Source organism: Phyllostomus hastatus, unplaced genomic scaffold (genome assembly GCF_019186645.2).
Source record: "Phyllostomus hastatus isolate PE091 unplaced genomic scaffold, TTU_PhHast_1.1 phas_scaffold_1674, whole genome shotgun sequence".
In the NCBI taxonomy this organism is placed as follows: domain Eukaryota; kingdom Metazoa; phylum Chordata; class Mammalia; order Chiroptera; family Phyllostomidae; genus Phyllostomus; species Phyllostomus hastatus.
The window spans coordinates 4,477,395-4,532,323 of record NW_025334011.1 but is presented as its reverse complement, the minus strand read 5'-3'; the positions used below and the strand labels follow the sequence as shown (position 1 = coordinate 4,532,323).

General features: G+C 38.3%; 2 protein-coding genes across 2 annotated transcripts; both read left to right on the top strand.

Moving 5' to 3' along the window:
• The first annotated feature begins 2,029 nt into the window (after positions 1-2,029).
• Positions 2,030-9,000, top strand: CXCL9 (C-X-C motif chemokine ligand 9). Its single transcript, XM_045857943.1, has 4 exons — positions 2,030-2,141; positions 3,738-3,861; positions 5,329-5,413; positions 6,771-9,000. The coding sequence occupies exons 1-4, from the start codon at positions 2,078-2,080 to the stop codon at positions 6,837-6,839; spliced, it is 342 nt and encodes a 113-aa protein (XP_045713899.1). The 5' UTR covers positions 2,030-2,077; the 3' UTR covers positions 6,840-9,000.
• A 9,658-nt stretch (positions 9,001-18,658) lies between these two features.
• SDAD1 (SDA1 domain containing 1) lies at positions 18,659-50,784 on the top strand. The gene is made up of 22 exons (XM_045858005.1): positions 18,659-18,864; positions 21,543-21,647; positions 22,078-22,176; positions 24,550-24,660; positions 27,115-27,186; positions 27,274-27,374; positions 28,120-28,177; positions 28,795-28,869; positions 30,019-30,120; positions 30,690-30,759; positions 32,010-32,113; positions 34,261-34,318; positions 37,086-37,144; positions 37,761-37,837; positions 39,217-39,314; positions 39,423-39,499; positions 40,127-40,256; positions 41,686-41,780; positions 41,916-42,106; positions 42,212-42,296; positions 43,353-43,514; positions 47,292-50,784. Exons 1-22 carry the CDS (start codon positions 18,775-18,777, stop codon positions 47,337-47,339), a joined length of 2,067 nt encoding a protein of 688 aa, XP_045713961.1. The 5' UTR covers positions 18,659-18,774; the 3' UTR covers positions 47,340-50,784.
• Positions 50,785-54,929: the final 4,145 nt, after the last annotated feature.

The following is a 54,929-nucleotide window of genomic DNA, read 5'->3' as shown; positions in this document are numbered from 1 at the left end:
GAGGAGAGGCTGAGGAACCTTGGAGACAACTTTAAATGTTCCAACATCTGAATCATAGGGGAACGAGAAGGAGAAGAACAAGAGCAAGAAATTGAAAACTTATTTGAAAAAATAATGAAGGAAAACTTCCCCAATCTGGTGAAGGAAATAGACATGCAAGTCCAGGAAGCTCAGAGAGTCCCAAAGAAGTCAGACCCACAGAGGGCCACACCAAGACACATCATAATTACATTACCCAAGATTAAAGATAAGGAGTCTTAAAAGCAGTAAGAAAAAGGAGGGTATTACCTACAAAAGAACTCCCATAAGACTATCCACTGAGTTCTCAAAAGAAACCTTACAGGCAAGAAGAGGCTGGAAAGAACTATTCAAAGTCATGAAAGGCAAGGATCTACATCCAAGATTACTCTATCCAGCAAAGCTATCATTTAGAATGGAAGGGCAGATAAAGTGCTTCCCAGACAAGATAAAGTTAAAGGAGTTCATCATCACCCAGCCCTTATATATAAAAGATTAAAGGGACTTATTTAAGAAAAAGAATATAAGAAATATGAACAGCAAAATAACAAGAAACTCACAACTATCAACAACTGAACCTATAAAACAAAAGGAAACTAAGCAAACAACTAGAACAGGAGCAGAATCACAAAAATGGAGATTACATCGAGTGTTATCAGTGTGGGGGGGGAGAGAGTGGAGGAAAACGTACAAGGAATCAGAAGTATAAATGGTAGGTACAAAATAGACAGGGGTTGGTTAAGAATAGTGTAGGAAATGGAGAAGCCAAAGAACATATATGTATGACATATGCATATGAACTAAGGCAGGGGGTGCTAGAGGATGAAGGGGGTTGTGCTTTTAAGGGGCACATATGAGATCATGGCCACTTAATTTGGAGGTTTGGATTAGCAGACAATAAAAACCCCAAGTCAAAGGTGAATAGTTAAGCAACTTATTAAGCAAGAGCAAAGAAAAAGCAAGAATCAAGAGCATACATCACCAGACAGGAAATCACCAACACCTGAGTACAGACAGTAGGGAATCCTGGAGAGAGCAGCATTCAGGGTTTGTCTGGGAAAAGTTCTAAGCGAAGCATCCTTCTCTCAGGTGGGATTCCAAAGTCTCACTTTGGGGGCTCTGGTTAAATATGTTTTAGACAGAATTGGCTACATGCCAAGGACCTTTCCTGACTTGATTGACTAACTGTTCCCTTCAGGAGAATAGCCAGTTCTTCCCCAAGGGAACGATCAGAGTTTACAGCTACTGAGTTAAAAATTAATGGTGCTTCGTTTTCCATTGAGAAGGGCTAGTTCTCCCTGAAAGACAGCACACCTATTTTTCATTCTTACAATAAAAGTTCACGGCTCAGGCATAAACAGGGGGGATTCTTAATATTTCTTTAACCCATCAGGGTTGCAGTGCAGAGGGTGATAAAGAGGAGAAAAAAATGGGACAAGTGTAATAGCATAATCAATAAAATATACTACTATTCTAATAATAATAGTAATAATAATTAAATAGCATAAATGGCATAAATAACAAAATGAGCTTACCACCGTAAAAAATGGTCTGGTCCTGAGAGATTAAGATGCCTTTTAATTTATCACAGTAGATTAAGAAAACATAAATAAAGCCATGTATTATGTAAATAGTAAGGAAATTTGAAAGGTGCATTACTTATCTGGACTTTGATATTTCCCATCTGGAAAACACATCTCCAACTCTTGTTTTTTGATATTGTTGTAGTCATTATATAACCTATTCTTCACCCAGGTGAGCAGCTGTGTGTATACTGAGGCTGCCAGTGATAACTAGTTTCACATCCCTTACTATAAGCCATCCATTTATGTGAAATGGAAGTAAAGCATGCAGAAATTCCCTTGGATCTGAGAGTAGGGTTTCCCCCAGCAGAACAGTTTCGATCAGCATAAATCAGCTATGAATACCAGCCAATCAGAGTTTAGGAGGGAAAAGTATTTCCTAAATAAATATGATTCCCAAGAGCATGTTCCCTAAAGAATTTCTCAGGCTTGAAATCCAATCGAGGACTGACTCAGTAGAACTTCCTTCTACCACCATGAAGAAAAGTGGTGCTCTTCTGCTTTTGGGTTTCACCTTCCTGATTCTGATTGGAGTTCAAGGTGAGGAGTTCTGAGTTATGTTAGATTAGTAAAGTCAGAGATTTAAACTGCTATAAAAGCCTCTTGATTTGTATAGTAGAGGTGATTGCTTTTTTGCATCAGCAAGTGACATGAGTCACTCATAAACCTTCTCAGTGTTGTTATATATTATACAAAGTTCATATCTTAGACTTTCCAAATTTAAAAAATCTTCTCAGTCTTAGTGTGTGAATTCCTGGCATGTTGTGAGTGTCTGTGCTTAACCAATTAAAGATCCAATAATCAGAAAAAATTTCCTAATCTGTTTACTGTCTATCTTTGTTACTTTGAGCAAATTAGTGAACTTTTCTACATTTAAATTCCATCAGCTGTAAAATGGAGATTTTATAGTTGCTTTTTCTACCTATCTCATGATGTATGGCATTTAGTAAGCACTGAGTAAATATGTATATATTTCTATATAATAATTCATATATTATATAATTCTTACTATTATATAATTCTTATATATCATATATATGTATATATGAAGAAGAAATTAAACCCTTGCTGGCATGGCTCAGTTGGTTGGAGTGTTGTCCTGTACACCAAAAGGTTGGGGGTTTTATTCCTGGTCAGGGCAGATACCTAGGTTGTGGGTTCTATCCACAGTCACAGCGCCAACCAGGGTGCTGGTTGGGGTTTGTGTAAGAGACAACTAATCAATGTTTCTCTCTCACATCAATGTTTCTCTCTCTCTTAAATTAATAAACATATTTTTAAAAATTAAAAAAAAGAATTAAGAAATGAAGAGAGTCCTAGCTGGGTAGCTCAACTGGTTAGAGCATCATCTCAATGGGCCAAGGTTGCAGGATTGATCCCTGATCAGGGGACATACAAGAACCAGCCAATGAGTACATAAATAAATGTAATAAATTTATTTCTTTTCCTTTCTTTCTTTTCCTTTCTTTCTGTTTCTTTCTTTCTTTCTTTCTTTCTTTCTTTCTTTCTTTCTCTTTCTCTTTCTCTCTTTCTCTCTCTCTCTCCCTTCCTGTCTTTCTCTGTCTGTCAAATCTATTTAAAAAAAGGAATGAAGATAGTGTATTTTAAATAATTTCCAAAAGTTTAAAGTACTATTAAAAAGCGAGGCAGTGGGGAGGATTATGATGGTGGTGATAACTGGTTATTATACATAGAGCTTTCTGCCCAAACCAACACCAACTGTATTCTACTAAGGTCACATAGTACATGGCTTTGGGAAATGTTTAGGAAACTGTGTTCCATATAGCACACATGAATTAGGTATCTGTGTGTCTGGCCTGTGATAGGCATTTCTTAAATATTGTGAACATCTTTTTTCCTACAGTTGTATAGTGTGGTAGTTAAGAGCAATGCCGTCAGACTCAAAGTCTGTATCTGCCCCCTAAAAGCTGAATGACTTTGTTCTTAACTTATTTGAACTTTAGCTTTTTGTTTATATCATGGAGGTAATATTTACTTCAAAAGTTTGTGGCCATGTTTATTAGACACTAAATGATAGTAATAACCATGAATAAGTCAAATACGTAATTTTGGTGGATCACCGAAGTTGAGACATTGCCCTACACCAGTGTGTGCTACCCATTCTCTTTCCCTTAGGATCTCCGATAAGGACCAGACGCTGTTCCTGCATCAACACAAAACAAGGGATGATCCACTTAAAATCCTTAAAGGACCTTCAACAGTTTCCCCCAAGCCTTTCTTGTGATAACACTGAAATCATGTAAGTAAAATCTCATCCAACGTGCATGCATCATATTGGCAGAAACATTAAATTGATTGTGATTGTTACCCTCAGAATGCTTGTTCATACACTTAAAACTCAGATGGTTGCTTCTCTGTAAATCTGACCTACTTCTTTATTAAAAAAAAAAACAAAAACTAAGTAATTGTGGGTAGAGATTAAGAACAAATGTTTACATAGTACAAAAATAATACATGTTCATTGTACAAAATGTTTAATGCCAATAACCCAAAAGAAGAAAATAAATATTTATAATTCTTTCATCCAGTGACAAATACTGTTAACTCCTTGATATGTAGTTTTCCAGATCTCTCACATTTGCTTTGTGTGTACATCCATAAACACAAAGTGTGTGTGTATATATATAATATATAAATACAATGTATGTACACAAATAAAATCATACACTACATACTGTTTGTAATTGGTTTTTTCATTAACACTATATCATGAACATTTCTTCATGTCAGTAAATCTTCTGTAATAATATCATCTTTTTCTAATAATATCACTTGTAAAGGCCCAATTATATTCCAGCATATGGATGTACCATAATCTGTATGATCAATGCCCAAATGTAGGTTACTTCCAGTTTTTTGCTATTGAAATTAAACTCATTATGGCAATATTGTGTCTTAAATTCTTTCCTAATAATAATGCCTTTCTAGTAGAATAATGCCTTCCTAATAATAATGCCTTTCTAGTAGAATTTCTTGTTAAAGTATGTGCATACTTTAAGTCTTTCGAAGCCTAAATCAAGGATGATATGGAGAATGGCTACTCTTAGTCTCAGAGTGTGCTGAAAAATTAAAGAAAACAATCTTTATATTTTTCCTGGAGAGTGTGCTGTGTGACTTAAAAAAATCCAACCAGTCTGTTAATCTTGTTTTAAAATAACATTTTATTATGTTTTAAATAGTTTCATTAGAAAATTTGGCAAAATTCATGCTGATTTTTATTGTTTTTGAAAAAAAGTAGGTATTTTATTTTGCTTCTTCAGTTAAGCATAAATAGCTATTTCCAGAACAAAAGAACCAATATCATCTTTAGATATGAATTTCTCCCATTGCATATACCTGTTGGATTTTTAAAATTTATGGTTATGTACTATCCTAGAAATTTATCTATGTCCCTTCACTCATTTAGAAAATGAAAGGGCAGGTGGAGGGATTAGTCAAAGAATATATATATGCCTAGCTCGTGGACAGACAATAGTGTGGTGAAGTCCAGGGGAGGTGGGGGGCGGGGGCTAGGTGGAGGTGGGTAAAGGTAGAGGGAAATAGGGGACATCTGTAATTATTGTCAATAATAAAAAGAAAAGAAAAGGCAGGAAAAAAGACTGGAAGTCTCAGATACTTATAGTAAAGCCGTAAGTACACTCTAATTGGGGAAGCACTTAAACTATTAAAAATTTTTTAAGATATCTTGTTGCTATTTCTTTGGCAGTGCTACAATGAAGAATGGGAAGCAAATGTGTCTAAACTCAAATTCAAGAAGTGTGAAAAAATTGATTGAAGTGTGGGAGAAACAGGTTGGTAAAATGTAGGAACAAAATGTTCTTTCTCTTAAAAATTAACTGGAAGACAAAGAGTCTGTGTAGTTCTTTTAAGGGTACATTTTAAAAATTTATATTATTGTGCTCCTCCTATTTTGTCCCTAGAATGATGTCCTCACTTGAGGTATAGTTATATTCCTGCAGAGAGTATCTCTTGTCTATCACGCCACTAGAATGTAGGTTCCATGAGGGTAGGGAGCTTATCTTTCTTACTCAACACAATAAATATGTATTGAATTAAACAGTAGTCTACTGAGGATAGAAAGGTAATAAGATATATACTTTCCTACTGTAGCAAATATTCTAATGATAAATTAAAGTACAATGTGGCCTTGGCCAGGTGTCTCCATTGTTGAAGCATCAACCCAATATGCCAAGGTTATGGGTTTAATCCCCAGTTAGGGCACATACAAGAATCAACCAATGAATGCATAACTAGGTGGAACAACAAATCTCTCTCTCTGTCTCTAGATATATATAAATATATATTTATTTATTTTATCTCTGTCTCTAAATATATATATTATATATTAAATATATATTAAATAAGAGATTAAAGCACAGTGTGTGAAATATAAAATAAAAATATGTACAAGAACCTTGAAGATTATAGAAGAAGGCATAATTAATTTTGCTGGAGAAAGGGACAAGGAGAAATTATTAAGGAAGAGTTTTTATACCAGGTAACATTTGATTTGGGTCTTGAAGGTTAAGCAGTTCACCAGGAGGGTAAGAATATCATGAAAGAAAGAATAAAATCATGAGACAGCTTTCCATGTTCAGGGAACCTCGGGTTTATATGGAGTTTGTAGGGGAGGAATTAAGAAATTGAGGTTAAAAGGTAGACCGGGACCAAGTGGGAAGAATACTGTATGACACTCTGAAGTGTTATGTTTGAAGAGGGCCACAGAATATGTAGCGTGGAATGTGGCTTCCGGAGTCTGACAGGCTAGTGGTACTGCCAAATACTAGCTATGCAACTTTGGTCAAGTCACTCTCTCCAAGCCTCAGTCTCCCCATAAGAGAAAAGTGGATGATAATAGTACTAACCTCAGAAGGTTGTACTTGGGACAGTTAGGCCATAAGCAAGGTTGGAGTGAGGGTAGTAATAAACTAGGAGAGTGGTCAAAAGAAGACCAACTGGAGGACTTCACCTCCTCCTCAAAGTGGGTAAAGAAGAGAGACTCAAGAGGAGCCCCTTCGAGAGTGGAGTGACTTTAAAGTGGTTCTGAGGATAAAGAAGGACCACAGTCTGGAGAGTTCAAATATCGTATAAGAAACGGAAAACGGTAAGACGAAGAAACGTTGCCCTTTTTCCCTCCTCTCTTTGCAGGCCAGCCAAAAGAAAAAGCAAAAGAAATGGAAAAACATCAAAAAAAGCAGGAAATTTCAAAAAAGTTAAAAGATCTCAATGTCCTCAAAAGAAGACTACATAAGCAACCACTTTACCAACAAGCATTTTGTGTTAAAAAGGTTCTTTTTCATTATACTAAAATAATTCCAGTAGAGGTTGGCCCCTTAATCCATAAGCTTGCTTATCTGTCTAAAGATTTTAAAGCATCATGATAAAATTGTAATTAAAGCTAGAAAGTGGCTTTTAAAATCCCAATGTTAAGAATTGCTGGAGGTTATTGTTTGTCTTTAGTCTTCCACCTACAACCAGCTGAATTTCATCATGCTTAAGAACATGATCTTAGTAACACCCACATGTGGACAATTCCCACACGAACACATCCAACACTCAACAGCTGCTGGGACAGCAGCCCTATGCTTCCAAGACAGCCTGCAGTCTGCAGAGAGTATTCTGAGGTAGGCCAGCAAGCCCAGCTTGTTAGCATGCTGATAAGCCAAGTAGTTTGGAATTGAGCTGGGCCTCGCCAAGCTGCCCTGGCCATCGGCACCTGTATTTGAATCAGCCTACAGGCCTCACATGCAATGTATCTGAGAGATAAATGCTGTTTCTTTTTTTCTGGGGACCACCACTGGTGAACACTAGCACTTCACTTTCACAGTCTTCTATCTCGCTCTTGAGGCCATGTGACTCCATCTTGCCTGCCCAGGCTGACCACGTTATTTCTGTTGTTCCCTTTTGCCTCAGTCAAGCCAGTTCCTCCCTGTTCTACCCCAGTTCAGTGCCTACCTCCTCTGCTACGCAGGCCATAATCTTGCTGACCTGGGTCGCAGCTCTCATTCTTTCCCCAGCACCCCACAGGCCTGCCGTCTTCTCACCACTCATCTTCACTTGACCCAGGCTTCAAGATTCAGTTCGGTCCTGACTCTTAAATGAAACCTCCCGGGCACTTGGATTATCTTAAAACTCTTATTTCACTTGTGCTCTTAATTATTTTGAATTGTTTTTTGTGTTAATCTAGCTCTCCAACCAGACTGTCAGCTCCTTAAGGACAGGGGCCACACTTTATTTCCCTGAAACTGCCACTGTGCCTCATATACTGTAGAACCAGGTTTTGAATAATTTCCTAGTTGCAGATGTTACAAGTAGGAGGACAACCAGACCATCTTTCAGAGCAGGAGCTGGCTATCTAGGCTACTTGATATTGAGTAATCCCTGGTAACTTCTTTTAGGCATTATCTTCCCACCTCTGTCCCTGCACCCCCAGGGATGATGCAATATCCTTGTCTTATTACGACAGGATGTAATTTGTCCTCTTCAGCAGATTAGAAGGGAATGTTTAAATATTTGTGGATATTCTGAAGTGTTTTCATTAAATATACAAGGAAGCTAGAATGATAGAAGCATACAATGAGACTCTTCCAAAGGGCTTTAGAAATCAACCAGTGTCCTTCCTTCCCCACTTCCCCCCACAAAACTTCCTTCAGCACCATTCCTGACAAGCCTCGGTTTTCTGTGATCTGACAAGAAAGCCACCAACATCCTTTTGAAAACTCATTGTAAGTAAATATGGATATCATTGTCCTTAAACGTCTTTAAACTTTTTCCAGAGTTTGTAAAGTATAGTGATTATCGATGACCTCCCCAGGTCTCATGAAGAAAGGAAGTTTTAAGATACCAAGAGCTAGAGGGAGCAGCACATCCTGTTAGTGGAGACATGGCTGGTGGTATCCACTTAACCTCTACAGGCCTCAGAAACTCTTAAAGAGGAGCTTCAGTGAACTGTGTAGGACAGGAAGTCTTTGGTCAGAATTTAAACATATACCTACTTTCCCAAGTTTTGTTACTTCTTACATTGCAGATGATTTTCAGTGCTGGCTAGTGGTGATCCCGCCCACACAGCATCTTAGCTAATCCTGAAACTCTAGCTTTTTTCATGTAACTTCCCTGAAAATTTTAAATGGCCCCTAATTTGAGAGTCTGTGACCCAGTTACCATGCATGTCACAGGTAAAGTGGACAGTGTATATAGCTCATAACCAGAAACCACATATTATGACATATATAAAAATGATAATCATTCACCATCTATATATGTATACTCGCTAAGCAAATAATTAAGTTCAAAGCAGTAGTACCATATATACCTTGTACTCTGAAATAGTTTCTTTGTTAAGACAGTAGAATCAATAAATAAATCGTTACGCAGAAAACAAATCTTGACTTTTTTTATTGTCTTGAACACACACCTCAACTATGACATGCTTAACAGTAATTCTCACATGTCTTTATTCATTTGCTTTCATCTCAAATAAGGTGTAATTAAGATAAGGACATAGAAGCCCTTTATTTTATTTTTTTTATTTTATTTTAATCATTGTCCAAGTACAGTTTTCTGTCCTTTACTCCCATCTGACATAGAAGCCCTTTAAAAGGCTCTTTGGGGACTGAAAAAAAGTCTACGGAAAATGTGAAAGCAATGCCTTATAACAACATTGAGTTATAAGTGTTTATGTGGCATGAAATTTATTTTCTAATACAGAAGGATAATTCAATTACAATGAGATATATACCCAGGGAACAAACAAAAAATGTCCCCTTTTACATATTCTAAAAGTATAAATGTTCAAATATTATAAGACCTTAAGTAATTATGGTGGAGATTTAAGCATAAGAGTGCAGGAAATTTGGGCTGGAGGTATGCAGTATGGCCTCTAAGAAGGATGGGGGTGGGCAGAGAGTATCAGCCTGGTACATTTGAAGCCAGATGTTTGGGCAGGTGGCAGCTGCTGATTGTGGACATGACTACCTACAAGGGCCTTAACCCGAAAAACAGCAGAATGCTGTGGGAAGAGCTAGGATTCTGGATTCTGATATCTGGGTTAAGGTCAAAAGCCCACCACCTATTAGCGGTGTGACCTTGGTTCACATAGGCTGTTCAACATTCCTGTGCATCAGTGTCCTCGCTCAGGGCTGTGGTGAGAAACTGACCCAGTGCAGATCTCGGTGCGCACAAAGTGCTGAGTGTCAGTTCTACCCTTGACTGTTTACCTGTGCTGCCCCTTCCTTGCAGCGAAAGGCATTTCTAGGACTGAAAAAAATAGTATGTAGGAGAAAGGAGACTAACAGCCTGACAGACCAGTTCTCCATATCTATATTTTTATACTTCAAATCCAGGCCATCAGTTTCTCTTTCTGAGGCTGTATGACAGCCTCCTATTTTCCCTGCTGCTCCCTTTCTTCAACTTTCATCTTCCTTCCTCACCATTCATGACAGTTAGAATGCTCTTTCCAAAGAATAACTCATAGGACACTACCACCTTGCTTAAAATTCAGTAATTTAGCCCTGGCTGGTGTGGCTTAGTTTGTTGGGCAACACCCTGCAAAGCAAAAGGTTGCCAGTTTGATTCCTGGTCTGGGCACATGCCTCGGTTGTGCATTTAGTCTCCAGTAAGGGCACAATTGATCGAAGTTTCTCTCTCACATTGATGTTTCTCATCCTTTCTTTTTCCCTCCCTTCTTCTCTCTCTACAAAATTAATTAATTAAAAAATTTATTTTTAAAGTAATTTAGAATGACATCAACCATACCATGGCCTACCAAGCCATATATGAGTTAAGCTGTGCCTGCTTCTCTGACCATGCCCCTTCTCTCCCCCTCGTTTATTGAGCCCCAGCCTCACCTTTCTGTCTCTCAAACACACTGAGTTCATTTCCTTCTCAGGGCCTTTGCATATGCTGTTCCCTCTTGTGCAGGGTTGTGCTATATATTCACTTGGTTAAGCTGGGACCTCTTTCCCAGAATCCCCTTTCCTGTGTGATTAATCCTAGGTTAGATTTAGCCAAAAAGACACTTGTGTGAAGTTTATGAAAGAGAAGTGAAGGAGCAGCCATTACTCTTGATTAGACATAGTGATGGACACCTTGTTCTCCACGGATCCCAGCTCCCCTTTGCTCTCTTCTGTGTTCACCTTGTCTTCATGACTGTTGGCCTCACGACCAACCACAATCCCAGGCCCTCCACCAGATCTTGGAAGTGTTCCCACAGAGGCTCTGGTTACCAAGAAGCAGTGGCTTCCCACAGGCCCCTAGCAGTCCCAATTTGGCGGCTAGACAGGCGTGGCTTCTTGGATGTCTGTCAAGAGCTTTTATTTATCCAGCTGTACCAGTGCTTCTGATGGCTCCATTGGTGAATCTTTCTCCAGTCCCTTGACTATCCTCCAGACTTTCCCTCCTTGAGATCCCCCCTCATCTGTTGTAAGATCTGATTCCTGTAGTAAATACTTTATTTCCATAATATTCAGAGTGGCTCTGCTTCCCTAACTGATACACCTGTACCTGAAATACTCCTCTTTGTGTGGCTGTTCCCACCTCATCATTTGAGTTTCAGTTTAAACACCACTTTAGTCTCCTTCCTCACCACCTTTAGTGAAATAGCCATCTCCTCCCAGACCCTCTAGTGCAGTGCTTGCCAAAGTAGGGTGTGCGCACCCTATGGGTGGATAAAATTAGAATATTTATAACATTTAATACATTAAAACATATTTGAACATAATATATGTAACATATAACACTTCAACAAATAAAAAAAAAGAACTGAAGATTTACTGAACCCAGCAGTTGATACTGGCACCTTCAGTGAATGCCTTTGTCTGGCGGCCGTCTCTCACGTCTGTCACGTGCCAATGCCCCAAACGGGGAAGGACTGGCGGTGGCCTCATTCAGTCGCTCACTTTGTGCACATTGCAACAATGAGTTGCTATTAATGTGGGCGCAGTCCTCTTCAGCTAATTCTAAACTATAACCAGGATTATAAAGATTATAAGACAAATTGCTAACTAAGCCAAACTTCATGCAACGGGCAAGTGGCTTTAAAATATTTCTACTAAGAAAGCCATATGAAATGTAATACTAATAATGTAAATGTAAACTAGTAAAAGAATAAACTTACATGCAGGGGATGCCTGTTCTGATGTTACCTAGAAGAATCTTCTGACTATGGTTTGTTTCATTCTCTTTTATCACAATCAGATAAATCAATCAAACTTCATCACATTCTGAAATTACCTTTTACAATATTTACATCGTTATTTTCTGTCCCCCATTATATCATAAACATTAAGTTTCTTGACTGCAGAAAACTTTGTCCTCTTCAATGCTGCGTCCATAGTGTCTATAGCAATGTCTGGCACTTAGGAAACACTTAATATATATATTTTAGTTGATTTTATGCTTCACCCCAAAATTTTCCCAGGCCTTTCCAAATCAATCTCAAATACTCTTACCATGATCATCCAAACTTACCATGCCCACTCTGCCCTCAGCTTTGCCTGGCTCCATTACTCATCTGCTCCCCTCAACAACCCCCCGCCCCACCCCCATCAATCTGACCTTCACCTACGCATATTCAAGTCTTGCTTTTCCATGACTCCATCCCAGAATGCTCCTGGTCACACTGAAATCCTCTCCTGTGACTTCCCTGTCATAAAGTGACTTTAATGATTAAATATTGTTCTCGGAAATAAAATTTAGATTATTTTGCTATACCAGAAAGCAGTTTGTATCTAAACAAAGTTTATACATTAGAACAATTGGTAAAGAAATCAGTGAACATAGTTCATCTATAAACTGTACTTTTGAATTTATTTATTTTTATTTATTTTTTTAAAGATTTTATTTATTTATTCTTAGAGAGGGAAGGGAGGGAGGGAGAGAGAGAGAGAGAGAGAGAGAAACATCAATGTGCAGTTGCTGGGGGTTATGGCCTGCAACCCAGGCATGTAACCTGGCTGGGAATCGAACCTGGGACACTTTGGTTCCCAGCCCGCGCGCAATCCACTGAGCTACACCAGCCAGGGCTAGTAAACTGTACTTTTGAATTTAAATGCCAGTGTTATCTCAGTTAATTAAGAGAGAGGTATTTCTTAATCTGTCCTGAGAAAATGCAAATTTGCTTTTCTGTTAAAAAGGAATATAAAGAGACAGATTGCAAACACATGTGCTTTAGGGTGCTATCACTTTCCTTTCTGGCACGTCTACAGACAGAATGAAATAAGGTGAGAAAGATAAAGAGGCAATCTTCCAGTACTGGTGAGGAGTTCATTATCTCCTAGTTTAAGAGAACACCTGAGGCATTTTGACACCAAATTAGTCGAAAGTTTAAAGGGGGGTTTTTTGATCCTGCATTTTAAGGAAGTAGGTAAATCACAAAGGAGCAATCAAACTGAAGTCTAAGCATAGGATCATGAACTGGGGTACACTGATAAAAGAGTAGAGGGAAAGATGTCCAATTATATATAACTATTTGCTTTCTTTAAAAGTCTGCTGTACAAATAAAGAAATCTCATTCTTTAAATATAGTACTTCATATACTGTTTTAAGTTGACTGTTTTAATAAAGAATTTGTTTTGGGTTTTTGTTTGCTCCCCCCCCCAAAGTTGCTGCACTCTCTTCTTGGGAGCACGCCTGAGGCTTTCCTGTTCCCTCCTCTTCACCACCCCCAGATGAGAAGAAAAAAAGAGAGAGAGAGATAAAAGAAAGGCAAAAGTTGCTGGTGTTTCCTTCCCCAGGGATCCAGGCCTTGGCCTGGGCCACTGTGTGGAGGCCCTCTCCCACCCAGCCAGGAATCGTGCCAGGCCTTTCCCTTCCCCCTCCTGTGTCTCTGGGCACATTGTCCTTGCCTTTCTCACTCCTAAGCTCAAAGGGCCCTTCTGCCTCAAAGGGTTCCTCTGCCTCTGTAACTTGTTTCCTGAGCCTACACAGCCCAGCTGGCTCACTTCCACTACCCCTGTAAATTTCTAAATAAACTTTCTCTTATAATTTGGGGAAAAGAAGAATGAGAGACTATGATCTCTAAGGTTTCTCGCAAAACATTATCCCTTTTCATGGTCTGTCTAGTATACCATAGTTTTTGCTTAGTAGATACCTGATGGCTTAATTTGGCCACCTCTTATAATTATGCTCCCCATACTCTTTTAAATATGTTTATATTTTAAAATAACTGCCATGGGGAACTAGTTTAAGACCACCAGAATGTAAGAAGGCCAGTTCTCTGGTCTTAAATTATTTTGATAACAATGAGATGGAAATCAAAAGACTCCAAAAGGGTCTTTATTCTCATATGCAATGCTAAATAATGTCCAGGTAGCTCTCACATTGCTCCATTTCTCTGCTTGAAGGTAAGAGTCTCTAATTGTCCAGTTACCCCTGTGGATCTCACAAGTGGGGGGCAGACAACAGAGGGGAAGGTGTTCCTTTTGTAACTGAGTCCCTGAGGATAGTATAACCAGGGGAGGGAAGAGAGGGGTGCACACCACTCTTAATTATTTCTTGAAGTATCTTTGAGGTTGTGGACCCTTGAGGACTTCTTACCACAATTTTCATATCATTTGCATTACAGAGGAACCAGTTTCTTCCTAATAATTTCTAGAAATAAAAAAGCAAACAAGCATGATTTATAAGCAAAAAAAGGAATAGGGAATTTATACATATTACATGTTCTCTCCCCCTATTGTATCTTGTCTCCTGAAAAGGGCACAACGAATCCTTACAGACCTGTCTTAGAAATAAAAATTTAAAAACATTAGCCACAAACTATTACACTTTCCATGGGATAGAAACATTATATAATGGTATTAGAAGATCTTGGGTCCCAAGATGGGAATTTTCCTAATGGGTTCCTATACCAATGAAATCAGGAACAGCCAGACTCAATCACACAAGTAGTTTTTCCATAGTCTAAATTAATTCTGTAGTAACTACAGAATAAAGCAGTGAATGGCATCAGGTTCATCCCACACAGCCAAGACATTTGGCAAAAGGATAAGGGAAAGCCTTTGTTTCTGTTACCCATTGATGAGATTAAATAAGGACACTCGGTACAGTGGTCTATTCACCAAATTATCAGAGATCTTTCAAAGGCAGCTAAAATGTTACCAGCTTTGAGGTTTTAAGTGTAAAGATATAGAAAATAAAACCATTAAATGATTCTTGAGAAAAATCTTGACTTTAAGAAATTGGCTACAATGGTTTAAGAGAAAAAAACAAGTCAAAGAAAGATGATGGGACTAGTCCCTGGTGAGCTTGGGTTGATAGACATGTCCAAAGGCAGACCTGATAGTTCTCACCATCCCCAAAAAGGAAAGGTAGATGGAATTGTAGGCAAAACTCACATGAAGCTGGAGAGAGAGGGGGTGGGGGAAAGAAAGAACAATACAAAATTAAACTTGTCTTGAAAAGAACTAAAATTTCTTCTAGTACCAGTTTTCTGTCGAGTTCGTAAGAGGTCATTTTGTAAGTGTGTAATTTTCTTGTTAAAAAGAAAAGCGTGAGCTCCCTCTAGTGGCTACAACTAACAGTTTTTAAAAACATGTTTTTATTAGAAAAGTATTGATACATGCTTGGATTTTTTGAACATAGTTCTAGTAAGAGAGACAATAACTAGAATTCACATGTTTGTTACTGATTTTGAGGTAAACTTTGACTGTGGATGTCTAGAATATTTTAATTTCTTGCTTTAATAAGTCACACAATTTAAGGATAAGAAGAAACTAGAGATCGTTCATTCATTCATTCAACCAATATTAACTGATTACCTACTACTTGCCATGCATTGCTCCAAATGCAAAGGATAGGACAGTGAACAAAACAAAATCCTGATTAAACTCATAATCTAGTGCAGAAAGACAGACAATAAACAACTAAGCCCTCTAGTCTGGGCTCCTTCAATAAAGAAATTTTTAGTCCACCTGAACTCAAATATTATGATTCATTCTACAATTATAATAGGGTCTCTTCTGCAAAGCTATAAAGGATATTTTCTGTTCTAGAATAATTTACTTAAGGTTAAAGATAACTTTGGGGTCAAAAAAGATGGAAATTGCCTTTTACGATTTAAAACTAAATATAGGAATGAATGTGGCATTGATCTGGTTAATGTATATTAAACATATGTACATCACATTGCACATAATATAACCATTATTAACATTTTAAAAATGCATATTCAGTTAGTCACTCTAAATAGATAGAGTTGTCCTTCAGGATCTGTAGGGAATTGGTTCCAGGGACTTTTGCAGATACCAAAATCCACAGGTGCTCAAATCCCTTATTTAAAATGGCATAGTATTTGCGTATGACCTACACACATCTTCCTGATTACTTTAAATAATTTCTGTAGTACTTATAATACCTAATAAAATGTAAATACTATGTAAATTGTTGTTATACTGTATTGCTTAGGAAATAATGACAAGAAAGTCTGTACGTGTCAGTGCAGATGAAACCATCATATATAATTAGCTACATACACACATCAGCAACAATGCTACTTTTATTTCCCAAACATTTTCCATTTTCAGTTGACTGAATCCAAGGATAAGGAACCCATGAACATGGAGGGCTAACTGTATTCAGTTAGCCACTCCCAGACTTAATTTTTTCCATCCTCAGTCAAGGACATTTTTTTTCATTGCTTTTAGAGAAAGAGGAAGCGGGAGAGAGAGAAACAAGCATTAATTGGTTGCCTCCTGTGCATGCCCACACTAAAGAAGAAACACACATCCCGTTAGGGGGTCCCAGGCACTTGCACCTGGATGAGGGACTGAACTCACAACCTAGATAAGGACTCTGACCGGGAATCAAACTGCAACCTTTTAGTTGTGGCATGACACTGTAACCAACCAAGCCACACTGGCCAGGGTGGCCTTAATTTTTTTATCTATCAAAAACAACAACAAAAAAATACTGCCATCGGGGTGTTTTGGGGTGAAGTGAGCCTATCCACATGCCGTCCTTGGATTAGCATGTAAAGAGTTTCATCTCCTGCTGCATAACCTCATCCAACTCATTTTCCTCACCTCCTTTTGTGATGCACACTCCCCTTCGAACCTTCAGTCTCAGCAAACTTCTGGCCTTCCCTTAAATCCACTAGATATTTTTCAAGCCTTTGTACCTTTATATGGGCTATTTTCTTTATTTAGAAAGCCTTTCTTTCTTTCCTTCTTGCAGAACAACTCCTCATCTTTCAGAATTTCAATCAAATGCCACCAAAAACTGAAACATTCCTATTATTCTAGGCTGTTTTGTCCTCTATTGCTTCCACTGATCTATTGCAAGAACTTTTTTTATTCATTTTAACCTGTGTCCATCTATTTGTCTCCCTCTTCAATCTGTGAATTTCTTCAGGGAAAATGCCCATGCTTTATTTATTTTTGTATTCCCAGCACTTACACTAGTGCCTGACATATAGATTGTGAATAAAATCTTGTGACATAGCCGGAGTGCCTTATTCAGAAGTCACATTTTGGTGACTCAAGATGAATATTCATAGCACATAAGCTTACAATTGTGACAGGAAATATATTAAATAATGTTAACATTTTGCTTTGGGAACGTTTTTTCCTTCACTAATACAACCTGACCAAATATTTTTTAAAAATTACGTATATGAATGGTTTGTTTTAAAAAAAGATTTATTGCTTATATTTCTTAATAACTACACAAGCACTAGATTCAATGATTAATAAAAAGAAGTCATTTTCCAAATGCAGCTGAAAACCTAATCATGTTTTTGCATAGTGTTCTTGGTTTTGTGTGTGCTCAGATGTGATCAGAGTTGTCTTGTTTTGGCTGGGTCACAGATGACCTTGACTGCAGTTGGTGTTCTGTGAAATGGTTTATTGTAAGCAGGAACACCACTGTCCACCGACTAATGCCAAATTAGTTACCAAATTGGTAGCTGCCAGCTGTCAGCCTACTTTCTTCTTTCTTATCTAGATACAATCAAGACTGCCTGGATTGAAATCTCACCTTCCTCATCAGCTATGAATTTAGACAGTCAACTTGTCTGAGGCTGTTTCCTCATTTACAAGGTGCAGGTAATTATAGTGCCTATTTTAGAGAGATGTTCTGAGGATTAAATGAGTTAATACATGTGCAATGCTTGGAACAGTGCCTGGCATAGGGTGAGTAATCAAGTGTATTTTTGTATTAACAACACCCTGTCTCATACATTCATTCACCACATATTAATTTTTGCACTGTAACATTATATAAATGTGTTTTCTTCAGATTACCAGGATCTGAATTCAAAACTCTGGCTGAAGAGTACTTACAAAGGTTATAAAAGTATCTGATATTTAAGCACAAATTAATCTTCATTTTTAAAAATTTTATTAAAGATTTTATTTACTTTCAGAGAGAGGGGAAAGGAGGGAGAAAGGAGTGAAACATCAGTGTGTGGTTGCCTCTCAAGCACCCCCTACTGGGGACCTGGACCATTACCCAGACTTGTGCCCTGACTGGGAAGGGAACCAGTGATCCTTTTGAACCCTGACTTTCGTTAGTTGGCTGGTGCTCAATCCATTGAGCCACAGCCAACAGGGCCACTTTGCATTTTAAGCCAATCAATATACCACTGTTTTCCAGACCACATTCTTTGTCCTTATCTGGGTCACGCTGAGTTGAAACAACAAGAAACAATACAAAAAACATATTTAAAATTATACACCCACCCCCAATTTACGCCTCTCGTTGCGTTCCCCCCACCCCGAATAAAAATAGGTTAATACTATCTACTCCCATTTTTAGCTTCGAACTATAGGATGTGGGATTAAAAATTTAAAAAGCAAACGAGTAATCCTAATCTGTTTCACAGGTTTGTCGGGATGATGAAATAAACTAATTTGCGTGAAAAAGCTCTTTCCATTACAGAATATCTCGGGAACGATACGTAATAGCAGGTAGCTGACGAGTAAAAATATCGTAAAATCCAAGAGTATTTTGTCCGCGAAAGTAAGTTTGATACTCTTAGGCTCCCGTAGTCTAGTTTACTGTAAGAGCCAAGATGGCGCCGCCTGCTGAGCGTCCCATGTGCTGTTTCCGGTCGTACTCGGAAGTACGGTTTTCGGCCGCAGTTGAGTCGTTTACTGGTTTCCAGCGGTGTGGGTTTTCGTAAAACTGCTCGTCGCGGAGCCAGTCAGCAGCCAGTATGTCTAACAGGAATAATAATAAGCTGCCCAGCAATCTTCCGCAGTTACAGAATCTGATCAAGAGGGACCCGCCGGCCTACGTGGAGGAGGTGGGATTGCGGCGCGGAGACACCAGAGGCCGAGGCGCGACTGGTTGAGACACCCTTGGGTTTGGGGAGGCGTGGAGTGAAGTTGGGATCCTGGATCACCGCGTGTTATATTTTCGGGAAGAGAGAAAGGGTTAGGGAAGGGACATGCCTTATGGTTCGTTCCCCACCTCTTGGAAACTTGCTGTCCATTTAGACTTTTCCCACCTGCTCTATCGACCCCGCTGCCACGGACCCTTAAAGATCTCATTTTGCTCTAGGGTTTTGACCTCACAGAGATGTGGGGGGACAAATAACTCTTCCCCAATCTCCAACTTCCATGTAGGTTTTTCTTTTCTTTTCAGGAACTCTTAACTTGAGTTAATTAGTAACACTTGATGAACCGTGTCTTAGAAGGCTTTCAACCGACTCTATTTCCGAGAGCCTGCACTTTGCATTGGGCTGTGTTGGGAAGGAGGTAACATTCTCAAGTGTAAGGGACAGACCCAGGTGCTTAGTATATGTCGTTAAGCCAGGATTCAATCTCTTTGGAAGCTTGCCTGAGCTGGATGTCGGAATTTGCTTCGGGAAAAGATGAGGTTAAAAATTGGGTTAAGTCCAGCTTGTGAAGGAATTTGTATGTTGACCTCATACAAATTGTGAACATTAAGGGTGTTTGAGCCAAAAAGTGACAAAATAAAAATGGTGATTTTGATATATTAATTTGGCAGGTGTGTTCTTCAGACACTCATTTGTCTGACAGGCATTAAGGAGGTATTTGCTAAGCATTTGCTGCAGTGGTTCGTGCCTTTTCTTCACTAGATTGTAATTTGTTCAATGGCTAACACAATTACTCATCTTTTGATTGCCTTTCTCATTTCCCTCCTCCCCTAACTTTTCACTTAGAAATATTTAATTGAGTGCTTTTTAACAAATAGCGGTTTCATTGGTTTAGATCACCGGTGTATAGATAACGTTTCCAAGGAAAATAAAGAGTAAGGAAAAAATTCAAGAAATTGGGTGGTATAGGCAAGACTCTAAGATGTGTAAAGTACGATACACAACCATTGACAGAGTAATAGTTGAGAGTCTGTAGTGCTGTATTTAAGAGTGTTGGCTTCAAAATTAACTCTAAATCCTGATCCTGCTGTTGACCAGTTGTGTTACTAGGGAGCATTAGTCCCTGAGCCTGTTTTAATATGTAAGGAAGAGATAATTCTTACCTCAGGGAATTGCTCTTTTATTCACGTAAATACATATGCAAATCCACATATATTTTACATACTGTGTGTCAGTATAATTCTGGTGTAGGGGATACCATGATAAATAAGACAGGTATGAGAGCCTTCTCTTGGACTTATGTTCTAGTGGTGGTAGACATATAGTGGTAAGGACTATGAAGAAAGTAAAACTGGATGTGAGTATGCCCTGGTCATCTCAAGGCAGACAGTGGTGGCTGGGTGGCATGGGAGTGGGGAAGAAGTGGGGTAAGGTTCTTGCCAGGAGCATACTGAGCTCTGGGGTATTCTCCTTACTCCTGTCAGTGGTGGTAGGGAGTTGAGAGAAGTCTTACTGGAAGTATGTAGGGGCTGCATGCAGGTCTCTGACTTAAGTCCTACTCTTGGAGAAAACTGAAGGCCTACCAATTTTGTTGGGGAATTCAAGAGTTATGTTTTAAAATACCTGGTAGACATCCAAACAGAGATATTGGACAAGTAGTTGGATATATGAATTTGGAGTTCACTAGATTCTTTAGGGCTTATAACATAAAGAAACATTTGTTCTCACAATGTCAGCCTGTCTCACTGTCTCTCACTCTCCCATACACAAACACACTCCTTAAAGCTGTGGTCTGGGATGGAGAGTAGGTACAGGGAACCAGCTGATGCCTGGTGTTTCAGTGTTAGATTGTTGAGTTATTGTTACGATTAAACATAATTAAATGAGACCATGTACACTGAGCTTGGCACATAGCAAGTGCTGAATAAAAGGAAGCTATTATCATTATTTCTATGTGTCTATTACTTTTGGCTATTAACATACCCTTTCTATAACTCCAGGATAAAATCTTAGTATTTACGAGAAGACAGGAATTTTGACTGGAGCACTTCATGTACTTGAGAAATACATAATTTATATTTTCTGACACTGTATTTTTTAGAGCACAGATGTGAGTGCTCTGTATACAGAGACAATGTAGTAGGGGTCATTTGGATGATAAATGTCAAAACAGGGCCAGAATCTGAGTTTTTGACTTTTGGCTTCACTGTTTGTTACACGACATCACCTAAATTTCTAACAGTAAAGGAAAGGATCTTTAGATGATCTATGATGTGCAGTTTTCAGAACTTGTTTTGAAGCATGAAGGCAAGAAAGAAGTAGTGTTTCTGCATACTTCTGTGACATGTTTTTTTCCATGCCACTATCAAAGACTTTTACTTTAATTTTTTTTAATCTTTTTTTTTAATATTTTATTTATTTATTTTTTTAGAGAGGGAAGGGAGGGAGATAGAGAGAGAAACATCAATGTGCGGTTGCTGGGGGTTATGGCCTGCAACCCAGGCATGTATCCTGGCTGGGAATCGAACCTGGGACACTTTGGTTCCCAGCCCGTGCTCAATCCACTGAGCTAGAATTTTTAATTCTGTATTGAGCAAGTCATATAATAAAAGATGACCAACTTAAATTTTATTTTTCTACAGTTTCTGCAGCAGTATAATCACTATAAATCCAATGTGGAGATTTTCAAATTGCAACCAAATAAACCCAGCAAAGAGCTGGCAGAGCTGGTGATGTTTATGGCACAGGTAAGAAGATAATTTCTATATAAAACAAATACCAGCTGTTATACACAGTTTGCAGGGTTATTTTTCCAGTAATACTCAACCTCATTCCACTCAAAAGTGGAAGCTGTATTTTAAAAAAATTTTACTTTCCCTTCTTGCAAATTTTATTTTCTCTGTATGGTGAATTAGAAGATTTTGCAAGAGCTTTTCACAGAACCACCCAGAGCAAAACTTTCAAACTATTTGTTTTCTTCAAATTCGTTATAAAATAGATTCTAAATTGTGTCACACATATTTTAATAAGACTAGAGGAAGTATGAAAGGGGTCACAGAAGTTGGCATGTTGAAGAAAAAGATGTGATTTGGAACCATCTACCTCTAAAGTCCGAAATATGTGCATATGAATTATAGGAGAGAAAGAGACTTCAGAAGATTCTTTGCTTTGTTACAGGTTGGTCACTGCTACCCAGAACATTTAAGTAACTTTCCTCAAGAGCTGAAAGAGCTTCTTTCCTACAATCACACTGTCTTGGATCCAGATCTTCGAATGGTAGGGCCAGTATTTGTATTGATAATTTGTGCTATGTTTGTTGTATGTGTATGATACGTGTTTAAATGAATATAGCCTCTCACCTAAATCTCTTTTTAAAATGTAAAACAGGATGTGTCACTCCTTTCTTAAAACTTTCCTGTGGCTTCTTTATACTTAGAATAAAACTCAAACTCATCAAGGCCTATAAGTCCGTACATGATCTGCTTCCAGCCTTTTTTTTTTTGTTTGTTTTGTTTTATCTTGCAATCTTTTCTGTTATACTCCTTTCTCTGATCTTTCTGTTCTTTCAGCATGCTAACCCTCCCAGGAGGTCTTTTCCCTCTTTTGAATAGGTGATTCCTTCTAGTCATTCCAATCTCATGTGCATGAAGAACCTTAATTATAACTTACTGTTTGTATACTGCTTATTCTAATACATTTATTCATTAAGTAGCCAGTTTGAACATTTAAACATTGTCACTTTATTGGTTGACATTGGCTCCTGGCCCAGGTCCTCTTTACTAAGCCAGGGAACCCATTTCCCCTACCCAGTGGCCCCCAGCTGCCCTCTCTCTGCGGTATTATTGTCCTCCACTAATCTCTCACCTGGGAGGTTGCCCTTGCAACTCACAGCCAGTACCTGACCAACCTAGTGGTACGAACGCCCAGCCCCTTCCCTCAGGGCGGGCCCCACTTTGTGTTGCAGTTTGTGCTCTAGGATCTCTTTGTGTTCGGAGTAAAGCTCACTGCCAGCCAGGGACTTGTCCTCGCTCAGCTTTTTTTTTTCTCTGCCCTCTCCTGCTGCCTTACTCACTTCCCGTCTAGAACAGAGAACACCCCAGACAAACCACTGTGATGAATTGGACTCTGCTTCTAGGGACCCAGCCTTTGGCTGTTAAAATTTTATGCATCAGCTTTTCAAATGCCTTTACCACAAGTAGAACTTACATAAATATTAGGATGACAAACCTTATTGATATTATGTACAAAACTTACAGAAATGCTAAGTCTATGTACTCAACTTTGTTTATACTTCTCTAAGATTTTATTAATTTGATTAGGCCCAAAAGAAAAAGAATACCATCTCAGACAAACCAAGGTTGCAGGCTTAGAGTTGTCAACTAGTTAACTCTCTGGGTCTAGGACCTGGCAGCCCAGCCCCAGAGGCTTCAAATTCAAACCATCAGAGTACTTACTGATGTTGTGGACATTTTCAAGTTCCTCTAGGTTGTGCAGATTTGAGATTTTTGAGTATGGAGACTTAGTGTCTTTCCAAGTGATAGGTTGGTCTGTAGGCATTATTAAATAAATAAAGATGTGTACATGTTTCTTTATAGTATGATAATTAGTAGGTTTTTAGAACAATAATTAGAAATTTCTTTGCTGAGAAACAAGGGATTTAGTCTGTGTAACTAGAATTACTCTTTAGAGGAATTATTTAGAACACACCAGTGGATCCTTTATTTAACTGGCTGTTATGGTGGCCACTATTCTTATTAACGTCTGGACTTATTTTCTACCTGCTATATTTGCTATTTTTCTACAACTTTTTGAATCATTCTTAAGTTTTTCTTCATTACATAGATAGAAGCAGACTATTTCTAGCGAAAGAAACAAAATACCCATGTACATTAACTTATTTACTTAATAAAATCAGTAAAATGAAATTTTTATGTTACTCTTTCTTCGACAGTGTAAGTACCTTTTAGTATACTTTTTATTAGTTTCTTTTTAAAGCATTATTATTTTTACTGTTTTACATTCAAACTGTCACCACCTAGCCTATGGGAGGCTTCTTTTCTCAGCAGTGCCCCTGATGTTTTCGAAAGCATCCTCGCATTCTGGCAGAAATACTTCCAAACTCAGTTTTTCCTGTCCCAAGACTTGGAATTAACTGTTTTCCAAGGATTATTTGTTCCATCTAATGGAGAAGAGAAGTAGAGGGAAAATTTTGGCTACAGGAGTGCTATTACTGCTGTTGGGCCATTCTTAGTACTAATAATACTTCAAAAGAATGCCTTGCAGGTCACAAACTCATTGATCATTCTATTTTAGTGTATTATGTTATCATTACCCCACCTTCGCTTTCTGGATTCGTTGATCACTGGGGTTTTGTTGTATGCTGACCTCCCTGTGTAAAGTAGCCATGACGTATCAATTATATACCTTGCTTTACTTCCTTTGTGGCACTTATGTCTGAGATACTCCCATTTAAGCAAGCTTACTTGCTTATCTGTCCTCTCTTGTGCTGCACCCCCAGTGTGTAAAGTCCTTGAGGACAGAGATTATCTGTTCTTATGCCTAGAATAATGTCTGGTTAGTAGGAGACATTATATTCTATTTTCTTATCTTTATCATTACCTTACAGTATGTTTTCTTTTCCTTCCTAAGACATTTTGCAAAGCTTTGATCTTGCTGAGAAATAAAAATCTCATCAATCCTACAAGTTTGCTAGAACTCTTCTTTGAACTTCTGCGTTGTCATGATAAGCTGCTGCGAAAGGTAAAGATCATAATTGCTTTATTCATATATCATTTTTCCTTACAGTGACATACACCTTGTAGAGTGAATTCTTGATGCTTCACATTATTGGATCCAGATAAGAATAATTTTAATAGGAAAAAAATCAACCATTGTGTGTATGCAAGGTGGTAGTAATAGCTGACTTATTGAATGCTTACTTTTGCCAGGTACCATTCTCAGAGCTTTGTAAGTATTTACTTGTTTACTCACAGAATTACATAGAGTTTATTATTAATAGTAGTGGTGGTGGTAATGGTAGTAGAAGTATTTTACAGATGAAAAGGCTGAGGTAGAGTAACATGCCCAGACTCACGTGGATTTTGAGAGGTGGGGCAGGAATATGCTCGTGAACCCAGGCTGGCTGGCTCCAGACCCCAAGCGCTTTTCTGCTGCACTTTACTGAGTCGCTGAATCAGAGCATGGACCAGACACTCGTAGCCATAACCACCCCAACCTGAGCCCCCAGGAAACTGACTTTTTTTGTTGTTACTATTTCCCTGTGGTTTTGTATTTGCTTATATAAGTAAGATCAGAAGCTGAAGGTTTATGAAAGAAATTTAAGGAAAAAAAGCTTGAGTTCACATTTATTAACAATAATTTTTTTCAAAGTGTTTAGAGACTGCCACTGTTTGGTTTTAGCAGTTCTACTCCTTCATCTAACTTGTGGGATTAAAGTTGTCCGTGGGAGCATCTTTTGGACACTGATGATAAATGGAGCAACTTTTTTTTTTATCTTCACCTGAGGACATTTTTTCATTGCTTTTAGAGAGGAAGGAAGAAAGAAACACTGGTTGGTTGCCTCCCTCATGTGACTGGACCCAGGAGTGAACACACAACCTAGGAATATGCCCTGATTGGGAATCGAACCTGCAACCTTTTAGTTACAGGCTAACATTCCAACTGAGCCACAGTGGCCAGGCCACAACTTTCCTATTTTTTTTTTTTTAAGATTTTATTTATTGATCTTTAGAGAGGCAAGAAGGGAGGGAGAAGGAGAGGAAGAGGAACATCGATATGAAGGAGGAACATTGATTGGTTGTCCTTCACATGCCCTTAGCTGGGGACCTGGTCCACAACCCAGACATGTGCCCTGACTGGGAAGTAAACCAGCGACCTTTCGATTCATAGGCTGCCACTCAATCCACTGAGCCATACCAGCTAGGGCTTCTTATTTTAAAAGAACAATTTAATTGAGATGAGGTCCACATGCAATTCATCCATTTAAAGTGTACAATTCAGTGGTTTTTAGTATATTCACAGAGTTTGCAAATATGTAGTTTTTTGTATTTGGCTTCTTAGCATAATGTTTTCAAAGTTTATCCATATTATAGCATGTATCAGTATTCATTCCTTTTTGTTGCCAAATACTATTCCATACTATGTGTGGTTATTCTACATTTTGTGCATTCATTCACCAGCTAATAGACATTTGGATTGTTTTCACTTTTTGGCTGTGTTAAATAATGCTGTGAATATTTATATGAATATTGGTATGGAAATATGTTTTTATTTCTCTTGGGTATATGAGGTCTGTCCAGAAGGCATCCAGCCATGTAATATGAAAAATAGAAACATTTATTGAAGAAGATAGAAGGTACAAGAACAGTGTACGTAGGACAGTGACACCTCAGTCCCCTTCAAAGTTGTCACCTTGGGACCTCACACAGTTCTCCCAGTCACCATGAGATGCCCTGTCATATTTTCCTGAATCTCATTGACATTCTGAAATCTCTTCCCTTTCAAAGGTGATTTTAGTTTTGGAAAAGCCAGAAGTCATAGGGCACCAATCTGGGCTGTAGTGGGGCTGAGTCACCTGAGTCATTTGATGTTTCACCAAAAAACTGCTCCAGTCGTGAAGCATAAGTGGGCATGTTGTTGTGGTGAAGCTGCCAATCACCAGTTGCCCATAGCTGCAGCCTTCTGAATCATTTGAATAGTTTTCACAGAGGAATATTCCAGCTTAACACAAAATTTGATATATATTTATTGCTCTACTCGCTCAGTCATTTTGAATGCAATGGCCACACAGTCAGTATACACATGCTCACTCAATAGCGTCTACCACCCTTACTGACTAGTACAATGAAGTCGTCATTGTTCAAGTATGTTCAGTCCACTCTCCTTGGCTGCCAGGTTATATGAATGTTGCACAAACCATTATCATTGTATTAACAATGGCTGGACTTCTTCTGGACAGATATCATAGAACTAAGTGGGAAATTTTTGGGTAATATGGTAACTCCATGTTTAACCTTTTTTGGGCAGTTTTCCTTTTGCATTTTAGGTGCTGCTTTTTTTTTTTGCTTCTGGTCTCTTGTGATAAAATGAAAAGTAGATAATATTCAATTCTCTTGAACATTTGTACTTTTCTCGAAATTAATCAAAGTTTGAAACATTGGTTAATATGTATATGTTTTTGTTTCTTTTTCTTAGACTTTATACACACATATCGTGACTGATATCAAAAATATAAATGCAAAACACAAGAACAATAAAGTGAATGTAGTAAGTACCCTTCTGTTTTCCATGTTTGTAGCATGGTACCACCATCAGTGAGTATATTAAGGCTTCTTTCTTATTTTTTGTTTTTAGGTGTTGCAAAACTTCATGTACACCATGTTAAGAGACAGCAATGCAACTGCAGCCAAGATATCCTTGGATGTGATGATTGAACTCTACCGAAGAAACATCTGGTAATATATATGTATTTGTCTCTTAAGAAATAGAATCTTTTGTTCGTTTGTAGTAACTACAGAGCGTATATACAAATATTTTTCTTGATCTTGAGCTTTTTAATATACGTGTTAGAGATTAAGTCAGAAGTAAAAATAGAGACAATCCAAATAACTAGCAAGGACAAGGGCTACCACTTGCTGAGCACATACACTTTTTATTATTTTGTTCACCCTTCAGAACAAAGTAATGCAGCTTATCTGGAATCATTCTCATTTGATAGGTAATGAAACTGAAGTGCATAGCGTTTAAGTTTAGGAGATAATAAAGGGCAGAGCTGAGATTGAAACCCAGATCTGTTTGACTCCGAGATCTGTGCTCTTTCCACTTTGACACTCTGAAGATTTTCAAGTCAGTTTATCCCATTTTTGTAAAATATAGTGTTTTATGAATTTGGTTTGTTGGTACAGTGTTTCCACCTGATGTCTTTTGCTTTTCTTACTCATTGTTTTAAACTGTAATGGTAGTATACATGACAACAGAAACTTTGGAGAAGCTGGAAATGTTTTTTAAAAATACTATTGACAGTCCCACTTACCCAGAGACATTTTTAATAGTTTATAATAATTCTTTCTGCCTTTTCTTTAGCATGAATTTTTACTGTTAGAATTTTGCCGTATTAATAGTTCTTTATTCTGCTTTTTTTGTTTCACTTCTCTTCAGTAGGTTCCTATGTCATTAAAACACTCATTTGTGTTCCCCCAGGAACGATGCCAAAACTGTCAATGTGATCACAACTGCGTGTTTCTCTAAGGTCACTAAGGTGAGTGCCTGCAGGGCTGTGTGAAGGCACCATATGCCGGCGGTCTGCTCTCCAGATGGAGGGTGAAGGAGGTGGTATGTGAGGAAGAGGGAGTGGGCAGAGACACACAGTTCATGTTACCAGTGCTCTCTGTGTGTAGGCCGCTTACCTGGTTCATCGGTGTGTGCTTTAGAGGAGTCAGACAAAATTATTATGAGTTTTTAAAATGCTGTGTGTTAAACAGTAGCTTTGGCATTCATGTTTGTTCTATAAATCTTAACTATTCTTTTATTGGGCTCAGACACAGCTGAAAGAAATTCAAGGTATGTTTGCTTTCTATTAAAAGGGCTGTGATGTCACTTTTTGTGTGTGGAGGATGTGGAAATTCTTGACATTTTGCTTGAAGAATAACTGTAGAGCCTAAATGTTTTTACCTAAAGGTTTTTTTAATTATTTTTTTTTAGGACAAGTAATGTTATAAAAATATTATGTTCTAATTAACAGAATGAACCCAGATCCCATAATCTTTTTTTTCTGTTCTGATTCTAGTGTGTATTCATGTGTAAAGAGTAGACAGAGGTATTCATTCTTACTGTAAGGTGGGATGAGTCATTGACTTTGTTCTGATTGACTATTAGATATTAGTTGCTGCTCTGACATTCTTCCTTGGGAAAGATGAAGAGGAGAAGCAGGACAGTGACTCAGAATCCGAGGTCAGTTTAATCACAGATGCTTTTGAATTTTACATTTAATCAGATTTCATTGTTTCTCTTGTTATTATAAAATCTATGATTATTTAAGTTAGAAAGAAGCTTACATGTTACCTTTATCTTTTATTGAGTTCTTTAGTGCTGAGATTTTATTGTTTGCAATCTGTCATTTAAATCAGTAAGGTTGGTTAAGTCACTAATAAAACTTTAGATTCACTCAGCCTTCTTAGTTCTAAAGTAATACCTGCATCTCACTATATAAACTTAGAATGAAAATTGCTGCTAACACATTTTTGAGGTGAGTGCCGACATCTTAGAAGTTCAGAGTAGGGTAATGGAGAGGAGTGATACCGTGGCATCTTTAAAGGGGAAATCAAGATATATAATTTAATGGAATTTTCTTTATTAAAAATATTTTGTATTAAAATTTAAAAAGATAAAAACAATTTTCCCATTTTAGCATTTTGATAACAAGAATACTAGAATATATGATACTATAATTTATTTTGATATTATCTTACTACATTCTTATTGTAAAAAATTTCAGATAAATAGAAGTTTTCTTGACTGTCTTATCTCCACTTTCCAGTTCCTTCCTCACCAAAACTTATTTTATTTCCCCTTGCATTTATGTATGTATGTGTGTATATTGTCTTATAGGTACAGTAGGTTTCTTTAAATATGTGTAAACAATATATGATTATTCAGCAATTTGCTTCCTTTGTGTCAATGTATATGTAGATGTACCAGTCCATTTAGATCTTATTCTGTTAGTGCATATAGATCTGTCTTATGCCTTCAACCTTTACATGATATTTCTGAGTATGAATGTATTATAGTTTGAGCATTTTCCTGTTGATAAATATTTGTTTCCAGTTTCTTTTTCCAAATAAAAACATTTGGATTCTGTCAATATATTATACTTCAGTGAAAATACAAAAGGAAAATACAAAAATAATCAGTGCTGCAGTGAAAAATCTTTGTATGTGCTTGTTTGTTCACGTGAAAAAGTATTTTATTGAATTTTAGAAGTTATGTCTATTTTTGTGGCTGTGTGCAGAGTATAAGTATGAAGAAGCAGTTGAAAGGATTACTCTTAGTTTCTATGCATATTTTATTTATTTACAGTTTTACAAAGTAGTTTTTCTTTAGGATGAAGGACCAACAGCACGAGACCTGCTGGTGCAGTATGCCACAGGGAAGAAGAGCTCCAAGCACAAGAAGAGGCTGGAGAAGGCTATGAAAGTGCTCAGGGTGCGGCTTGTGCCAGGGAACGAGGGTGGGGATGGTTAGGCGGTAGAAAAGGCTTTTAACCAAAGCTTTTAGGAATTTGAAATAAATCACACTTTTGAAAGTCTTATAAATGTGTAATGAATTTTTAAGCATTAATTTTAGATAAATATTTTCAGCTCTAGCAAAATCTGTGACAAATACATTAATTCATTAAATTTACTTGTCACTTGTTCTGATTGAGATGACCTGTACTAGGGTATCATTGATAGGCATGTCTTCTCAGAAGAGGACGGACAAAAAAGTACATCTCATATTTTTTGCTGATTATTCTGGAAATCATTAATTTGACCCTTATGTGGTTTTTAATGTTTCTATTTCCAAATTCCTTTAAGTCTTACAGGTGCTAATAGATGATTCTTAAAAGACAGAAACCATCTGTACTTCCAGTTGAAAGAAAGGTTTTGAGAACAAATATTTTTTTTAAATTATGTGGACTTGATAACAACTTTTAGTACATTAGCACATTTAACCCCAAGGGCCTCATTACTGTAATTCAGAAGGTAAATATTTTTCCTCTCCTTTTCTTTCAGAAACAAAAGAAGAAGAAAAAACCAGAGGTGTTTAACTTTTCAGCTATTCACTTGATTCATGATCCCCAAGGTACTATAATTATGACTTCCAAAGTTCCTCATTGGTCTGATCTCTGCCTGTTTAGTTTCCTACCTTCAGAGCTACCAGGGAATATAAGATCCCTGGTGCTTAATAGATAATCAGTCAATCCTTAGTTGTTCCTATTTGGTTGTAGCCTAGAGAATTATGTTTTGAAGCAGTGATTCTGAGTCCACAGCAATATAAGAAAAACGTGGAAGAGATTTTTACCTTTAACAAACACAGTAGTGGTAGGACATTGTGCTTGACAAAATGAAAAACTGACAATTTTTTGTTGGTCCTCTTTTTTATTCAATCTGTGGAAACCAAGTTTGGGAAACCATGTTCTAGAACACTACTTCTCAAACTGGAATGCAAATTGGAGTCGCATAGACAACATATAAACTATACTGGAGCTTGAGTCCTGTTATCCCCAGAGACTGATGAGTTGGTGTTGGGCGCAGCTGGGCATTGAAACTTTTAATGCTCTGTGTACTCTCATACACAGTAGTGTTTGCTAGCCTTTTCTCTACCGGGGGTGTCCAAACTTCTGGCATCTCTGGGCCACACAATAAATACACAAAAACTAACGAAAACTGACAAGCAAAAAAGAAGGTTTAATTGAATTTACAATTTTGTGTCAGGCCGCATTCATTGCCGTCCTGGGCCACATGTGGCCCATGGGCTGCGGGTTGGACCCCTAAGCCATTGTTTCTCAAACTTGAGGGTACATATGAATCACCTGGGAATCCTGTTGAAGTGCAGATTGATTCAGTAGGTCTGGAGTGGGGCCCAAGATTCTGTATTTCTAATAAGCTGCCATGTGTACCAGCTGCTGGTGGTCTGTGGACCACACGTTGAAAAGCAGGAGTTGTAACAGAGCTGTTAAGTGGAGCACCTATTAAACAGTTCCTCACCACACTGATGCTAAAAATCTTAAGCATCCTTGAAACTTAACTCTGGGTGGGGGAGGGTGGTGGGGAGGGTTGGGTGCGGGGGCTGGAATGGGAGTGAAAGGGAGAAAACTGTACTTGAACAATGATTAAAAAAAAACTTAACTCTGGGCATTGTGGAAGCCATGTTGACCTGTGTGTGAATCTTTTCACCTGCCATAGTGCTGTTTTTACCATCCTGACTCAGCACAGTGATTTCAGGCACAGCCGTGTCAGAGTCACTGATTGTAACCACTGCCTGTCTCTGTATCTGTAGATAATGTTGCTCAGACCATGGACTCACAGTGTACTTCTGATACTCTTTTTTAGATTTTGCAGAAAAACTGCTAAAGCAGCTAGAGAGCTCTAAGGAGAGGTTTGAAGTGAAGATGATGCTCATGAACCTCATTTCCAGATTGGTGGGAATTCACGAGGTTTGAATTATATTGTGTTTCTCTTGGTGGATAGTAGATAAAGAATTCTTTTTCTTTTAAGATTTTATTTATTTATTTTTAGAGAAAGGGGAAGGGAGGAAGAGAAAGAGAGGGAGAGAAATATCGATGTGCATGAGAGAAACATCAGTCGGTTGCCTCTTGCCCCTAACTGCGGACCACCCGCAACCCAGGCATGTGCCCTGACTGGGAATCTAACTGGCGACCTTTCAGTTTTCAGGACAATACCGAAACCACTGAGCCACACCAGTCAGGGCAGAAATAGCGTTGTTCTTGGTAAAAAAAAGAAAGCCACTAAGGTAGAGGAGTGGCTTAATTTTATCCAACCACAACATTTAAATTCATTAAACTTAGAGAAGAATAAAGTCTTCCACTCTGAAAATATCTATTTTTATTATTTTGTTTCCTTATCAATAAGTATGGATGTTAAATTGCATATATATTCAGATTATGGATAGACTATTTTGTGTTCTGTTTTTCTACTTTCTTTATTGAACTTGGTTCCACATACATGTTTTTCTGAGCCAGCGTAACCTACATATTTTTATTGACTATTACTACATTTTGCAGTTGATTTATTCCTTCACAGCTTTCCTGACTTTCAGACCACTCTAGTGGGAGATTGTCATGTTTGTAAAGCTGAATTCTGTGCTTATTTATTTTACATTAGATTGCAAGAGCTCTTTGGTGGTACAACGTGTATATATGTGTATAGTGTATTTCACACATACTTTTGGACTAAATGCCATTGTGGAAGAGATTGCCAAATTCTTAGGCCATAAAGAAATGACCATTAAGGTTGTTCCCTATTATTTTGCTCTTGTGACTACTGCTGTTCTAAAAATCATTGAGTCTCTTGCTTCAAAAACATTTTTTAATGAAAAAAACATAACAGGCTTGGCTTGTTTACTGAAAAGCAGTATAGACATCAACTTAAAAATGAAAGTACATATGAGTGCAAGTACTCATTCCTTTTCTCTAAGAAAGAAAAAAAACATTTTGGTGAATAAATTGCTTTTTCTCCATGGTCAACACACCTAACATAGTATTACCAACTCAGTTCTTGATATATTTGTATGGTAATTCTATGTTTGGCATGAATTTCAGCTTGATAAGAAAGCAAAAGTGAGTTGTAATTTAAGCATGGTTAGAGTGATGGAAATGTTGCCAGTGTTTACAGCTGTCTGCAGTTGAACATCCATCCTTATATTGACGCCAAGTCTTCCCTGTTACTTCTCTGGCTGTGGTTTTACTCTGGCTAAAATTTTTAAAAAAATCATTCTCACGTGATGAACTTTGAAAAAAGACCAGTCTACCTCCAAAGTTTCTCTTCTTGAAGTTAAAAATTGCAATTACTTTAATAATTGGACCCATATTACCTTTAACAGGTAGACTCCAGAGTGGTAGTATTTTTTTCTTTAAAGTACAGCTCAGAGTAATTCTTCCAGAGTGGTTGGTCTGGTATCAGAATTGTGGTCAGTTTTCATGATCCGATTACAGTCATACCTCAGTACTCATGAGCTTCAGGACTTGTCACATCCTGTATTCGTTGCATTTTGTTGAGGAAAAAAATGTTTCAGCTCTCTGCACTTGCATGGGACTCGTTGCACTTGCTAGAAGTTGTATGAGTCACGACACTGCCCTGCAAGAGAACATGTTTCATCGTTTGGTACTTGTCGGTTCCAGCACTTGTCTTGAGTTCTGGAATGAATTAACGACGTGTACCACTATATGCTAGATACTATTCGGATTTGAATGACTGTTTTGTCCCTTGCTTTGGAGACTTAAAATGAATGCTATTCCTTCCTATAATCATCTTTACCTCTGAAGACTAAAAAATTACTTCTGCAGCCACACCAATTTTAAAAGTAGAAAATGTTGCATTTTGGTTATCTTTTCCCCCTGGCTTATTCTGCATACAGAATAAAGTTGGTTCTTCTTCCTTGGCATAATTAGGATAGCAGCATAGCCTTCTTTTCCTTGGCTAATGTAGTACTTAGAATTATCCTGGAACATGAATGCTTATTGAGAAAAAAAAGTGAAAAAAATGATTCCCAGTTAATTGAACTTGGTGATATAATTGCTTTAGTTACATAAATATTAAAGTCAGTGCATTTTTCCCCCCACAGCTTTTTCTCTTCAACTTCTATCCTTTCGTGCAAAGGTTTCTGCAGCCCCACCAAAGAGGTGAGCCTTCTCTTGCCATCTTCCTTTGGAGCCTGGGGGTTAAAATAACCATCAGAATTTTTGGTTCTGGAATTTAGTAAAGACAAAGAATTAGGGGTGAAGTCTATGTCCTGTTTCAGAGAGGAGGAGAGGAGCCCTGTGTTTTCTTTCTGGAATCTGCCATGTGTTAATTGTTCTGTTTATCAACTTTAAAAAACAATTATTGGAGATGGGAGGGGATGGACCAATAAATTGTTCGGTTTTTTTTTTTTCAGAGCAAGTCTTTTTCTTACACAGTAACCCTCCATTATCTGCACTTTTGCTTTTTGTGGTTTCAGTTACCCAAGATGCAAAAAATATTAAATGGAAAATTCCAGAAATAATTCATAAGTTGAAATTGCACACCATTTTGAGTAGCATCTTGTGTTGTCTTGCTCTGTCCTGCCTGATATGTGCATCATCCTTTTTTCTAGCACATCCACACTGTATATGCTACCTGCCTATTAGTCACTTAGTAGCTGTCAGTTATCAGATTGGCTGTCAGGGTATCACAGTGACTGTGTTCCAGTAACCCTTATTTTAGTTACTAATGGCCCAAAGCACAAAGGTAGTGACTCTGAGAAGTACTATAAAGTGTGTCCTTCAAGTGCAGGTACTTCCTTTCAGTGAAAAGGCGAGTACCTTGTAGTAAGATACTTTGAGAGAGAAGAACGTACATTCACATAAATTTATTACACTATATTGTTATAATTGACTTTATTATTAGTTATTGTTAAACTTTTACTTTCCTGATTTATAAGTTAAACTTTATCATAGGTGTGTATACAGTTGACCCTTGAACAATGTGGGGATTAGAGGTGCCAACCCTCCACATAGTTGAAAATTCCTGTATAACTTTGACTTCACAAAAACATAACTGCTACTAACCTGTTGACCAGAAGTCTTACCAATAACATAAACAGTCGATTAACACATTTTATATGTTATATGTGTTACATACTGTGTTCTTACATAAAGTAAGCTAAAGAAAAGACAGTGTTAATAAGAAAAGTATAAGGGCCCTGAGTGGTATGACTCAGTGGGTTGGGCATTGTCCAGCAGATCGAAAGGTCAGTTCCCAGTTAAAGGAACAGGCTTGGGTTGTGGGCCAGGACCCTGATTGGAGACGTGCAAGAGGCAGCCTATTCATGTTTCTCTTGCACATCGATGTTTTTCTCTCTCTCTTTCTCCCTCCTCTTCTCTGTAAAAATAAATTTTTAAAAAAAGGAAAGTATAGGGAAGGTGGAGGAGGTGCCTCTCCCTTAGTCCTCCACCTGTGCGGAATGGGGCTTTGGCTGAGGTCCCTTCCAGAGTGGAGAGATTCTTCTCTTCTTATTCATGTTATCTCCAATCTCCCTCCACCTGGGATGTGAGAAAATCCACAATATCTACCAAACATCGGATGTCCCTGAGACTACCAACCTAAACCCCATGGCAGTGGAACATGGCCAGGTGATACTTGATGTCTCAGATGGAAATGTTAAAAAAGGAGGGGGGAAAGGAAAGGGTAGGAAAGACAGAAAAGCCACATATGCTTTCCCAGGTCCTGAAGAAAAGGGGTTTAGAGACATCAAATAGAAATGTTATATTTATTTTACTTTATTCTTGCCTTTATTCTTTTTGACTTATGAATAAGATCAATATTGAAAAAGAGGAAAAACAGAAGTTCTAATCCCAATAAAGAATCCAAGAAAAACTAAAAAAGAAAAGAATAAAGAACATCATCAGGAAGAGAACATATATCTACTATGTTTATTGAAAAAAGTCCACGTATAAGTGTACCCATAAAGTTCAAACCCATGTCGTTTCAAGGGATAGCTGTATATGGGAAAGAACATAGTATATGCAGTGCCAGGTACTCTCTGAGGTTTCACACGTCATCCACCAGGGGCTCTTGAAATGTATCTCCTGCAGGTATGAGGGTACTGCTGTAATGCCATAAATAATCATGTGAAAATTCTAAAAAAGAAGTTTGACCTTTTGCTGTAATTTTGTAATAGATACTAGGATTTTATCTTACTGTTCTCATTATCCTCGTGTGTATTTTCAATTAAAAACAACATGAAAGCAGGAGAGAAGAGAGGTTTGCTTTTGCTTTTGAACTTGAACCTAGGTAGGAAGGAACTGAATGTTTATTGAATGTCTAGTATGTGCCAAGTGCTTTACATACATAATCTTGTCTAATCCTCTCTTCAGTCTTGTGGAGTATAGGGGAAAAGAAAAGGCCAAGGTCACTCAGCAAATAGATGGCAAATGAGGATTCACCTCACTTACTTTTGCCAGAGGCCATGTTCTTTATATATACTGCCCCTTTGTAGGGACAGTGTGTATATATATGTATGTTTATATTTATTCACTGAGTGATTTCTAGGCTGGGCACTGCATTAGACACTAAGAATTTCACAGTGAACATCCTCACTTTCATATAGCTTACATTCTAGAGGGAGGTCCTGAGAGTGCTGTGTATATGTCCAGGTGAAGATAAGTGTTTGAGGAAAGGGGAAGCAAAATACAGACAATGCTGGGGCAAGTTCTATTTTAGATTATGTTGTTAGGAAAGACTCAGTAGGGCAGCAAATCGAGTAGGGACTTGAAGGAAGCCAGGGAGCCACACAGATACTGGGTTTGGGTGTCCATGTGGAGTAAGCAGCAGTAGCATTAAGGCCAGAATGTCCTTACCATGTTTGCTGTAGTTGGGAGAGCAGAATAATAAACTGACTATAACCTTTCTGACCTCTTACATTTTTAGAAGTAACAAAGATCCTTCTGTTTGCTGCGCAAGCATCTCATCACTTAGTACCACCAGAGGTGAGAACTTTAAACCTTACTTCTGTCTGGACCTAGAGTGTGATGCATAGCAGTTTTACTATTGAGCATATCATGGTGGCTTTTCCCATAGGTATAACTGTCTTTCCCCCTACACTTATTTTTAAGTGAGTAGAGGAGACATTAACTCTTGAGATATATATACACAGCTTAGTTATAGAAACTGGAAAAAAAATTACTGTAGAAGGTAAACTTTGTTTCAGACAAGTTGTTGACAATTCTGATGTTAATTTCCAAATTTTATGGTGGGAAGTCAAAAGTATCAGTAAATTATTAGCGATTATTTTTCAAAGCTGATAATTCCTTCTTTTGATTAAAACAGTATTTGGATTGCATTGCCCATGGTCAAAGCAATTTCTTTAATCTATATTGAAAACTAACATTAAAGGAGAGCAAAATTTAATCTTAAGTTAGCCAAGAAAATTAAAACCCCAAGTGGGGTATTTTTAACAGTTTTCCTCAGTCTTAATTCTTTCCAACTCTCAAATGGAAGGTGGAATGCTATTTTCCTTCCGTGAATAATCTGCTGTTCTTCATCCTCTAGTGTTTGAGTGGGTACAGACATTTTACCAGCACTCTTCTTTTATTCCCAATTCAGATCATTCAGTCACTGCTGATGACTGTGGCCAACAATTTTGTCACCGACAAGAACTCGGGGGAAGTCATGACAGTGGGGTATGTAAAATGTGGCTAGTGGCACTGGGTATGTTTTTAATGTACCAGGTATGCTTTAATATGTCCAAGATTTCAGCTGGCAATGTGGCCTCTAGGAAAGTAGTTTAAAGTACACTTCCGCCCTGGCTGGTGTGGCTCAGTGGATTTAGCACTGGCCTGCGAACCAAAGGGTCACTGGTTCAAGTCCCAGTCAGGGCATATGCCTGGGTTGTGGGCCAGGTTCCCAGTAGGGGTCTTGTGAGAGGCAACCACACAATGATGTTTCTCTTCCTCTTTTTCTTCCCTCTTCCCCTTTCTAAAAATAAATAAATAAAATCTTTAAAAAATACATACTTCAATCTTCTCAGGAAGCTTGATATTGTTACTGGTCAGAATTTTGAGGAGGGTGCCCTAACTGGCATGGCTCACTTGGTTGAGCGTCATCCAACAGACCGAAAGGTCACTGGTTTGGTTCCCATTCAGGGCACACGCCTGGGTTGCAGGCCAGGCCTGGTTGGGGTGTGTGGGAGAGGCAGCTGATCAGTGTGTCTCTCACATGTCGATATTTCTCTCACTTTCTCCATCCTTCCCCCTCTAAAAATGAACAATTTTTTTTTAACTTTGAGGAGGAAGAGAAATTTGTCTTTTTAATCAGCATTTTGGTTTTTTTATTAGCTTTACTTTTCCAAATGAGTGATTGTTTGGCAGTCTAAGTGTTTTACTCCTACCTCTACCCTGAATTCATATCTTCCCTTGGGACAAATGATTTGTTATTGAATCCCTATTTATAGTTATTTTTATTTCTTTCTTTTCTTTATCTTTTAAAAAAATTATTCTTGTTTACTCTATTACAGTTGGCCCAGCTGCCAGTGGGGAGCGGGGTGGAGGGGAATAGTGGAAAGAAGGGGAAGAAATTAGTCAAAAAATATGTATAAATCACTCTTTCTTTAATCCCTAGACAGTGCAATAGTCCTTTTGATTTCATTCAAAAAATCTTAATGAGTGTGAGCACTGGTTTAATAGTTATTAAATATGTCCTGGTAACTAAGTAGTATGTTAGGAGCTGCTTTTTATGGAATTCTTGTTGGGGTACCAGCCCTAAAGACATTTAGCTTTTATTTGACCTAGTCCCTTCGAGTGGGTGAATAAATGCTGCCATTATGTACATTACAAAGAAGGTACTGTTTCTTACTTCACAAGTAGAGGAAATGGCAGTGAACTGTCTGGAACAAAAGCCCTCTGAGACTGCCCACCCTCACATTCTCCACCAGGCTGCAGCTTTAGAGACCTAAGCTCTATAAAACCCAACTTCTGGACCTTTTCCGTCTTTTTTAGGAAACCTGCAGTTGGACCATATGAAATTGCTGTTTGAGTTTTTTAACACATTTTTCCTTTTCTAGAATCAATGCTATAAAAGAGATAACAGCTCGCTGTCCCCTAGCTATGACTGAAGAGCTTCTCCAAGACCTGGCACAGTATAAAACTCACAAAGATAAGAGTAAGTAGCATATTAGTCTCTGTAGACCAAAGAATATAGAGTGATTCATTTTTTATCTCAATAGCCTCTTTGCTCTGGAGTTTCTAAATTAAAGGTATTATTTTACAGATGTAATGATGTCTGCTAGAACTTTGATTCAGCTCTTCCGAACACTGAATCCTCAGATGTTACAGAAGAAATTCCGGGTAGGTGAAGCATGCAGATGTTGATCTAATGGTTATAGTCTCAGAAGGTAAAGAGTAATACCCTACAGTTTAAGTTTTAGTGTTTGTGATGCTTATGAGTATTGGTGATATGCATAATTTTATTCTTTAAGCTCAGAATATAGTTAATTGAATACCATTGCCTTAAATATTCTGTAGTTGACATGTACTCTTTGATGATGAATGAGTCTTATAGACCAATCAGGCTATTTTATCTTAAAAGCTTTTGATATCACTAACAGATTGGAATCTCAAAGGTCAGTCAGTAGCTGATGCCAGTATTGAATGGTCTTTCTCTAGCTGGATGCCACCTCTTGGGAATTGGGAAGGAAGAGAGATGGTGATCTCAAGATTTAAGAAGTGGAAGAGTTATTCTCTAATAACTTCCAGTTTCCTGAGCTGGATCAGAAGAAAACAGGAAAATAGTAAACAGAGTTCTGGCTTGGGGGATTTACTTGGACCCAAGGCATGAGTGGACTGTTTGTTGGCTTTAGATTACTTCATTTTGTGTGTGATTTTCTCTTCTAAATTCATAATCCTAGAGAATCCTTTTCATGAGTGATGTTTTACAATCTCATGACCATATTAAAAATGATTCCTTTCCTTTAGGGTAAGCCTACAGAGGCCTCTGTAGAAGCAAGAATACAAGAATATGGAGAATTAGATGCTAAAGATTACATCCCAGGAGCAGAAATTCTGGAAGTTGAAAAAGAAGAAGAGAATGCTGAAAACAATGAAGGTTCATGTTTATTTCACTACTGTTCAGGATATCATCTTGCCAGTATCTGTACTGACTTTGAAATCTTTGTGTTTTTGAACCTTCATTCAGCAGGTACCTATTGAGCAGTGAATGCATGCCAGGCACTGTTAAAAGACTTGGGGATGAAATGGGCATGGGTCCTGCTGTTAGGAAACTTACACTCTAGTGTAGGAGAGGTCTCTTCAGGTCCTTCAGGGTGGCTGCCCCGTATCAAGGGGATGCTGGTCTCTTGGGAAATATAATGATTTTTTGTTTATTGCCCGGAAAAAAGTGATGAGGATTAGTCCTTAGCAATCCTCCAAGGTTTTCTTGTTGACAGAAAATGCTTGTTGAATTTGTCAAATGCTTGAGGAACACCATTCTGCTTTCTAGGGTTAGCCTTTATTACATTGTTTGCTAAAGGCTTGTTTTCTTTCTGTTCATTCATTCATGATTTCATCAAAGCTTTCTTAAGCATTAGCTGTGGGCTGGCCACTGTCAGCATGAAGAAGAATGATATGGTTCCTGTCCTGAGGGCCTTTCCTAAACAGCTGAGAATCAAGTGTCAATATGATTTATGATTGGAGTGGGGCAGAAAGACAAGAGAGAGGTCAGGTCCATCTCAAAGGTTCAGAAAAGACCGCAGGGAGATGGTGACTCATGAGCTGCATTTTGAATTGTAAGTAAGGAATGGTAGAACAGTGGAGACTTTCCAGGCCACCTGTGAACAAAGCCGTGAAGGGTTCAAGAAACTATTACAGTACAGAATGCAAGGTAGAGAACATAGCCAAATAGCCGGCTAGAGACTGAGTTGGAGCCTTATCATGAGTGGTTGTCTATATCGCACCAGAGGGCTGGGACAGTGTATGACAGAACACGGGGAACCACTGATATTGCAAGTGTCTGGTGGCTCCATTAATAACTCTAATACCCCTTCATTGTGGTGTCTGCAAGACAACCAAAATCTCATACCTCTGTTTCTGAATGACTCCTTCTAACTAGTTTCTGAAAACATTTGTTAAAATGCTTAGAAGAGATGGATATTTGCTATGTAGCCAAAATAACTGTACAAGTGCAGTTTTGATGTTCATGGTTTGGTGGAAAGAACTTGGCCTCTATAGAGTCACATGATTTCCATGATTTCAGTGTAGGCTGCATTTTGTAACTGTCTTGGGGCAGGTTACTTAACTTGAGAGTCTGTTCCTCTTCTGTGTGGAGGAGGTTTTGGCTCAGGGTAGATACTTGGTCAGTTCTTACTTCCTATTCCTTAAATTAACTAAATTGATGTGGCATATGTAACAGTCAATATTGCTCAGTTCTTGGTTCATAGAGCCAAGTAAGATTATGAAGGTTAAGGTTTCATTCGATTTATCTCCATTTGCCTTGAGTACTCATGTGATAGACTAGCGGTGTGCTCTTTCTCGCACAGACGGGTGGGAGAGTGCCAGTCTCAGTGCAGAGTCAGAAGACGACGAGGAGTGGGTTGACGTAAGCCACTCTTCCGATGAAGAGCAGCAAGAAATCGTAAGTTTCAGAATTCCCTTCTGTAAGTGTGTCACTCAGATGTTCATGAAGACTTAATCTGTGTGAGGCCTCGTTGGGGGCCTAAGCTCCCTCTGGAGCTAGTAGCCAAGCAGTGGTTTGTCCTGTGCTCTCCAGTCCAGGAAGCTGAACAGCATGCCCGCAGAGGAGCGGAAGGCCAAAGCCGCAGCTGTCAGTACCAGCCGGGTTTTAACACAGGAAGACTTCCAAAAAATCCGCCTGGCCCAAATGAGGAAAGAACTCGACGCTGCCCCTGGGAAAGCCCAAAAGAGGAAATATATTGAAATAGACAGTGATGAAGATCCCAGGTACAGCAGCACATACCCCAGGTCTTCAGTCTGCTCACCTGGTAGTGAAAGTGTCCAAGAGGAATTCTACCCTTGCGTCACGTTACATTTTTTCCTTCATTCCAGGGGCGAGTTACTTTCTCTTCGGGACATTGAACACCTTCATAAAAAGCCAAAGTCTGACAAGGAGACAAGACTAGCAACTGCAATGGTGGGTGAGGGATATTATTCCCTAGTCCTTTAAACAAAAAAAAATGAAACGTGACCCGAAACTAGTTAGTATAGGCATGGAGTGGTAGGTGGTATTTTATTTTAATGTTCTGAGTACAGGTATACTGAACATAGAATAAAATGTATAGGGATGAGGCGTTCAGGTAGACAAGTTGAACAACTGGCTAGCCACCATCCAAACCCTGTTGTGGAGCACAGAAAGCACTGTGACATGTATGGTAGCGGGGAGGCTCAGTGCATTTGTAAAAGCTGTTAGAAAAGCAGGGGGGTGTTTACGGCTGTTCAAGAAAAGTCAGACAGTTGGATTCTGCCTCTGGCACTTGCACCCTGCCTACATTTCCATCTTCATTTTCTGTGCCTTTGCTTTTTTTAAGGCATCAATCTATACTGGCTCCACATAACCCTCTACATTCCATTTGTACTGATACCTGTTTAGAGAAGTTTAAAAACCTGTGTTCTTTCCCTGACTGATGTCACTCAGTAGGTTGGGCATCATCCCACAAACCGAAAGGTCACCTGTTTGATTCCCAGTCAGGGCACATGCCTGTGTTGTGGGCCAGGTCCCAGGTTGAGGGCATGTGGGAGGCAACTGATTGATGTTTCTCTCCCTCTCTTTTTCCTCTCCCTTCTCTCTCTAAAAGTAGTAAAATCTTAATAAAAATAAACCCATGTCCTTTCTCTTCCATACCTTTGCACATACCATTACTCCCACTTTCGGAAATGCTCTACCCCTTCCTCTCCTTTTTCCCCACCATGAATACCTTCAGTCTGCAAAAAACAGCTCAAAGGTTTTCCTTTCTAGGAAGTTCCTCAGACCTCACCAGGCTGATAGGACCTTTTCTTCCATTGAGCTGCCCTTGTCCCATTCCACTGCACCATGGTCCATTTCCCCTGGGCTGAGTGAGTCCCTGGAGAGCAGGGCCTGGTTCCACTTATCTTTGTGTCCTTGGCATCCGGTAGAGCAGCCAGCACAGAGGGGATGTGTATATTGATTAGATATCTCCTGAACTGTTTTCTTATGTGTATGTGCTGATAGGCTGGGAAGACAGACCGAAAAGAATTTGTGAGGAAGAAAACCAAAATGAATCCATTTTCCAGTTCTACAAATAAAGAGAAGAAAAAACAAAAAAACTTCATGATGATGCGGTATAGCCATAATGTCCGCTCAAAAAATAAGCGTTCCTTCCGAGAAAAGCAGGTAAGTTCAACTTCAAGCTTGACTGGCTAGAGTAGTATTGTCATTCTAAGGTACCTTTACACTTGGGGTGGACTCCTGCCTTTTGAAGACCTTGCATTATGTGTCTTAGGGTTAATGGGGAGTGTTTTGGAGAGGTGGCAGATAGGGCGTGTAAATTCTAGACCTGACTTGGTTGAGATTCATCTGTGTGACCAAAGTGGAGTTTGTTTTTCTCTGTAAGTAAAGGGATAGAGATTTCTTTGCTAAAATTCTGACATTTATGTGAAATATCAAAATGAACTGAATAAGATTTTGAGTGCTTATTATCAGTCTGATACATTTTTTAAAAGCAATAATTACGTGTGGTAATATCTTGGAAACAGTTTTAGTAAAGCAGTGCAAACTGAACAGTTCTGTTGTTGGTACATGTCCTTTTGTAAAGCCGTATGTTTAAATAATGGCCTTTGGGATTTCATTTCATCCATTTTTCATCTTTGATGGTTAGTCTTATGCTGGGCTGGCTTATTTCAGTAATTCACTGAATAAAACAAATTTATATTTTAATGTCTTTTGCTACTGGGGGTGTTTTCTAACTGTATTCTGAAGACTTTCCAGGGAATCTGGTCATAGGTAAACTGCTCCCACATTCTGAACCAGTCTTCCAGAATGCTAGTCTAGGACAAGCCTTCCAGGCCTGAATGTAATGGCCAGCTCTCCAGGGCAGTGCTCTGTCTGTGTGGGAACCAAGTCAGTGTTAACTGAATTAAGGCACCACTTTGAAGTCTACTGTCTATTTAGTATTTCTAGTTCTAAACTGTGTTTAACAACATTATATAAATAGTAAAGTAACAACATTTTGCATACAAGTTGTTGAAATTGAGGTAAAATGAAAGGTGCCATTAGATTTAAAATTTCCCAATTCAATTTAAATTCATAGTTGAGTTTATTAACTCCATGAATTTATCCTGCATCAGCCCTTTGTAAGAGTTTGTGGTTGAGGGAATAGTAATAGTTGATAGGCCTTGCTTCATTATGAGGTCTTGGTGACCTTGCTACACTTTAGCCAAGGCTATTCCTGCATTCCCTACCTCCTCTGTCTTTAGCAAGCCCCTTTTGGCATGATTGAGAAGCCTGGCATTGTTCCTTGTCAGCATGTTAATGTAATCAGTACATATCAATATGTGCTTGTACTACAACTTTTTTCTTCCTTTTTTATTAAACTTACTGGGTGACACTGGTTAGCAAAAGTATACAGGTTTCAGGTGCACAATTCTACAACGTATTATCTATACACTGTACTGTGTGTTCACCACCCCAAGCCAGGTCTCCTTCCATCACCATTTAGTCCTCCATACCCTCTTCCAACTCTTCCTAACCCCCCTCCACCGACAGTCACTGCACACTGCTGTCCGAGTCCATGAGTTTTTTTCTCTCTCTCGGGTTTTTTTTTTTTTTTTTCTATTTTGTTCAATTCTATCCACCCACACCCAGCCAGGTACTGTGATTAAAATGATTTTACAGATGAGAAAATAAGACCCACATAAATGAGTCTGAGAAACTGCCTCCTCAGCTATGCAAATTAGGTTAAAATGAACTTGTTAAATTTTTCTACCTCAAGTGTTCTAGCTATTCTGCCTATATAGAAAGAAATACCAAGACGCAGATATGAGCCAAAGGCAAGGAGTCAATAAAAATCATAAAATTTTAAAACTTAGAACATGTACATGACAACTTCCAACCCCCTCCCCCCACCCTCCAAAAATGAACACCTTCCTCTTGTTACAATTCAAAAGCTAGCCCTGGCTGGTGTGACTCAGTGGACTCAGTGCCAGCCTGCGAACTGAAAGGTTGCTGGTTTGATTCCCAGTCAGGGCACATGCCCGGGTTGCGGGCCAGGTCCCTACTTGGGGACATGTGAGAGGCAGCAATTGATGAGTCCTCTCACACATTGATGTTTCTCTCTCTCTCCCCCTCTCTAAAATAAATAAAATCTTTTTAAAAATTCAGAAGCTGGAGATCTTTAAAAGTGTCTAGGAATCAAGGAGTGGTTCTCAGGAATTAATGGAATACTTAAGATGTATACACTGACCTTGGCTATCTCTTTCTAACTTTGGATTTATTCTTCATAATGTTTTACTTTATATTCTGTTTACTTTCTTCTGGGAAATGTAAAACTTTATAAGGGCTTTCACAGGTTGACTTTCAATATTGGCCCTGCAGTTTTCCTTTTTTTTTTTTTTCTTTTCTTTCAGATCTTAAGGTTTTCATTTTCAAGCTTTTATGGTTATAATTACTACTTTCATTTCATCTTTCTTATATCTGTCAGCTGATGGTTGTTGCTCACATCTGTCAGCTGATGGTTGTTGGTGCCAAGCCAACACCTTCAGGAATCTCCAATTTTGGGTGCAGTGAAGAAGGAAAGTTTATTCAATACAAAATAGCTCAGTTGTGATGCAGCCCTGGGGCTGCGTGTCCCTAGGGCCCTTTCTAACTCTACAGCTCTGCTGTGCTCCTGAATGGTCTACTCTGCTCCATGCTGGTCTGCTTTGTGCTCTGCTGGTCTGTTCCGGTGAGATATCTTTCCTGTTTCAGTTCAGCCAGGGAGACTCAGTCTTCAGTGGGAAGGGAAAGATCACTCCCAGAACCAGAGGGGAGCTGGCTTATGTGGACAGAAGTTCCTCCTCCCCGACTTTGTCCCCGATTGGTCTATCGTTATGCAAATGAGGGCTCCAAGTTCTAAATGTTTGATTGGTTCAATAGACACTGTCCTTGGTTAGAATAGGGCTGCTCTGGTTGGTTGGAGCCGGACAGTTCCAGTTAGATGAGGAAAGCCTCAGTCTTGTTGGTTGAAATAGGATTCCAGGAACTCCTTCACAAAGACTGGCTCAGATGGCAGAAACTTGGGGCAGGCAGACAATTTTCAGCAGAGGCAGGCAGTTCACTGCACGCCTCTTCCTGACGTGCAGTTGTGTGAGAGGCCCCTGTGTAGAAACAGCTGCTAGGCTCTGTTTCTGTTGTTGTTGTTGTTGTTTAATTTGAGCTTAGCCACACAGAGCCCTTCTTAGTAGGTATCTTCTTTCTCAGGATTCATATAGCCAACACAGAATAATTAAACAACTTACAAATTAGCCCATAGTAACTAGATTAAATATTTTTGTCTTAAAAGACAATTGTCAGTGTTTTGATTCTGAGTTAATTTCTTCATATTTGAGCCATTATACAGATTAAGTGCTAGTAATTAACTACTTAAAATTTTCTTAGTTCATTTACTGCATTAAACAAACCCATTTGAAAATCTACAAATAAGGGAGCATTTTTCTGTGTTCCAAATTCTATATTATAGAGTTATGTATATGGTCTGTATATGCCATATTTAGTAGAATATATGTGATCTTGGAAAAGGGGATTGTAAAAAAAATCTCTTCCTGTTGACTTTCATTTAGACTGTTCTACCCACAACTCTAGAATATTAAGAGCTGTATAGACCAGAGATTTGTCTCTGTGTGTTGTTGCTGGAGACAAGTAATGCTCATCCCTGTATTCTGTAGCTGCTTCTGTTTTGAGCTTTTGTCACATGAGGTGGGAACAGCATTCAAGAGCTTTGCCAATTTCCTCGTAGTAAGGAGGCCCTTGCCTGGTTACAGATCTGATCTTTTGTGAAATATTTCAGTCTTTGTAGTTTTTGAGGATAATTTGTTGACTTAGTGATTCAATTTTGGTACACTTTCATGTAACCACATTAGTATAATTGGGTACTCAAGAATTACCATGTTTAGATGTTTCTTCTTTGTCTTCTAGTTGGCACTACGAGACGCACTTTTGAAAAAGAGAAAAAGGATGAAGTAACCTGGACAAGCAAGTTTCCATTCCAAGAAAAATGTTAAATTTGTGTCAGTACTGTGAGAATTAATAAATGAAGAATGTTTACATTAAAAAGTCCAGAAACACTATATTGTGAAGACGAAAGTAAATTTGGCAGTGATTTGGTATTTTATTTTGAGATGGATAATGGTGGGAATGTTTGAAATGTAAATAGTAGTAATGTAAAACATTTTCATAATCCCTCATTCAAGGCATTCACAGCCCATTCAGAGGATGTGGGGGTAGGTGTATAAGTGTATTCTCAGTACAGTGTAAATAGTTCTGTCGTAGAGGTAGTCCATATTTCTGTGGGGTCCCAAAGGCCTTATAGATGAACTGTGCAGGGGACTGGAGTTACATATTCTCTTCAAACAAAACAGGACAATGTTACAAGAGTAAGAGGTTCTTACTTGTAAATAGGCTTACCTGCCAAAAACAGGTCCATGCTGTACAGATTTCGGGTAGACAGTTTAGCTCTTTTAGTCCATCTAAAAGATTTAATTCCTTTTTGTGTGTGTGTGTGTGTGTGTGTGTGTGTGTGTGTGTGTGTGAGTGCTAGGTAAAAACCTCACTTTTTACATTGCCTTAAGTATAAACAGTAATCTTGGAGTGTCTTTATCATTTGAATCACTCACTCTGCCACAGAGGGAAAAGAAATCAAATTGGTAGGAAACCAAAAAAGAAGGATCTTTTTTCACCATGTAATATTTGTGTGCATAAAAAGGCTTCTCGTGTCAAATAGGTACTCTTATGTGTTGAGTGGCTGTGTTCCCTTCCCCTGGGTGTGTTTGAGTGGACTTATAGGGACACGAAAGTGTGGTCAGTGTGTTTGCAAGTTGTTGCATTTGGAAATTTTGATGCCTTTTACCTCAGACTTATTAGATAATATGGTGGTTGATGAGAAAATTACTCTTTGTTCTTTAAATTAAAGTCAAGAGCAATTTTCTGCCCACTGTGAATTAGAAAGCAGCTTCTAAAACTACTTTTCTTGTTCCCTTTCCAGTATCGTCCAGTATCTTCTGTTCACTTTCTAAGTTCAGCTTTAGCTTTATTTGAATGAAGCTGTGTGACTGGGCCTTAGTTGTGAAGACCTTGAGGTTTAATGATTAAACTGCACTGGCCTAGTGCAGAGAGCTCTCAGAGTCAACCCCGGCAACTTCGGTGTTTCACAGAATGTGTCTGATGCAAATTTGAATGCTGCAGACTGTTTTCTGTTTGCATTTTTGAACTGAATATTTCATGTGTCTAGCTCGAGAGAGAGGCAAAGAAAATCAAAATGGCATAGCAGTGAGGTCCACAGCTTTGCTGCATGAATTGTGATGGTGCCTGAAGTTTCATCCTTCGCCAGACTTTCCCATCCTACTTAGATGCCAAGGGACCGAAGTCCAGTCTGTGTTCTGACTTCCGTTCTACTGTGGCCTTACCCTGCTCTTCACTGAACTTTACGTGTAAGACAGAAAACTGTCTGGCTTACAAAGGTGCAGTCTTAACTCTGTTTTCTCTCTTTAATCCCATGGTATCTTATCTCTATATTGTTCCTTTTACTATTTTATAAATCTCTTGGGAATATTTTCTGTTTACTATAAATTTGAAGACCACATTCTCACAAGGCTGGATGCTACCAGCAAAGGCAGAGTGACCTTTCAGGGTGACTTTGACCTTGAAGAAGTCACCAGCATCTCAGCTTCAGCTTTTCAGTCTCAAATTTTTGTCAGCACTGAGAACAGATCCCTTTCTGAGATGAACTCTCATTGTCCAAGATTATAATATGTATAAAGCTATGTATAAATCCAGAGTGCTATGTATAGATCTAGAGTGCTGATATTATGTATGTGATCTTAGCACGTTCCATTGGAAAATAAGCACAAAAGTCAGAGTCTGATCCTGTCATATCCCCAATGCTTTGAAACCTGACCTACCTCATTGATTGTTCTTGGGAGTTTTGAGAACTGATATTTATAAGAACTTTCCATGGTATTGGCCTCAAAGTAAGCATTAAATTTCTCACCAAAAGTTAGATATCAGTTTTTTATTTTATCTTTTGCTTTATTTACTTGACATGACAATTGCAGTTACTACAAATATTTGTTTTACCCCTCATCCATTTTGGGGAACTGATTTGAAATACATGAATGTGTATCAAATGCTTACTATGTGCCAGGGGTATCAAACTTATTTTCCCTGGGGGCCACATCAGCCTCACAGCTGCCTTCAAAGGGCTGAATGTAATTTTAGGACTGTGTCAATGTAATTCCTCCTTAGCAGTTAAGCAAGAGCTCAGTGCTACTGCCGGGTAGAAACAAGGTGCCAGGCCGGATACAACAAGGTGGAGGGCCAGATTCGGCCCGTGGGCCTTTTGTTTGCCACCTGTGCTATATGCAGAGCACCCTGCTAGATGCTGTGTGGGTTGCAACCACAATGTTTGTGCCATTTAGAAACTTTGAATCCAATGAAGGGAATAGACTTACAAAATAACTATATAATACAAGGCCACTTACAGAGACATCAGAAAAGGCACAGCCTAGGGCTGGGGCATCCTGAAGAAGGGGCCATTCAGCTGGCAGGAGTGTGAAATGCCTGTGTGCTAACAAACTGAGGCTTAGGGTGAACAGGGCAGCCTAGGAAATATGTTCCTGAATCATAAAAGAAAAAGTTATGGTTTAAAAATTGGTACTTTTTAAAGGTTATAGTTAATATAAATTTTGTTTTTATTCATACTGTAATTATTTGAAACTTTATAATCTATGTAGAATATTGTATGGAAACTCTGTATTAATCAGAATACAGAGTTTAATCAGTTGGAATATTTTGTTTTTCAAACTGTTTTAGATAAACATTTTTTAAAACTGTTGTACTAAATGACATCCTTCCACTGTATATAAATAAAACTAGAAATTAACTATCACTTACATATTTTTAAAAAATACTGAATATGAATAGAAAGATAAATTACTGACATGGATCCTTTTCTCTTTTAAGAGGAAATAACATTTTCTCTCATTACAGTTTTTGGTGTGTACCTATTTCAAGTGAAACTAAGAATGGAAAGCACAGCTAATTCTGTACTACTTAATACCATATATTTGTATAGGGCAAACTTTATGTGGTAATTTTATTTTCTCCTGCAAATTTTGCTTTCATTGTTTTGTCAATTTGATCTCAATAGGAAATGTTTACAATAGGAAATGCTTGTAAATGAACAAAACAAAGTATTTATAGTATAATTTAATTATGCATGAGAGAATAGGGAATAATAAAAGTCCAAGAAATATGCCAAATATTGAACATGGTATTCTTTGGTGTTGGAATCATATGAGCATTTTTTCTTCCTACTTTTTGAATCTTTTACAGTGTACATGTTTTTTACTTATGTCATTATATAAGAAACAACTGTATTTGAGGCTGGAGAATAAAGGTGCCTTAAGACTCACTCTTGTGAACTGTTTCTAAATCAGAAAGGAGTCCTCATAACTGAGGCGAGGGCTGGTGTGCACGTGTGCTAGAGGGAGTCGTGCTCTCGTCTTCGGTACCCCTCCCTTGCACTTGTCCACTGACAGGTGCCAGATGGGACCCTGGTCCTCTACCCAGCAATGCCCGATGTTAGCCAAAGTGCTGTATTAGCATAATTCTTATGGAAAATAATTTGTAGTGTGTGCCGAGGACCGAAAAAACAGTCATAATCTTTTACTCAAACCCACATCTGAGCGTCTCATCAAAGAAAATGGTCCAAAATATGACAAGAGGTGTGTTTGGGGTTGTTTTGCTACAAGTAACAAAATATGCATCTAAAAATAGTCTGACCAGTTTGGAGTCTCATATGAGAAGTCTGGAGGTAGACAGCTGCGGGTCTGAGCTCAGTGATGCCCTCAGGGTTTTGCTTAGTCATTCTTAGAGTGTTGAAGCCAAATTCTGGATTCAAATGCTGATTCTGGCATAGCTGTATGACCACGAGCAGCACTTCTGTGCTGCAGTCTCCTCATCTGTAAATGTGGAGATAATGATAATACCCTTATGTTCATAGATATTTCTTGGCATTGAAGGCAAGAGGAGTATTGTCCCAACTCTTACTACGAAAGCAAAAGCTTTCCCAGTATCCCTGCAACAGCCTTCCTTGAGGTCTCAGGCAGAACTGGGTTACATGGCTACTCTATGAACACAGCCAAGAAAGCAATAAATAGGATTGTTGGCTTCTCATGTTAGATACACCATAACCATCTGAACAAAGCTGGGCTTCTGTTAGCAAGGAAGAGAGGAAAATGGATTTTGGGTAGTCACAAGCAATGTCTATAACAAGCTATCTATGGGAACATAATTTATAGTGGGAAGAATGGGTGCAAGGTAATATCTGAAATACGGGATTATTTAAGCAACCTGGGATATCGTTACTAAATGGAATATTCAGCCATTAAACAATCACTGATAAAAAGTTACTTAAAGGGCCCTGGCTGGTGTGGCTTAGTGGATTGAGTGTCAGCCTGCAAACCAAAGGGTTACTGGTTTGATTCCCAGTCAGGGCACATGCCTGGGTTGCCAGCCAGATCCACGGTAGGGGGTGTGCTAGAGGCCACCACACACTGATCTCTCCTCTTTCTCCCTCCTTCCCCTCTCTCTAAAAAAAATATCTTTATAAAAAGGTTACTTAAAGGTAAGGTAAAAACACTAGTGTGTGAAAAATGTTACGCTATTTTAAAAGTAAAGTATAAAGTAATTTTAAGACATTTTTTATATTTCTAATTGATGAAATCGAGATGGCTCAAAATTTTTCCAACCAAATGATAGTTTTTTGGGGGTTTTTTTGTACACTTGTATGTTTTTGCCTCCTTTGTCAATATTAATCAACAAAGGCATGGTCAAATATTAATTGACCATGAAAGTGTGGGTTTATGTCTGGGCTCTCAGTTTTGTTCCATTGATCTGCCTGTCTCTCTTTATGCCAGTACCATGCTGTTTTGATTACTATGGCCTTGTGTAGTTTGATATCAGGTAGCATGATTCCTCCAACTTTGTTCTTTTTCTCTATTGCTATAGCTATTTGGGGTCTTTTGGGGTTCCATAGAAGTTTTTTGAAATATTCGTTCTAGTGTGAAATACACCATTGATATCTTGATAAGAATTGCATTGAATCTGTAGATTGCTTTGGGTAGTATGGACATTTTAATGATGTTAATTCTTCCTATCCATGTACAGGGTATATGCTTCCACTTCCATCTTCTTCAGTTTCTTTCTTTAGTGTTTTATAATATGCTGAGTACAGGTCTTCTACTTCCTTGGTTAAATTTATTCCTAGGGGTTTTGTCTTTTTTATTAATTGTAATGGGATTGTTTTCTTAGTTTCCCTTTCTGACAGCTCATTATTGGTATATAAATATAAGCTGATTTCTGAATATTTCTTTTGTATTCTCCTTTACTGAATTTATCAGTTCTAGTAGTTTTTGGTAGAATCTTTAGGGTTCTCTATACACAATATCATGCCATCTGCAAATAAAGACTGTTTTACTTCTTCCTTTCCAATTTGGATGCCTTTTATTTCTTTCTGTCTGATTACTGTGACTAGGACTTCCACTACTGTGTTGAATGAAAGAGGTGAGAGAAGACATCCCTGTCTTGTTCCTGATCTTAAGGGAAATGTGTGTTGTTTTTGTCCATTGAGTATGATGTAGGCTGTGTATTTGTCATATATGGCCTTTGTTATGTCGAGGTGTGTTCCTTCTGTTCTCATTTTGCTGAGTTTTTGTCATAAATGGGTGCTGGATTTTATCAAATGCTTTCCCTATGTCTATTGATATGATCATGTGGTTTTTATCCTTCATTTTGTTGATTTGCAAATATTGTACTAGCCTTGCATCCCTGTGATAACTCCACTTGATCATGGTGCATGACCCTTTTTTAATGTGTTGCTGGATCTGGTTTTCTAATATTTTAGAAAACCATTGTTGAGGGTTTTTGTATCTATGTTTACTAGGGATGTTGGCCTGTAATTTTCTTTCTTTGTAGTGTATTTATCTCGTTTTGGAATTAGGATAATGCTGGCCTCGTAAAGTGAGCTTGGGGGTCTTCCTTCCTCCTAAATTTTTTGGAATAGTTTGAGAAGGATGGGTGTTCTTTGAATGTTTGGTAAAACCTGTGAAGCCACCCAGTCCAGAGTTTTTGTTTATTGGGGGGTGTTTTGTTTTTTTTTTAATTACTGCCTTAGTTTCATTAGTTGTAATCTGAACCCATATTCAGTTTTGGGAAATTGTATGTTTCTAGGAATCTCCATTTTGTCCAGGTTGTCCAATTTGTTGGCATATAGTTGTTTATAATATTTTCTCACAATTCTTTGGTGTCAGTTTTTACTTCTTCTGATTATTTTGGCTTCCCTTTTCTTCTTGATGAGTCTAGTTAAAGGTTTGTCAGTGTTTATCTTTTCAAAGAACCAGCTCTTATCTTCATTGATTTTTTATTTTCTACTCTATTTTGTTTATTTCTGCTTTGATCCTTATTATTTTCTTTCTTCTACTCACTTTGAACTTTGCTCATTTTTCTTTTTCTTGTTCCTTTAGTGTCAAGTTATATTGTTCATTTGAGATTTTTCTTGTTTCTTGAGATAGGCCTGCAATGATAAGAATTTCCCTCTTTGTACTACTTTCACTGTGTCCCAGAGATTTTGGGCTCTTATGTCCATATTTTCATTTGTTTCAAGGTATCTTTTTGATTTCTTCCTTGATCTCATTGTTAACCCACTTATTGTTTAGTAACATGTTATTTAGCTTCCACGTCTTTGTGTTTTTCAGTTTTTTTCTCAATTGATTTCTAGTCAGAGAAGATGTTTGATATGATTTTAATCTTCTTAAATTTATTAAGACTTGTTTTCTGTATATTCTGCTGCTTTGTAGTGAAATGCTCTGAAGGTACTGATTAAATCCATCTCATGTATGGTGTCATTTAAGGTGACTGTTTCCTTGTTGATTTTTGTCTGGACTATCTATCCATTGATGTCAGTAGGTGTTAAAATTCCCAACTGTGACTGTTATTACTGTTGATCTTCCCCTTTATGTCTGTCAAAATTTGCTTCGCATATTCAGGTGCTGCTATGTTGGGTGCATAAATGTTTATAAGGGTTATATCTACCTGTTGGATTGCTCCCTTTATCACTATGTAGTGTCTCTTATTGTAGCCTTTGTTTTAAAGTCTGTTTTATTGGGTATGTGTTGCTACCCTAGCTTTTTCTCTTTTCTACTTTTATGAAATATCTTTTTCCATCCCTTTACATTTAGTGTGTGTGTGTCTTTGGTTCTGAGATGGGTCTCTTGTAGACAGCATGTGTGTGTGTGTGTGTGTGTGTGTGTCTTGTTTTTTGTCCATTCAGCTACCCTATGTCTTTTGATTGGAGCATTTAACTCATTCACATTTAAAGTGCTTATTGAGGCCCTGGCTGGCATAGCTCAGTGGATTGAGTGTGGGCTGCGAACCAAAGCATCACAGGTTTGATTCCCAGTCAGGGCACATGCCTGGGTTGCAGGCCATGGCCCCCAGCAACCACACATTGATGTTTCTCTCTTTCTCCCTCCCTTCCCTCTCTAAAAATAAATAAAT

Excerpts from the sequence above, each read along its gene's own strand:
- CXCL9 (XM_045857943.1), top strand. The coding sequence starts at position 2,078 with ATGAAGAAAAGTGGTGCTCTTCTGCTTTTGGGTTTCACCTTCCTGATT. Across the intron at positions 2,142-3,737 it reads GATTCTGATTGGAGTTCAAG|GATCTCCGATAAGGACCAGA; the intron begins GTGAGGAGTTCT and ends TCTTTCCCTTAG. Across the intron at positions 5,414-6,770 it reads TTGAAGTGTGGGAGAAACAG|GCCAGCCAAAAGAAAAAGCA; the intron begins GTTGGTAAAATG and ends CTCTCTTTGCAG.
- SDAD1 (XM_045858005.1), top strand. The coding sequence starts at position 18,775 with ATGTCTAACAGGAATAATAATAAGCTGCCCAGCAATCTTCCGCAGTTA. Across the intron at positions 24,661-27,114 it reads ATGATAAGCTGCTGCGAAAG|ACTTTATACACACATATCGT; the intron begins GTAAAGATCATA and ends TCTTTTTCTTAG. Across the intron at positions 27,187-27,273 it reads AGAACAATAAAGTGAATGTA|GTGTTGCAAAACTTCATGTA; the intron begins GTAAGTACCCTT and ends TTTTGTTTTTAG.